At 37.3% G+C, this 60,948-nt stretch overlaps 5 protein-coding genes, 1 long non-coding RNA gene and 1 pseudogene across 10 annotated transcripts; 2 read left to right on the top strand and 5 right to left on the bottom strand.

The window, feature by feature from the left end:
* Window positions 1-5,543: 5,543 nt before the first annotated feature.
* Window positions 5,544-9,917, top strand: LOC125471406. Its single transcript, XM_048571727.1, has 4 exons — window positions 5,544-5,690; window positions 9,055-9,188; window positions 9,384-9,587; window positions 9,863-9,917. Exons 1-4 carry the CDS (start codon window positions 5,544-5,546, stop codon window positions 9,915-9,917), a joined length of 540 nt encoding a protein of 179 aa, XP_048427684.1.
* Window positions 9,918-11,593: 1,676 nt separating this feature from the next.
* On the bottom strand, window positions 11,594-17,677 carry LOC103944802 (annotated as a pseudogene).
* Window positions 17,678-22,288: 4,611 nt separating this feature from the next.
* Window positions 22,289-27,013, bottom strand: LOC103944746 (U-box domain-containing protein 43). Of its 2 annotated transcripts, none has more exons than XM_009355219.3 (4): window positions 26,744-27,013; window positions 24,855-26,183; window positions 24,468-24,765; window positions 22,289-24,377 (listed from the first exon to the last, which is right to left on the bottom strand). In XM_009355219.3, the coding sequence occupies exons 2-4, from the start codon at window positions 26,076-26,078 to the stop codon at window positions 22,807-22,809; spliced, it is 3,093 nt and encodes a 1,030-aa protein (XP_009353494.2). In that variant the 5' UTR covers window positions 26,079-26,183; window positions 26,744-27,013; the 3' UTR covers window positions 22,289-22,806. The 2 variants fall into 2 exon arrangements, with proteins under 2 accessions (XP_009353494.2, XP_048427811.1); XM_048571854.1 differs by having other exon boundaries at window positions 24,855-26,137.
* A 1,949-nt stretch (window positions 27,014-28,962) lies between these two features.
* Window positions 28,963-30,504, bottom strand: LOC103944747 (ethylene-responsive transcription factor LEP-like). The gene has a single exon (XM_009355220.2). The coding sequence runs from the start codon at window positions 30,384-30,386 to the stop codon at window positions 29,547-29,549; it is 840 nt and encodes a 279-aa protein (XP_009353495.2). The 5' UTR covers window positions 30,387-30,504; the 3' UTR covers window positions 28,963-29,546.
* Window positions 30,505-36,463: 5,959 nt separating this feature from the next.
* Window positions 36,464-40,018, bottom strand: LOC103944749 (nudix hydrolase 12, mitochondrial). 4 transcript variants are annotated; one of them, XM_009355222.3, is made up of 5 exons: window positions 39,608-40,018; window positions 37,657-37,744; window positions 37,484-37,567; window positions 36,997-37,146; window positions 36,464-36,829 (listed from the first exon to the last, which is right to left on the bottom strand). In XM_009355222.3, exons 1-5 carry the CDS (start codon window positions 39,676-39,678, stop codon window positions 36,608-36,610), a joined length of 615 nt encoding a protein of 204 aa, XP_009353497.2. In that variant the 5' UTR covers window positions 39,679-40,018; the 3' UTR covers window positions 36,464-36,607. The 4 variants fall into 4 exon arrangements, with proteins under 4 accessions (XP_009353497.2, XP_009353496.2, XP_048428282.1 ...); XM_009355221.3 differs by having other exon boundaries at window positions 37,657-37,759; window positions 39,608-40,015; XM_048572325.1 differs by lacking the exon at window positions 39,608-40,018 and adding an exon at window positions 39,158-39,601 and having other exon boundaries at window positions 37,657-37,759.
* A 3,082-nt stretch (window positions 40,019-43,100) lies between these two features.
* On the bottom strand, window positions 43,101-44,364 carry LOC103944750 (40S ribosomal protein S27-2). Its single transcript, XM_009355223.2, has 4 exons — window positions 44,204-44,364; window positions 43,740-43,841; window positions 43,599-43,627; window positions 43,101-43,476 (listed from the first exon to the last, which is right to left on the bottom strand). Exons 1-4 carry the CDS (start codon window positions 44,204-44,206, stop codon window positions 43,350-43,352), a joined length of 261 nt encoding a protein of 86 aa, XP_009353498.1. The 5' UTR covers window positions 44,207-44,364; the 3' UTR covers window positions 43,101-43,349.
* Window positions 44,365-51,684: 7,320 nt separating this feature from the next.
* LOC125471237 lies at window positions 51,685-53,527 on the top strand. Its single transcript, XR_007253538.1, has 2 exons — window positions 51,685-53,125; window positions 53,209-53,527. It is a non-coding gene; the product is annotated as an uncharacterized LOC125471237 (long non-coding RNA).
* Window positions 53,528-60,948: the final 7,421 nt, after the last annotated feature.

Here is a 60,948-nt window from a genome sequence, read left to right as displayed (position 1 = left end):
TTTGGAACATAAAGAACAGAATTCAATTTTATAGACTGTGGAGAAGTCCTTAAAAGGGAATCGCCAATATGAGAAACTTGCAAACCTTCACCAGCAGCTGTTTGAACTGTGTCAGTTTGAGAATATGGTGAAGCAACGGACAAATTACTCAATTCATTCGTCATGTGATTGGTTGCCCCGGAATCAGTGAGCCAGACTTGAGAAGAAACTGGATTAGGTATGGCAGAAGATGCATTCATGGCATAGGAAGAAGATGCATTCATGGAAGGAACCACATTCACAGAGGACATATTAGACACAGGAGGCATAGCACTCATATACTGAGATTGCATTGAACCAGGAAACACAGTATGCATAGCAGTCATTTGTGATGGATAATTCCTTTCTTTGTTTCTGTAAAAACATGTCTTAGCCGTGTGATTACTTCTATCACAGATTTGACAATTCTCAGAAGACTTAGCACATCTATACACACATGTAGCAGCAGAATGTCCATGTTGAGAACATATTTGACATATGACATTGGAAAGAGAATTACCATTGTGAGCCTGAGAAGGACTACCAAGTATACTAGGAGCAAAATCCCGAACGGTAGGTTTAGAATGATAAAACTTTTGTCCCTGATTCGAACCAAATCTCTGACCTTGATTATACGTAGCTTTGCCTTTACCCTTAAATTTGGACTTGTGACCCCCATTATAGAATGAAGATTGACCAGAGTTCCCATGAAAACCATTAGAATTGTGAAATCCATTTGAGAAAGAACCTTGATCTGAAGATGACGAAGCCCCAGAAGTAACACCTTGCTCCTTTACCAGCATTGCAGTAGGAAAGGAAACACATGAATTGTTTTCAATAGTGGCTTCTTCAGCAAGTAACTGAGCACGAAATTCCTTCAACGATATCACATTCTCTCGGCCACGAATAACACATCTGAACGTATTGTATTCTGCAGGTAGACCATTTAAGGCCAAGATCACAATATCCTCATCAACAAATGTAACACCAGCAGCTGCTAGATAGTCTCTTGTTTCTTTGATGCGTTGAAGATATTGGGAGACAGAATCAGCCCCTTTCTTGATTGTTTGAAGATCAGACTTTAGCTGGAAAATAGAAGTCTTGCTTACCGTAGAAAACTGTTCTTGAAGACGAACCCATAAATCTCTAGCACTACTACTCCCAATTGCACAAGAAATAGCCATGGGAGACAAGGTAGCAGTGATAAGTTGCATGAGAGCCCGATCATGCATCTTCCAAACCTTATATGAATCCGATTCAACTCTCATACCAGACCCAGACGCAGTAACTTCCAGATCAGTAGAAAACTGAGACGGACACGGATTTGTTCCATCAACAAAATCCATAATTCCATAGCCTTCAAGCATCAACTTCATTTGAAAATGCCATTGAAGGTAGTTAGAATCATCCAATTTAACCGAAACCGAAGTTGACACAGACGAAATCAACCCAGTAATAGGGGACTGCAAGATTTGCAGTTGATTTGCAGTAACCATAGTAAGAACTCTCTCAGAGGAATAAAACCAAACAGGTGGTGAGCAAAGATTTTCAGAGGAAAAATCAAAGAAATGGGCAAACACCAGAACCCAGAAATCAGAAAAAGAATGATTCAGAAAGAAGAAAAGAATGGAGCGGAAGCTTAAGAAACCAGAATCGAAGAAGCTTACGATCGAAGCTTACGATCGAAACTTACGAGAGCGATTGATACCATGTTAACCATACCATACATAGAATCCAGAAAGACAGAAGAGTTAAGGGAGAAGAGAAAGAATCAGAAAGCTTAGAGAGAGAGAGAAAGAAATCTTCTTTTCTTTATTATTTTTGCATTGTTCTAATCTTCTTACACAAGCTATATTATATACTACCTTGACCTTATCATATCTGAACTGTCCTAACCATAGTCTTCAATCTAGCCACTGTATTACTGACAGATGGCACAATCTAACTAATTCAGTTATATACTCTTACAGGAATTCCCCATCGAGCGGGTTCATGCTCTTTTCTAGAAGTTTTATCGAATTGGGCTACTGAGCTCATCCAGCACAACTTTGAGATTTGCCTTATGATTATGTGGGCTATATGGAGTGCTAGGAATGATCGTCTGTGGAATGACAAAATAGAGTCTCTGAACTTAGTGATGGCTCGATGTCTATGCTGGTGGCATGAGTTTAAGAAGACTATTCTCCCCACTTATGGCACTACTCCTACCCTCATGCAGACTCAATGGGCTCGGCCAAGGGCCTCTTTCTGAAGATTAATGTCGATGGGGCGTGGAATGAACATCTTAAACAGGGGGAATTGGGATCATAATAAGAAACGATCAGGGCTCTCTTCTGGTGGCTTCTGCTACGAAGCTTGATCACATCTTCTCTCCCCCTCAGGAGGAAGCGATGGCAGCCAAAGATGGCGTAATGTTGGCGACGCAAAAGGGACTTCAAAACTTTATTTTAGAAAGTGATTCGTTCTAGATTGTTGCTGCAATTCGTGATCCTTTTCCTAATATGTCAGTCATTGGGCATATTATCGAAGACACGAAACCTTTGTTAGCATCAGTCACTGAGGCTTCTTCTACCCATGTTCGTCACCAAGCCAATAGTGTTGCTCATCGCCTAGCGCGTGCTGCCCTTCTTTGTGGAATTAATTGTACCTGGGATGGGGCTCCACTGGACCTCATTTCAGACCTTCTATTTGAGGAAGCTAATATGAAACTGTGTTGTTGTCCATTTGGACTTTTAATGAAATCTATCAATCTTTTCTCAAAAAAGTAATAATCTAATCGTCAACGACCACATCATTTGGTTTGAAAATTTGGTTTCCCTAGCATTACACATAAAATTAAAGTTTCTCCTTACTCTTTAAAGTAAACAAGTAAACTTTAATTCGAAAACCTCACTAATAGAAAGAGGAAATATGCGCTTAGCCTAATCCCTTTTTTGTAAGGCCTGCATAAAAATATGCTATTGAAGTAAGTAAAGCTAAAGCACAATTAAATAGGAAGATTACACTCTGAGACATTCCAATAGAAAACCATATTCTAGTCATTTATGCAACTATCAATGGATTATGTAAACACCAACAAGCTCGAATGTAAGAAACATCGTAAAAGAAGTCGTCCTAACAAACGGTTATTTCATACCTATGTGGAAAGCTTTCAACTGAATTAGAACGGGTTTCTTTTTCGTTTTATCCTTTGTCTTTCGAAACTCATTTTCTATATGGGGTAACACTGAAATTTCAAAATAAAAAGTTATAGGTCGTGTGTATAGGGAGAAAATTTGGGTACCAATAAAATTTTTCTAAACAAAAATGCAAGGACGACAATGGATCATGATCTCTAGGCTTAAGTTGTGTGTATTTACTTGCATTTCGCTACATCTTAATTGACACACCCGACCCTGATATTTCCCAAATACCAGGGTAGGCATGTGCTGGCCAACACTCGAAGGTGACAAAGCCGTATTAGAATGCATGAGAACAAGAAATAAGTAAGAATTATAAATTTAAATATAATTAATATGCAAATGAGGAACGTGTTCAGAGTATACAACTAATCTAAAACATTAAAAGAAATAACATAAGATTTAATGAATAAAGGAATGGGTCCTACACCAAGAGAACTCGAAGATGCCGATGCGAAAATGCCTTGATGCCGGGATTGTACGCCTCGAATCTAAGTCCTGAGGGGGCACAAATATATCCAAATTCCACCTACATAGACACAAATACCCTCAAATTTAACAATCAAACAAATTAAAGGTTTTTTAGCCAAAATGATTTGTGACATTGACATAACTCCTTAATCTAGTCCTTAACAATTAATGATAATCAATAGTAGTGTTCTTGAATTTGTCTATACTGAATCATTTTAGTCTTTCTTTAAATTTGTTCGTCATGATCATTTAGTTTTTTCGTGAAAAATCTATTAATTGCTCTGTTAGTGTGATTGTGTGGCACCATGTGGGTCTCACAAATATAATTATATAACGACATGTGGATTAACTTTAAAAACTATTTTGTATTTAAAACTAAAAAGATATTAGTAAGAAAAAAGGCGTTGAAGGCATGATTGAAATTCTGCTGCTCCCACTTACGGTAACCATGGCAGTGCTTAATGTCGGTGATGAGGAGGTCAAAGGGAATAGGGTTGTGGTGTTGGAGTGTAGAAGCGAATGTGAAGTTGAACCGGAGCTTGAGATGATAGTAGCTAAAAAACTTTTAATTTATTTAATTGTTAAATTTGAGGGTATTTGTATCTATTTAAGTGAAATTTTGGATATATTTGAAAGTTTTTATAAAAAGTGACATTTTTGAAATTAAGAGTTAATTTTTTGCTATACTTGATAAATACTCACAAGGATTATTAGTTCTTGTGATTTTGGTTCACTAAATGTGTCTGTTTATAATCCAAAACTATTTTCAAGTTTTTTCTGCTTATTGTCGTCAAAAATATTTTTAATTATTGGAAGGGTTTTTTAAGTTTAAATATCAATTCTAACAAAAATTTTAGCTAAAATACCACATAGTTTAGAAAATTACAAGATTGCCACTCCATTCTACAATGTTTCCAACCAGTCAACTTTTTCCAACGGTTAGATCAATTTTTTCGACGACCGGCCACTAATTTTGCATGTAGGGCTGGAAAAAATTCCCGAAAATCCCAAACCAAACCGAAAAAATCCCAAACCCAAACCGAAAAATCCCAAACCGAAACTATCCCAAACTTTGGTAATCCCATACCGAAATATTCGGTATGGAATTGGTTTCCAGATTTCTTTTCTTCGGTATTCCCGAAGTCCCGAAATCTTCTGTATTCCCGAAGTCCCGAAATCTTCTCTTGTTTTTGGTTCCTACTTTCCAGCGCTACATCTGCAAAGAACAATGAAAAAATAAAATAAAAAGCAGAGCCTTTCGGTTCCACTAGCAAAGGAACAAAAATAAAATAATATGGAAGAGGCATGTGATGGTGATGCCTTGTCGGTTTGGGATAAAAGCACAAAGCTTTTTTGGAAACTAAAAGCACAAAGCTTTTGTTTTGGTTTTGAATCTTGATTCTTGAGGCAGATGAGAGAAGCAGTCTTCGTGTTGGGAAGCAGAGATAGGAAGAAGCTCTCTCGTCTCTGGCCTCGACCCATTTCTCTCTCTATCCTCTCTGAAGCTTTCTCGTCTCTGGGTTATGAATCCTCAGCGCTGCGCATGCACGATTCATAACCCACAACAAATAATTCCATTTGATGATCACTGAAGCTCGAGAGAAAAAGATTGGATTTTTGCATGTGAAGGATTTGTGCAGAAATGGCATAAGAACATGTGATTGTGAAAATGAGCGGGTGTGGCCGTGTGGGGTTAGGAGTGAGGTGGACTCAGAGTCGCCGCCGTGCTCGAAGAAAAAGATTGGATTTTTGCTTGTGGGTTCTAAAGGATTTGTGCAGAAATGGCATGAGAAGATGTGATTGTGGAGAGGAGTGGGTGTGGGGTTGGGAGCTAGGTGGATTCGGAGCCGTCGCCGTGGTCGTTGCTTTCTGAGAATGGTGAAGGTGGCGGAGGAGAATGGTATTAAGATCTCTCTCAGGAGGAGGCTTGTGAAGAAGCCACTGGAGATTGTTGGTGTTGGCTGCGTCCCGAACCGTACCGAAAAACCGAAAAACATTCGGGAATACCGAAATTCGGGAAAGGCAAAATTTTGGATCGGTTTCGGTTGCTAAAATCTCATCCCGAACTTTTTCAGTTCGGTATTTGGTATATAGTTTTCGGTTCGGTATCCCATACCGAACCACCCTAGTCTAAAGGTCACTGTGACTTTCAAAATATACTTGTAAAGTAATGAATTTTCCCGTTAGTTCTTTAATTTTGTTGGGTGTACTGTACACGTGAAGAAACAGTAAACTCATACAAAAAATATAATTGAAGATGAAAAAGTTGAACCTTGCTATTTTTTTTGTGACTGTTAAACAATTACTTGAAATTTTTTTCGGCATCAATGATTGTGGCAGACGGTAATTTCCAGCACTGGCGCATGTAACCTATGATTCATGTGCAAAGGCGGAAATGTAAATCAGTAAATGGTCATATTCTTATAAATATCTTGGCCCCCATATTATGACAATTTAAATAGAATGGGCTGAACTTGGTAGTTTTCGAAACTATACGTAGGGTTTGTTTAGAAGTATTTTTAAAATAATTGAAAATATTTTTAATGAAAGTATTTTTTGAATCAATCCTTAGTAAAAATGTAAGGGAATCTTGAAACACTTCAAGTCACTTAAAAGTGCTTTTAGAACTTAAAAACGCTTTCAGTTATTTAAAGGTACTTCCAAATAAGTCCACAAATTTTCCTATGGAGAAATTAGGTTCCCATCCTTATTTTTTCTACTCCATTGATTAAAACTTTATTCCTTTTCAAATTTTGATCAAGGTCCTTCGGTTTTCATAAACGTCATTAAATATTCAAAAACAAAATATTTACATGTCAAGATAATTAAGTTTTATTTTTAAATATACTCATTTAGTGTTAGAAACGTTACATTTGATATATTATATTTATGGCTAAACTTTTTATCATGTATTTGTATTTCTAGTTTGTACTCTTTTTTAATTTGCAATCATCTTTTAAATGTACCTATTTTCTTTTAAATTTTAATTTGTACCCATATATTAATTTCTTTTTGTCCCTTATTTTTTAAACTTTTATTTGTACTCATAATTTTTTTAACCTGTTATTTGTACCTATAATTTATTTATAATGTACCCATTTTTCTTTTTACAAATGTACCACTTTGTGATACGTAAAATGTATCCCTATTTTTTTGTAAGTACCATTTTTTTTATGTAAAAATGTAACCATTTTTTTAATGTAAAATTTATTTATTTTTTAATCTAAAATGTTCCTTTCTTTAATATAAAATGTAACCTTTGTTTTCTATAAAATGTACCCACGTCTTTATGTAAATGTACCAATTTTTTATATATAAAATGTAGCCAAATTTTATTATATAAAGGTACTCATTTTATAAAATTAAAAAAAATCCCTTTTTTTTTTTTTTATAATCTAGAATGCAACATAAGCAATTTTTATTTATTTTTTATTTTTTATCATAACCCATAAGCAATTTTGAATAATTAAATTGGTAGTGTAAATGAAACCAACAAAAAAAAAAAACGGTTGAGTCTTTATTGGTATTATTGCATCTCTATTATTATTATTATTATTATTTTGTCATTTATGTAGCAGGAGAGAGACTTCAATTAAAAATCTAAAATGTATAAGGTTTGAGTCTATAACAATTAGGAACCAGGGACCACAACTAAACTATCCCTTTTCCTATATATGTGTTGACTCTAAAAATTACAGAACCTATGTGGCGCGCAAGCCGAGTGACTAATAAGCTAACTACGTCCTTCGATTGAATGCGGGGCATGCTAACTTGTTGGCCGAGCTCGGCCGAGGAGTAAAATTTGTTGATGTTGCGTTGAGCGCGTTGTTGACTTCTTTATCTTGCGATTGCGACCGAGGAATGAACAAATCTCGGCCTTCGGATTATCGAGCCTGAAGACAAGGCTGCTAGTTCTGCGAAGTTCACAAATCGTCGACGCCGGATTCGGTCACAGTGATTATATTCGTGAAAGTATAAGCACGTCGAATCAACACCAGACTATACAGACACATATATTCAACGATGATGTATGTCTTAATGATGAATGTGGTTCGGCTGTCAGAATGCCGAACTCTGAAACTCACTTGTGAGTATCCAATCATAAAATCACTCAGCATTCAATACGCCGAATTTCGTAACTCGTAACACCCTACTTCACCAAAAAGGCTAATAAGATGACCTCTACCAATAAGGATTCGGAAACCCTTCTCGACTGAGACTTGGATAGGTAACCAGTCAGCCTCGATGCAGTATTGTTTATCCAAACTGAAGGTGCTCCTCGATCGGCTGATTCTACGGCAACAGTGCTGTTTATCCAAACTGAAGGTGCTCACCGGTTGCCTTCACAGTGTTGTTTATCCAAACTGAAGATGTGTCAGTGGGAAAAAGAAAATAAAAAATCTCAAAATGTTTGATAGGTTTTGCGCAGGGTAGTTGTGTGTTGAATTGGATGTCCCTGAATTGCACCCTCATTTCTCTATTCATAGCAGCAAAAACCCAATCCTAACCATACTCGAACTAGGACTCCTTACCCCAATCCATCTTATCTCGGCCAATCCCACTTCTATTAGGACTTTGAACTCACCCCCTTTTGAGGCCATATTCATTGTTGGTCGAGAATCCAAATTGTACTAGGACTTAACCACTTCATTCATCTGCTTTGCAATAGGGCCCATCAACTTCCTTCATCTGGAATATTCTTTTCCAAACAGGGCTTGGCCAACTTTTAGCTAGGCGGCCCATGAACCGGCTGGTTTGTAGCAATGCTCGAACAGAGCTTCTGGGCCGAGAACAATTCCATACTCGGCCCAACCCAATAATTTTAGATCCAAACAATACGACAATGGACATGCATGTCACATGCAGAACTTGAAACTTTTAAAAGACACCAACGATGGACATACATATCACATGCATGCCTTCCATTCAGAGCTTGTGATTCATATGGTAAAACCAACTATAGCAAGTAGGGGTTTGCTATCTTAGCATAGCACCATCTGCAGCCGTCTGGATAGGAGTAGAACCGTCTAGATAGGAGTCGCAGTGGGCCATTCTCATTGGCCATTGCCAATGAATAAGCAAAAGCCACGACCTCCCTAGTTATATAAGTGCACGTGTTTGTCACCCAAAAGAATAGAATGCACGTAAACATCACCATTTCGTCCAAATTATTTATCCAGAATTTTGTTTACTGTTGAGTTACTACTTTAGAAACAAAAGAAAATGCCTTTCTGGGCAACCGTAAGTCTACTAAAATTCTTCTTTTCGATCATTTGCTTTGTATCATGATAATCTCTTTGTTTTGATTCGATTGCCTTAGTTACGTTATATATAAATTATGATAATGTTAATTGGTAAAATGATGAATTAATGTGGGTTTGTATAGAACAAATTAAGATTAATGCTGGCTCCGGTGGGAGGGAACCGACCTTTTGCAACCTCCGCCGCGCCGAAGATGAAACAATTTGCAGAAAACGTTCGTGATAGTGAGGCTGCTCAGTCTACCATCTCAAGCATCTGGTATGTATACTCTAGCGCTTAAGCATCATGATTGATGATGATACTTAACAAGTGATCATGAAATTTTGTATGTTATGCATTTTAATTAATTTATGCATGCAATCGATCCAGGAAATTTCTTAGATAGCCACAGAACACACCCGTTGCTGTGCTGCTAGGGTTTATAATGGTGCCTGTGGCGATTGGGACGCACAGTGCTCTGCAGCAGCTCATGCATGCCCCGATGGTTGTGGTCGACAAGAGCAAGAGGGAATCCATGCAAGAGGTTGACAACCCAGATGTTGCCGTTAGCTCATCCGACAAGTTTATCAACAAATCTTTCCTCAGGAAGGTTGGCCAAATTCAGGAGCCCAGCAGCCGATCCATGCCTGATTCAGTCCAGCATGACCCTTTTACTAGGTATACATACATTCATACATGCTCGTAATTTTTTACGCACGAATTACTCTAATTGTAAAATGCTTATACTGGCAGACAAAATTCTAGCAACATAAATGTTATATGTTGTTTTGTTACTTCTTGTAAATTTGGGTTAAGAATTATTAAACAGATCAATGATTTAGATTCATCATTTTCCATAAATATATTATGTTGTCAAATTGTAACGTTTGTCATGGATTGTAATATTTAGGACATTATGCCAATGAAGGCTAGCTGTTGGTTGATACTTACAGGCCTCGCACAGCAGAGACGCTCAAGACTGCCGGAGTGGATCCAAGCCGTCACTAAATAGGATTGTCCATCTCAACAAATTACAGATACTTCGTAGTGTCTCTAAGAATTTCTATCTATCCATGCTCCCGTTAGAATCCGACCATCATGATGGTTTGATATTGTAAATAGCTTAAATTTGGGAACATGGTTTTCCTTTTCCTCTGTTCATAGCTTAATTTTGTTGCAGTGCACAAAAATATGTCATATGGGTTATGAAGCCCTCCCTCCCTTGCTAGGAAATTAATTAGAGGCGAGAGTATCCCATTTTCGCTTGTTTAATTGTATCGGTTTGTTCTAATAAACAGAGACACCATATAATCTTAAACATAATATTTGAATTGCTTTTGTATCTGACATATATGTAATTTGCTAAATTAAAATTATTTTCTATCAAATTAACCAAAATATGACTTTGATTTGGGTGCTACATTTTATGCACCAAACTAACATAAATCATGGAGCTGACTGCACACTACTGATCAATGAGTAGAACAACGATTTATAACAAAACTTAATTGTAAGGGTACCATAGACATCACACATGATAAGGTCATAAAGGGTTAAAAGTAAATGTTCCTTCCCAGTGAAACTGCAGTATTGATAACAATTACGGATGGTTTCTGTTGAAAGCATTGTTTTAATATTTGAAAACGCGTTAAGCACTTTTGTTCAACCAAAATTCAAGCTGGATTCCGAGTCTATGGATTTAGATTACGTGCATTTACCCGCAATATTAACTAGTCTCTGACATACACACCAAATTTAGTAGTTAACTCCTATCTAAGTAAAAAAACTAACAAAAAAATGAACGAAAAATAAAAAACCTGTTAGCCGCAAAAACCAACTAAAAGTCTTATTCGTCGTCTGCATAAAAATCTGGTATCTATGTTTGAATCTATATGCAATTCAAGCGAAAACTCTACTGCGAATTAACAGTAGAGAAGGAGTTGCAAGAATACATGAGTGTGCCAAATAGAAAACATAAAACTATTTTTTAAACAAATTAATTGCAAGAGTAGTTCCTGCTATGAATCATATAATCATTGAGTCCTTAAAATCAATTTCAACCAAAAATTAACAGCAGTACTTCATTGGTTTGAATAGTGGTATTAGTAGTCCAGTAGAGAGAGAGAGAGAGAGAGAGAGAGAAGAGGAAGAATAGAGAAATAGAAGGGGGAGGGGGAGAGGAGGGGGGGTTGGTGGCGATCAGGAGGAAAGGGTTGGCGGTGTGGATTGGGTATTGTGTGATGTAGAGGTTGGGGGTGGATGAAGGTTTCGGAACTTTTCGTATTGTTTTGTTTTCTATTTCTAATTTTATATAGAGGTAATGCTAAATAAACTAAATTTGTAGATAAAATTTACAAACTAAATGATGTGTTTTTAATAGCAAATGAGCATGTTTATCAACGCTTAAGTAATAATCTAATTATCAACTTTTATATAATTTAGTTTACAAATTTTATCTATAAATTTAGTTTTCCTTGTATTACACTTTATTTTCACTTGAGGTTATTAAATTGGAGCTAACTATTAATTTTAATTTGCCATGTCTTAAGTCGTACGATTATAAGAATGGTTGATGTGACAACTTGTTCCACGATTTACGAAACTAAAATGGTATTTTTGTAATTTCACTAATTTTAGGATGTTTGTTTTAAGATCAATAATAATTCCCTTTTACAAACGTATTTTCAAAGGGCTCCTAAAAGAGTTACTAGGCCAAATTTTGCATAATGAACAAGGAACTGATATGCCAAGGAAAAAAATACATCCTTGACAACACCAAAAACTCCTTCCTTCTTGAAACATAAGGGCTCCGCACGCACAACAGGAGAGTTAATGAGGTATAGTCGTAGTGCATCAGTCCCATGGTCATCGATAACTTCCCTTGGTGAAGCATAGTTTTTCAAACTTTTACTCATTTTTTTCCCATCCTCAGCAAGGACAAGTCCATTGCAAATGAGGTTCCTAAAAGTAGGTTTCCCAAATAATGCTGTAGATAACACCGTAAGTGTAGAACTATCTACGAGTCTGATCTAGCCCCTCAGCCACAAAATGGCCACAGAATTTTTTCTCAAAAAGTTCAACATTCTCAAAAAAAGGATAGTGGATATAAGCATAAGGCATGAACCCACTCTCAAACCAACAATCAAACACAGTGTATATGTTGAAGAGCACCATTTTCGGGACCTCGGCTTGAGGAAATAGTAATGTGATCAATATTGCGGCAGTGCAGATCAAAAATCTTAACACCAGAAAGCTCTTCAAGCCTCCGAATACAATCCATAACAACAATTCCTTCACCGTCCTTCACTAATCCACAGTGGAAGTGGAGTGCCCCAAAATCTGTAAAATCTAATCAAATGACTGAGGAATAGAATTGGCCAGAATAATGGTATTGATATTAGTCTACTAACTTTATACAGAGAGTTCCTTATAAACAAGCAGCTGATCCTGCAATTCTACTATACAAGAACGGAAGGAAATATATACATATTAATTACTGATTACACGCCTATTCTAGGCCCTTTATGATAGGGATCCTGATTGCTTTCTAACACTCCCCCTCAAGTTGGAGAATGGATGTCAAGAACTCCCAACTTGCGAATCATGACTGAAAAGGAATCCTTACCCAAAGGCTTTGTGAAAACATCTGCTAGTTGCTGCAAGGAGGTGACATACTTGGTAATGATCGATCCATCTTTTATTTTATGAAATGACAATCTATTTCAATATGTAGTGTTCGCTCATGAAAGACCAGATTCGCAGCTATATGTAGTGCAGCGTTATTGTCACAATGAAGTAATGAGGCTTCTGGATGTGGTAACTGCAGGTCACGCAACAAACCCCGCAGCCAGGTGAGTTCACAGCATGCTCCTGTCATCGCACTATATTCAGCTTCTGCCGAAGAGAGTGAGACAGTTTTTTGTCTCTTCGTTCTCCATGAAATCAAGGAATTTCCAAGAAATACACAATATCCAGTGGTAGACCTTCGAGTGATGGGACAACCCGCCCTAGTCAGAGTCACAAAAAACACTCAACTTTAATGTATTCTCAGCTGGAAATAAAAGGCCTTAGCCAGGAGCACTTTTGAGGTATCTGAGTATGTGAAGGCCAGCCTTCATATGTGGTCGACGAGGCTCATGCATAAATCGACTGAGGACATGTACATCATATATAATATCAGGCCATGTGATGGTAAGGTAGATCAAACGACCTACCAACCGTCTAAACTGAGATGGGTCATTTAGCAATTCACCTGTATCAGACAACTAAGTTCTTTGCTCCATTAGGAATGAAATAAGTCGGGCACCTAATATACCTTCATCTTTAATAATATCAAGAGCATATTTTCATTGAGAAATATAAATGCCTTTCTTTGAACAAGAAACTTCAATGCCCAAGAAATATTTGAGATCACCAAGATCCTTAATACGAAATTAGGAATGAAGAAATTTTTAATTTTTTTAGGGAACTGATTGCATTTTCATCATTGCCAGTAATCAATATATCATCGACATAAATCAATAGAGCAGTAAATGATTTACCTCTCCTACAAGTGAAAAGAGAATAATCAGCTTTCAACTGAACGAAACTAGCCACTTGAACAACTTCAGTGAACTTAGCAAACCATTGATGTAAGGCTTGTTTGAGGCCATACAAGGACTTGTTGAGGCAACACACTAGGTTTTCCCCCTATCACCGAAGTCCCAGAAAAGGTGTCATGTAAATTTCTTCAAGAAGGTCGCCATGAAGGAATGCATTGTTGACGTCGAGTTGATTAAGGGGTCAGTTACGAGCAGAGGAAATGGAAAGAATGCAGCGCACAGTAATCATTTTCGTTGTGGGTGAGAATGTGTCATGGTAATCAATGATTTCGGTTTAAGTGAAACCTTTGGTGACAAGTCGAGCTTTGTAACGCTCAATGGAACCATCTGAATGACGCTTAATTTTATAGACCCACTTACAATCAATTGGATGTTTGCACAGTGGAAAGGAAGTGAAGGTCCATGTATGATTAGATTAGAGAGCCTTAAGTTCGGCGTTCATCACCTATTACCAGTGAACATGTGATTTTGCTTCTGCAAAAGAGGTTGGTTCGATATCCCTACTAATATTGACAATAAATGATAAATGCTTGGGTGTGCATTGATGGTAAGAAACAAAATTACAAAGAGGATAACGAGTACCTGGTGAATGGCTAAGCGACTGTGAAGACGAAGGGTCTGGGGGCAAAGTCACCTGCGAGCAGACAAAGTCTTGAGAAGAACGAAAGGTTGTTTTGGCGTTGTGATTGGCGAAAAGGTCATGCATATGGTGGTTCTGGGGACTCAAATGAAGTAGGAGAAGGGACAAAAATGGGTGGCATAGGAAAGAAGGAAAATTGTCTAAAGGTAGAGGGATAAGATTGGTTGGTGAAGGAGAAGATTATGAAGTATGAGAGGATTCTGAAGTAAGAGAGGGTGATGCTGAAGGAGACGATGTAATTGAAGGAGCGGATGAGGCTAAAAGAGCATGTGTTGGAATAGTTGAGGAAGAAGGAGGCGTGTCAGACATGGATAGATGAGAAGAAACAATACAGGTCTGATATTGGGAGGAAAAGAGGAACTTTTGTAGTTAGATTTGGAGCATAGGTATTGGTGGCCACGGGTTGGTCATGAGTGGTGGTCTGAAAGGGAAAAATTTCTTCAAAGAAAACAACATCACGATTAGTAAAAAAAAAACTTGGTGTCCAAATCGTATCAACGATAAGCTTTCCGTCCAGCGAGATAACCAAGAAAGATACTTTTGATGGCGCAGGGCGAAAATTTAAAAGTGGGGTGAACAGAAGTGGCATATGCAAGACACCCAAAAACATTCATATGGGTGTAAGATGGAGGTTTGTGATATAGTTTCTCAAAGTGTGTTTTCTTGGCAAGGATTGGAGTGGGAAGTCAATTAATAATGTAGGCACAATAAGGACACCCTCTCCCAAAATCGTAGGGGAAGATTAGCTTGAAAAAGTAATGCCTTGGCAGTTTCAAGAAGATGCCTCCCGTTCGACAACCCCGTTTTGTTGGGGTGCGTAAAAGCATGAATTTTGGTAAATGACCCCATTATCTTGGAAAAATAACGCAAAGAATAAAATTCACCCCCATTATCCACTCGGATTTGTTGTATTTTGGAATTGAATTGTGTTTGAACGAAGGCAAAAAAAGAATTAAGAATGCCTTGTGTTTCGGATTTATGGTGCATGAGGAACATCCATGTATACCGAGAAAAATCGTCAACAATAGTTAAAAAAATAATGTGCTCCAGACAGGGAAATGGTTTTATGAGGTCTCCAAAAGTCGCAGTGTATAAAAGAGAAAAGACTAGAAGTAGAGATGGAACTTGCACCAAATGGAAGTCGTGTTTGTTTGGCTAAAGGGCAAATATCGCATACTATAGTATGAGAATAAGGGAATTTTAATGAAGTTTTGGATAGAAATTCCAAGCGATTGGAAGAAATTTGACCCAAACGCATGTGCCACAAAATAGACGAAATAGTGACAAGTTTACAAGAGGGTTTATTGTTGGGGAATGATTGTTGAGTAGTCAACGCCACAAGGTAGTAAAGTTGCCCGCACTGTTTTCCCAGACCAATCGTTTTCTTCGTAGCAAAGTCCTGTAAAATACACCAATATGGAAAAAAAATGTCACCGGACAACTCAAACCCATTGTAATTTTGCTAACCAACATAAGATCAACTTTGAAACTAGGTACACCCAAAACAACTCTCAATTCTATGTATGAATTTAAAGACAAATTGTCAATAGAAGTGATATGAGCCTTTTCTCCACTAGATAATACAACCGGTGGCAGTGAGGTTTTGGTGGTGGAGTCGAGCAAGTATGGGGAAGACGTGATGTGGTCTATTACTCCACTATCGATTAACCATTAATGAGAATGCACTCGAAATTTGGACATAATTGGTTCACTACCTGTGGTTTAAGCTTTTGGAACGATCGATGACGGCTTAGTCGCTTTATTATTCATGATGGAAAACATTTGTTGAAACTGGGTCTCTGAGAATGATCAGCACCAGGTTGCATAATCTTCTCCATTGGAAACAAGGATGTAAATAAAAAATGGATTAAAGGTTTTTGGTTTGCCTTCATCCAAGCTTTGGTCATTACCCATGGCTAGGATTGACGACACAAAACAAGAAAAATGGAAAATAGAAAAAACTCACTGTATAGGCATGAGAAAATCTAACGAAAGCATGGCAGAGCAAAGCTAAGGGAAGCCCTACTCTGATACCATGTAAAATCTAATCAAATGACTGAGGAATAGAATTGGCCAGAATAATGGTATTGATATTAGTCTACTAACTTTATACAGAGAGTTCCCTATAAACAAGGTTGGTCCTGCAATTCTACTATACAAGAGAGGAAGGAAATATATACATATTAATTACTGATTACATGCGTATTCTAGGCCCTTTATGATAGGGATCTTGATTGCTTTCTAACAAAATCTACTTCGACTAACAACCCAATCTCATGCATTTTCCAGCCAATTGTGAAAGCGTTTTTTCTTCACAAAATCAAGAACCCAGCAAGTCTGCTTCTTGTTTTCTAACAATTTTTCTTTCAACAGCTCCACTCGGATAAACCAGCTTGGAATAGTTCTGTAAATAAACGGAGTTTTAGATCTCCAACAAAAGGGATAAGAATGAGTAAACATTTCAGACTTCACTAGCCTTCCTTTTGCCTTCACTACTTCAATAATTTCTTCATTTGCATCCTTGACATAGGCACTTGCTGAAATCGGTAATTCTTTCGGTAAAGCGTCCATCATCATCGACAACTACAATCAAGTTATCTCCCTTGTTGATTACTTGATTTTCAAGGCAAACACGATAATCTTCTTCACCAAATACATGAGCACGATGAACAATACCAGTATCACTGTCATCAGTAACATAGTTGTTTGCAACAACTCTAAATGCCACATCAGAGAACTCCATAAAGTAGTCAAAGAGTGGTTCATACTTCTTTCCCAATAAGGAAGCACAAGAAAATTTCTCCACTACTTCATGTGTAGTGTCCATGGTTTCCTTTTTCCCACCTGAGGATCCCTTGGCCTTTGAATTTAGCTTTTTGAATCACAAACATATCCATTTGCTACATTTTCTTTTGGTTTCTCATTAGAAAAAGTTGACACTTGAGATTCAGCGACAACATACACTTTCCCAGCGTACTAATTGCGAACCTTCACATAAGTAAAATTTGCATTGACACGCAGGGTCAACTGCACAAATTCTTGGTATTAACAAGCCCTCGCACTATTCTCTTAAAATTTTTGCTTCTCTTTTATCTTTAAATTGTGGCTTTTATATCTTTCCCTAAAATTACAGAAGAAAAAGAAAGGAAAAGAGATTAGAGTTTAAGTTTTCAAGCACAAAAATTAGGTAATTCTGTTTGCATATTCGTGGTCCATTGTGATGAACCAGTCTCTTCTCTGGTTCATGCAACATGTTCCATCTCCAACAAGGACAAGGAGATTCAATCCAACTCTGACCAAGGCATTTATTCATATTCCCACACGGACACACGAGCAGCAACCTAGTCCAAGATTGATTAGTTCTTTTCCTATACTGATTGTAATTATGTTTTTGTATCTTACTACATGATTACTTTGTAACCCTGTATATATACCAATGATAATTGGCTCACTCATTCATTGAGTTGAGATTCATACATAACATTTTTCATGGTATCAAGAACCAGTATCTCAGGACAAAGGTTCATAGTCTAAATTTTTTTTTTCGGTCCTATCCCAATCATGGCGTCTTCTTCTTCCATTGTTGCTGCTCCTTCTGTCATGAACTTCCTCACCATCAAACTCGACCACAACAACTATCCTCTTTGGTGTGCTCAGTTTCTTCCCTTTCTGCGCAGCCGCAACCTCCTCTCTTTTGTTACCGATGAAAACAAATGCCCGTCTGCCTTCCTTCTTGATGACAATGGAAAATTCACTAACAAAGTTAACCCATTGTATAGTGAATAGATACAAACTAATCAGATGATTCTCTCCTGGATTACTAGTTCTCTTACTCCCAAGGTTCTTGTTACCATTGTCAACAAAATTGATTCGGCCTCTGCTTGGTCATCTCTTTAAGAATGATATGCCTCTACATCTCAGAACCGTATTATTCAAATGCGTACTGAATTAATGAATACTTTTCATGGTGATCTCTGTATTACTAACCATCTCGACAAAATGAATGTGTTTGCCGACAATCTTGCCCTCTCTGAAGCCCCTATTTCTAAGTCTGATCTAGTTGTCATCATTATGAGCAAGGTTGGTCCTTAATATGAGACCACTGTTGCTTCTGCATAAGCTCGTGATACTCCCAACACCTACAATGCCTTGGAAGCTTTACTTCTAAGTGCAGAACAACAACACAATGCTTTCTCTATTCCTTCTGATGTCGACACTTCTGCCTTTGATGTTATGCGTAGTGGCCATGGTGGTTCGTTCTGCGGTGGTCACAATGGAGGCTATGCTTGTGGCGGTGTCTCCTCCCACAACTACATCAATGATTCTTCTCCTGCACCAACTTCTTCTCGTGGACAGCCATTCTCTTCTAATGGCATCCTTGGCCCAGCTCCTATTTCTTGTGGTTTTGCTTCTGCCTCCTAGACCTTCTCATCTGGACGTATTCAATGTCGGATTTGTCAATGTTATGGTCATTCGGTTATTAATTACTTCAATCATCTCAATATGTCATATGAAGGAAGGGTTCATTTGTCTCGTCTTCAAGCTTATGCGGCTGCCCCCTTGCCCTATGCGCGTCCCACTGCTCCTGCTGCTTCGCCTGTACAACAATGGCTCTTTGACTCTGGTGCCAATTCCCACATAATCAATGATGTGGGACAACTTCATAACCCTCGTGAGTATCATGGAACTGATCAAATTCATGGTGTTCATGGTGGTCCAGGTTTGCAAATCTTCAAAATTGGTGACTCGTTTCTTCACACTAAAACTACTTCCTTTCGTTTACATAATACTCTATTTTGTCCTCAAGCCTCCACTAATGTCATTTCCTTAAATTGTTTTACGGATGATTCGTGTGCAAGATTCACGAACGGGGATGACCCTTTTACAAGGCCTGAGTATGGACTTTATCCTTGCCGTTCCTCTCATCAAACACCTGGTATTTTTGCTTCTTAGGTGAACATGTAACAGATGCCTTGTGGCATTCTAGGTTAGGACATCCTTCGTTTTCAATTTTACAACAGTTAGTTTCTGCAAATAAATTGACAATTAAAGGCTTGTTTTCTAGAAGATTTTGTCAATTTTGTACTTTAGGTAAAAGTCATAAATTGCCATTTTCTTTATCTTCATCCATGTCTTCTTCACCTTTAGAATTAATTCATTATGATGTTTTGTCCTCACCTTCTTTCTCAGTTGCTGGTTTTAAGTATTCCATGATTTTTGTGGACGATTTCTCTCGTTATACTTGGTTTTATCCCCTACACTTAAAGTCTAATGTTTTCTCCACTTTTGTTACTTTTAAAAACTTGGTTGAAAATATGTTTAGTGTTAATATTAAGGCTTTTCAAACGGATGGTGGCGGTGAATTTGTTAATCATGGTTTTCGAAATTTTTTGAATGACCATGGAATTTTACATCGCCTCACTTACCCTCATCATCCTGAACAAAATGGCTTGGCCGAACGTAAACATCGACATTTAGTTGAAATTGGTTTTACTCTCTTAGCTCAATCTGGTCTACCCATTCCCTATTGGACCAAATCCTTTCACACTGCTAATTACATAATTAATCGTTTGCCCACTCGCCTTTTACACAATATTTCTCCGTATGAAAAATTGTTTCAAAAACCTCCTCAATATAATTTTTTCAAAGTTTTTGGTTGTGCATGCTTTCCTTATTTGCATCCGTATAATACTACTAAATTACAATTTCATTCAAAACGTTGTGTTTTCCTGGGTTATTCTTTGAATCATCTTGGTTATCGCTACTTGGATCCCTCTACTGGGACGTGTTTTTCTTTCTCACCATGTGGTGTTTGATAAGAATAGTTTTCCATATAAAGACTCCATTAGTTACATCGCCTTCCTCGACTCCCTTGTCTATGGATCCCGTTATTGCCATTGGCACATCGCCTCATCCTCCTGCTACCACCACCCCCATCCAGCAGGCCCCTTCCCCTAACACTTTCAGCCATTTATCCTACACCACAACCACCTACCCAACGTCGTCTTCAAGTCTACACTCACAGATCTCCACACCCCAAATATTCCCACCAACTTCCGCAACCACATCCACCATCAACCTCCACATTACCACATGCATCTACCTTTACCATACCTCCTACTTCTTCCCTAGATCCAGTCCATATTGTTCCCTCTGCCTTACCCTCGACTGTACCCCCTACTTCTTCACCTGCACCGGTCCCTGTAGCAATGCCACCAGTTATACCCACACCGCCAGTTTAATCTACTCCTGAGGCAAAATGACTTGTCCCATTCCATGATCACTCAAAGAAAAATTGGTATTCGCAAACCTAACCCCAAATATGCTTGTGTTACTACTTTTGCTAACGACTTGGTTGAGCCCACATGTTTTAGTCAGGCTAAAAAACATTTCGAGGGACACAAGCAATGGCAGACGAGTTCAATGCATTACAACGAAACGGCACTTGGACTTTGGTCTCGTTTCACCACACTATGAACATTCTCCTGAACAAATGGGTCTATAAAATCAAGTGGCGCTCTGATGGTTCAATTGAACGTTACAAAGCACGATTAGTGGCTAATGGGTTTCATCAACAAGAAGGTTTAGACTATGTGAGACATTTAGTCCCATTGTCAATCATGCGACTATTCGGTTAATTCTCTCTATTGTTATTCACTACAATTGGCCTTTTTGTCAACTCAATGTTCAAAATGCCTTTCTTCATGGCTCTTTGACTGAGGAAGTCTATATGCGGCAACCATCAGGTTTGTTGATCTTCAACGTCCTACTCATGTGTGCAAATTGCAGCGGTCCTTATACGGTCTTAAACAAGCTCATTGTGCTTGGTTCCAATATTTTTCTCAACACTTGGAAAATTTGGGTTTTGTCTCCTCTCATGCCTACTCTTTCTTATTTACTTTTTTTTCTATGGTTCGTGGTTATTTACTTGTTAATATATATGGATAACATTCTTATTACTGGCAATAGCACGGCTCATATCGCCCATTTAATTCATCAGTTGGGCACCCTATTTTCCATGAAGGATTTTGTACCTCTCAATTATTTCTTAGGGATGTAAGTTCATCGCACTACCACAGGTCTTCATCTTACACAAACCAAGTATATCACTAATCTCCTCAAACGTACCATCATGCTGGAATGCAAGCCTATTTCAACCCTAAGCAATTAGTGGTCGCCACCTCAGTCTATCGGATGCCAAACCATTGTCTAATATCACTGAGTTTCGTAGTGTTGTGGGGGCCTTGCAGTACCTCTACTTCACTCGTCCTGATATTACCTTTGCTGTTAACTAGGTTTGCCACTTTATGCATAAGCCCACTACGGTCCATTGGGTTGCAGTCAAGCGTATCCTCAGTTATCTTAAAGCTACTCCAAATCATGGCATTGTCTACCACCTAAGTTCTCTCCAACTCACTACCTATGCTGATGCGGACTATGCTGGTGATCTTGATGATCGTCATTCCACTGGTGGTTATTGTATTTTCCTTTACGACAACTTCATCTCCTAGAGCTCCATGAAGCAACGTGGTGTTTTGCGCTCCAGTACTGAAGCGAAACATCGTCAACTTGCCTACACAGTCATTGTTCTCTCTTGGTATTACACGTTGTTCCGTGAGCTTCATCTTCCTCTTGCTCATCCACGCATTTGGTGCGACAACATTAGTGCCATTTATGTCGCATCTAATCCAGTCTATCAACAATTCATGGGGCATGTCGAAGTCAACTACCATTATGTTCGTGAGAAAGTAACTCGCAACGAGATCATTGTTGGCTATGTCTCTTCTGTGGATCAGTTGGTAGATCTTCTTACCAAAGGTGTCTTTGCCACTCGATTTACTTTCTTGCTATCCAAACTACCAGTTCGTGACCTCCCTGTCAATTTGCGAGGGAATGATAAACCAGTCTCTTCTATGGTTCATGCAACAGGTTCCATCTCCACTAAGAACAATGAGATTCAATCCAACTCTGACCAGGACATTCATTCCTATTCCCATATGGACACACGAGCAGCAGCTTACTCCAAGGTTGATCAGTAGTTCTTTTCCTATACTGATTGTAATTATGTTTTCTGTATCCTACTAAACGAGATAAGTTGAGATTCATACATCTTTCACATTAGAGGTGAGATGGAGCCATGACAGGGGAAAAAGTGACAAAGTGTATATCTATCATCTAGTAACCTGAACAGAGCATGTCACATATATTTCTTTCACAACGCATGTGTTGTGGTGCAATTACAAAAATGGTAAATGGAACACATCTACAAATATTATGCATCAGGTATCTGCTCCTAATTAAGGTCCCATTTGGTGACTCGGATTGAATTTGATTGGATATCTCACTAAATTCAAGGGATGTTGAAGGAAGAAGTAAAGGTCAACTTCCAAGCTTTTTCGAAGATAATGGTGGAAGATGAACTAGTCTGGAAAATAACTAATCCTCTTAACTTCCAAACTTTGTCGAAGTTAATGGTGGAAGATGGACTAGTCTGGAATATAACTTATCCTGAGTTTCCTTGATGACTAATCCATCTTCCACTTTTAGTCTCGACAAAATCTGGAAGTTGGCATCTGATCTTTCTTCAACGTACCTTGAATGTAGCGAGTTAACAAATCCAATCCATTCCTAAGCACCAAATGTGCCTCAAACACTTTTAGAAGTATGAGGATTGATCGGGGATGATTCCCATCTGCCTAAGTACCAAAGCTGCTTTTTTCTTTAGTTCATCGTCCTGGAGAAGTTGGACAAGGATATTCTCAAACCTCTTCTTTAACGTCTCAGCGATAGTTGTATGCTCCAGGATCTTCTGAAACAGGTCTAAGGCTTTGGTTTTTGCAGATGAAGATCCTTTGTCCAAGAGTTGCAGAATGGCAACCACACCCTGGTTGTCCACAATGGCAGCAGTTGCATCTGTTAGTGTGCTGTGGTCAATTAGCAATGTTTCAAGTGCCGTCAGAGCTGCCTCTGCCACACCAGACTCCGTCTCACTCAAAGTGCGCACAAGCGGGCTCACAGCATTTGCCTTAACCAGGCAGAAGGTATCTCTTGGTGAACAAGCAGCACCATGAACAGGACAGGAGTTTTCATTCTCTGATGATGCCGAAAAGCACAACATAATGGAAACATTCTTCATCAAATCAAAGAGGGGCACAGGGTGCTTGGTTTGCTTGATGGTTTCATTGGAGACTGACAGGCTGGCAGACTGGGAAAGTTGGGCAAGTGCAATGGCTGTTCTCTGCTTAGCTAGTGAGCTGCCACGGGTTAGAACACGAACTAGTGATGGGTACACTTCAAGCCTGCCCAATTGTTTCTGAAGTTCGGGCTTGTTGGGTTCTGTGTAGCGCAAAAGGGCTGCTAGAGCATTCTCCAGTAGAGATGTGCCTTGGTTGGATTGTGCTCTGTTCCCCCAATTTTCCTCATCCATGCTGCAAATTACCTCATGAATGGCTTTTAGCACTTCTGATTTTCGGAGTATCTCATCAATACTACTATCGTCCCTGGGAAGCTGGCTGATAATTCCTGCCGCAGTTGACCTTTCTTCAATATCCGGTGAATTAATGAAGATCATTGACAGGGTGTTAATGGCAGTTTCTTTTGCAGGAGATGGTGGAAGGGGAACCCCATCTGGATGACCCTTGGATATGCAATATATAAGTTTCATTGCCCATCTTCTCACTGCAGGCGCAGGATGATCGCTATAAAGGGAAGAGAAAAGGTGAGCAGTTGCCTCCTGTTCAGATCGTATTATATCTCGAGCTATCTCTGATTTATAGCTTAGTTCAACCAGTAGGTGCAAGAATTGAATCCTGGTTTGATCTTCAGAGCTGGTTACAAGCTGCAATAGTACACAGACATTGTACTTCGATTGCAGCTCCTCCAAGCCCTGATATTTTAGTTGTTCAAATTGTTGACTCGCTCCAATCATGTTAGCAAGAATCTCAGCTGCTTCTTGTTTCAAGTGTGGATCAGACTTGTTAAATGAGATGAGACCAAGCAAATGTGGTATAGTGGCAGGGTCTTTAAGAAGTCGTTTTACGATCCTGGGATATGCTACGAGTTTCTTGATGGATTTAAGGCAAGCTGATTTGCATGCCGGAGAGCTTGAAGACAGCATCTGAACCAAATTCTGTATAAATTGCGGCTCCTTTAAGTCTTCAACACTATTCTCCTTGAGTTGCATATTCGTCAAGGCTGCAGCCATCAATGTTCTGGTCTCCTGTGGTGCTGCGAAAAGAGGCCAAGGGAATATGATTACATTGTGTAACAGTCGAAAGGTATGGCATTTACCTTCGTTATCAGGCATATCATTTTTACCTTCATTGAAGCGAGCAACGAAAGGTTGAAGGTGTCCTGCTTCAGCCATCTTGACAACAAAATGTGTGTTCAAGGAGAGGTTCTGCAATACCTTATGAGATTTCTGTGACACTTCAGTGTTATCTTTATGGAGTAAAGAAACGAGAAGAGGAATGCAATCTTTTGCATTTCCTATTTTCTCCCCAAGGGTTTCCTTTGCTGACAACTCCAACAAGACTGCAACGGCATCATGTTTGCTTCCACCTTTGTAGATATGCTTCACAATTCTCCGAATGCCCCCTGCTTTGACAATGGTTTCCTGAAGGCAAGCAACAACACTTACATCCAGAATAAGACTACAAAAGTTGAAATGTAATTGGGCTAAGCAAGCCATTTGTTTTCTTTTACCTTTTGTTCATCGTTGTGTTTAGCTAAATAGTAGAGACATTTTAATGCTGCCACAGCATTTACCCCTTCATCTTTTAAGATTACCACCAGCTTTGTTGCAAGTCCTTCCTCTGCAGCTTTGGTTACATATCTTGGCATTTTTAAAAGAAATTGCATGTCCTCTAAAGCCGTGTCCTGTCTCGAGTGGTCAATGGATTTTAGTCCATGAACTGCAGCTTGGAATTTCAGGTCCTGGTCTCTTTGATTCCATTCTTCTATAGAGTTTCGAAGCAAAAGGTTAGGCGTGAGCTCTAGAGATGAAAGTTCCTGTCTGCAGGTGGGGCAGTTCTTCTCTCCACGTCGAAAGTGTTCCTGAATTGCCTTCCTCTCAAAGCTGTGACCGCAAATAATTGCTACGGGGTCTGTCATCATCTTGTTGCAAAGTTCGCATATGAACGAACCAATTGGGTACTGCTGGTGGTAAGTAGAGGTTCCCTCGTCATCTGGTCTAGTAACAACTTCTGTAGTGTAGAGGAAGTCAATCAGTTGCGATAGCTGAAGTGCCTCTGCCTGCTTCTTTTGCGCTTCCATCTCTTCTTTCTCTTGCTTCAAAAGTTGCAGCTCATTTTGTACCAAGGATGCATTCGCCCTAGCACCAAGGGCATCTGCAATCTTCTCCAAAAGCTTTTGAGCATTCTCCCTATTTGTAGCATTTTGTGACATCGAATTCTCCATCTCTGAAGCAATTGATTCTGTTGCAGCTGCTGACCTGAACTCCATTGATTCCAGATTGTTGATGATCTGGTTAGTCATCGAATTCAAGTGCAGCGCGATATCAAGATTGACCAGCTGAAATGAGGAGATGGTATTAGCAATATCTTTGGCTACATCCTGCATCTGCAAGAGCATTGAGTGGGATTTAAGCAAGAGACGTAGGCGGCTTCCACATTTGTAATCCTTGATTATCTTGCTTGCTTTTTTCAACTGACGGTTCAATGTGGTCAGTTTAGCCTTTGTGGACTCCAAACCCAGCGCATTTTCAACCTTCCGGGCATTCAACTTGTCGAGGAGAATATTTAGCTCAGATATACTCCTGGAGAACTCCAGAAAGCTGTCCTTTTCAAACAACAGATCCTTCGTTTCGTTGACAAGCCCTGTGGCTTGAATTGCAACCTTATTCCATAATTCCTGCAGCACTGCCACTCCTACATCCTCGATTCCGATATTGAAATCCATTGTATTCATTTTTAGTTGCTGGTAACATTAAGATGGATGTTCCAAGTTTCACTAGTTTCCTATGATGTCTGTCAATTTCATCAAAAATCCACTCAACTCCATTAGCATCCGGACCTGAAATCCTCCAAACAGCAAACAATTTGAAATTAAGAATTCTGAGACTAAATCTCAGTACCATTATTTGTTCTTTCATAGTCTGTCTTTGCTCAAGCATGATGTTTCTTTCATATCTCAATTGCTAATATGATCACTTTTTTTCAGTATGTTGTCGATATCTGATTTTCCATGTCATGAATTGAGATAGATTTGTGATCATTTTGGCCAATTTTTCGTTATAACAAAACAAACGATATTCTAACCAATATGGCTACGCCTACATCTGCACTCAACTACGATGCTAAAGCAGAAATGCAGTGCATTGTAATTTGCAAAGCAACTCTAAGATCAATCATGGCTGTTGGGCAAGACCCAAAATCTACCTAAACTCGGTTAAAAACCAGACTCACAAGAATCAAACTCTTCTGACAAACTATGTACATGTTACTACAAGCAAAAGATAAAATTAACAAATTATGTCTTGAAAGTAATTATCATCTAGCATTTATTTGAAATTAAACTTGATAAACCAAAGGAAACGAAATTAAAAGAAAAGAAGTTGCAAGTGAGTTCCTGACCTGTAGGGAAAGGAAGATGGAAGGTACAAGCTTCGAACTCTTAAGTTGCAGCATCCATGGAGGAGTTGAGTCAAGGAGCTGAGGCTTTTGCAGGAAGTTAGGAAGAAGAAGATTGAAAGTGCATAGGTGGGAAGGTCAAGCTGAAAGATATCTACAAAGTCCTCGTACCGTTCTTTTAGTACGTGGTCGGTATGTGTGGTAAAGGTTCCCGGTTGAACTTTTCTCACGCTGCTCACTGACTGAGAAAGCTCACACAGGACAGGAGAGCTAACTTTATTTTATTTTATAATTTGGTTTTAGTGTTGAGGTCTGAGGTCAAATCTTGCTGTAAGACATAATATTAACGAGAATGATTTTTATGGTACGAATACAATCGTATTCTCTTACGTCACAAGAGTTCTTTTACGCAAGGCACAACGCACCAATTAAAATCTGAAAAGCTTATCGTGACAAAAAAATTATTATTTTTAAATAAGCATTTACATTACATCAACATTGTCAAGAAAACAATAAAATCCACACAAAGCGAGGAGGAAAAGATACAAACTAAACTATCACCAAAATCAAACATTATCTCGAGCTGTTTGACCAAAAAAGTCTTGTCAAGAAAGCAATACAATTCACACAAGCAAGGAGGAAAAGATACAAACCATCACCAAAACCAAATTTCATCTCGGGAGTGTGATAAAAAAAATCAATCTCAAGACAAGATCTCATACAAAAGTACTGTTTTAAAATTCTCTGCATTAGATGGTTAACTACTGTCTCGATTAATTCTTAAGAGTTTGAAATTAAGAAATGACACTTATACTTGCTTAGGCGCCCACCTGACCTGCCTAGGCAGCCTACTCCTAGGTCGCAAGTCTCACTTAGACATAAAGTAGATAATTTTCATTTTGTTTTTTGTTCTAATATTCTATAATCTATATGTCATTCTACTTTGTAACTCATGTATTTAAGTGGAATTATGTATTTTTTTAAGTATAAGCATACATTTATTGAAACGATATCTAATAAATTTACTTAAATCCACTTAGACGTTAGGGCCTAAACCAACTGCTCAACTGATCCCTAACGTCTTTTAAAATCTTGCACAAAAGATAATTTAAACTCCAAACAAACCATAAGCCTAAATCACGATAACTACAATCACCACCTGAAACAAATTCGCTGTTTAAACTCACTTCATCCAAACATATAAAAGAATCATTCTATTATCTACGTTATTTATTTGTAAGAGATAAATTACTAATTTAATGTAAGGAACCGAGTATTTTAGCGATGAAAACGCAGCATAGGGTAAAAAGCATATGGGTTCAATGCAAAACCGAAAGCCAATAAGAAGTTAATTAAACAGTGATCAAAATATATAAGAATACGTGAAAGCGTGTGTATTATAAAACTAAATAATGAAAAGTGAAAACCGAAGACCGAAGACCGAAGACTTTAGACGGAGTCACATTAAATGGTGGCCGCTGACTAGACATTCCAACCGTGTTTGCGTCTCTTCCGTGGCAAAAAAATAAAGACCGACATGTTTCACAATCCGAATTCGTCATCGATTTCCTTTTGCGTGATAAACTGGCCGGCTTGGCCATATCATAGGAGATCAATGACATTAGTTTAGATATAGAAATAATTTTAAAGCTGGATTATGTTATGAACTTGTCAAATTACTAGTTATAGCTTCTTCTTGGTTTTTTTTTTTTTTTTTTTTTCCTTCGGGAAATTGGCACAAAGCAATCAATTTCCAAATCTCAGTTATTGAAAATTATTTGATTTCAGTATGCCCTTCATATTTGATTGTTATATCATCAATCTTTAATTACTATGTTGTCGGTATAATTTTGATTTCTTCAACAATTGAGATTTAATTTATGATTAGTTTATTCAATTTCTCATAATTTTTCCTTCAAAAATTACATTTATTGGTTTTTTCATACAGGTGAAGGCAGGTGATTCAAATAAAGGGCTTCGAGTATGGTGCATAGACAAATGTTCTTAACTGTCAAGTTAGAAGCTTCTTGTTTCTATTACCTGCCAAACTAGCCCGTTCCTCGGTGGTTTCCCATATTTTGGACTGCTTGTATTTACCTTTGGGAAAATATTGGCTAAGCCACATGACTTTTTTTGGGAGTTCAAATCTTCAGACATCTGCACCAAAAAGACTCTGGCCTCTCTGTGCCCAATTTATTTGAATGACACGTGTTTTTTTTTCATATATTTTATCTTTTTATTTTTATTTTTTTAATTGAGGAAATAAGTTGATGAGTTAACATTATTAAGTGGGGTTCAAATGAATAGTCAAATGTCAACAAATAAGATAGATCACAGAGAAGCCATAGAAGATTTGAACTCGTTTTTCTAGTGTTAAACGTCTTATGCACGCTTAACTGTGCCATACAAGGGAGGTGGTCTTGTGTGTGTGATCGGCCACTTATATACTGCCTTCTTCCTACATAGTGGGATCAGGGCAAGCTACAGTTTGAGAAGAGAAAAAACAAATTATTCCGTTTTGTTTGTGTGGCTGCACGGTCACATGCTCCGTCCGTCTGTCGTGCACCAAAATTTCTCCATACAAAAAAATAACTCACCAGGCTAACTAAACCAAGCCAAACCATTAGAACATTTACACTCTCGAAGAAGCTCAAATTCTTGCAATATAAAGAGCATAGCCATTACAATTTCATCAAGGCACCCTTACTTTTGGCCCATCACAAAACAAAACAAGTTGATAAAAAAAAGAAAAAATAAAATAAAAGGAAAACCACACTTGAAGATCAGATGGATTGACTAAACCAAGTCAGTAGAAATAGGCAGAGGATGAACCCAAATCAAACCCATCAATACCCGCATCCGAGACAGGTGGCATGCTCCCAAACAATGGGCTGTGCTGCACATACTCGTTCGAGTCAAAGCCCACATAGGACCCACTCACCATTGAGTCCAGCCCATTTTTCGTCGTGGGCTCAGAAAACCCGTAAAAGCCCGACTCATTCCAAACTCCGTCCGAGCTCATAATGCCTTCAGGCCCATAACAAGTGGAGGAGGAGACACAAGGAGGCAAAGGTGGTAGCTCATGAGTGTGAGATTGAGACTGATACCCGGATTCATCAGCAACAACGCCGGGAGTGGGCCCATAAGACCCGCTTCCGAACTCTGTTGATGAACCCCCAGAGACTGTGTAGGCATCAAATGGGTCCTGATGAGTGAAGAAGGGCTGCTGGGTGTGTGTTTGAGACTGGGAGTGGGTTTCGGGAAGTGGGGTAGTGAAGAACGCTGACATGTCGCGTTGCGATTCGTCGGGTGAGATAATAGAGGTGACAGACGAGCCATGTGGCATGTCTGAATAGACAAAGTTGGTTCGAGCCTTGGAACCGCGCATGGAGCGAGCGGCTCGGTCGTAGGCCAAGGCGGCCTCCTCCGCCGTATCGAAGGTTCCGAGCCAATGCCTCTCTTTGGTCGAAGGGTCTCGTATCTCAGCCGCATATCTGCCCCACGGCCTTCTCCTCACTCCAAGAAACCTAGTCTCCTGCTGGGTTTGTGGTTGTTGGGTTTGTTGCTGTTGTTGCTTTCTTTTGGTTTTTGATGAAGATGATGGTGAGTTGTTTGATTTAGAAGGTGAGGCTGTGAAGAAGTCCATGGATTTTGATTGAAAAACAAAACAAAAATGAAAAAAGCGTTTCTATAAATTTCTCTGTGAGATAATGCTTTGGATAGAGATTGTCAGTGATGACTACTAGAATTTTTAGAGAAGGGAATGATTGTAGGCTTCTTGGGTTTTCGTCCGTTGCATGTTGGGGTGTTTAAATAAGGGAGATTATTATGTAATTAATTAATTAATATTAATAATATAGTAATGTTGTATTATAGTGATTTGACGTAACTGGAACACCGCCGCGTGATTTGGTAGTTTCGCTTAAATTATAACAGATAATACTAGGAAGACTAAATTTTTTAAACCAAATGATATGTCCTTAATAAAAAAACAAGCACGTTAATCGACATTTAATTAATAATTCACTCATCTATAACCACATTACTCAATTCTAACATATGTTTATTTTATCAAATACGCTAAAAGTGAAACGTATTAAACAAGTCGTCCTCCTATGTTATAATACGCAAAATAATAACTCTACGTAACAATGTTTTCTTTAAACACAAAAATTTCTCCTTATATTAACAGAGTTGCCCATAAACCAAATAAGTTGTCAAATGATGAGCAATTCTCACACTCACGCATGCTAATCATCATCAGAAATTTTGGGTCCATCTTTTTCATGACTGACATCATGTAATTTCTGCCACAAAACACATCATCCATGGCTGAGGCCCGAGGGCACCCTGGAGAGTGTTGTTCTCTGTGCTGCTGACAGCAACTTCATGAATCCGTTGCTAATTTATTTGTTGAAATCTAGTTTATTTAAACAAAACCCTAATTAAATCACCGTGGAACCTTTGCAATATATGCCTTAGATTTCCGATTGATTGAATAAGTACTTAATAATACATTTTCTATCTTGTTTATTTGGCATGCATGATTAGCAACTTATGGCCATTATTATCCTTGTGTGCTGATTCATGTAACTTGTTGCAAGTTTATGTTCTTAATAATTAGGAATATTTTTTCAATTGGATTAAATATTATAATACAGAACTCCCAAGTTCTTAATATCATATCTAACCTAAAGTTTGCTCGCATGTGCCTTAGGAAGGAGGGAGGGAGGGGGAGAGAGAGAGAGAGAGAGAGAGAGAGAGAGAATCTGAATTGAATGTATGATCAGCTACTGATCATGGACACTATTGCAGTAATCAAATCACTTTGAATTATGAGCATGCACGCCTGAGAAGAAGTTTTATATATCCAAACCCAAAAGCTTTGTAAAAGGAGTAACCTGCAACATATGATTGCTCAATACATCTCAAATCTCTAATTATCATTCCCATGATCATTCAATTGTCAGTACCCCCATCATTGATCATCCCAATGCAATTAGCAAATCACCATTTTAATACCACCTTTATCTTTTCGAGCATTAGAAATGCTAAGGAGATTTTCTTACTCTCAAAGTAATTGAGACTCTCTATAGACTCTCTGTCACATTACAGTTTAATATCAATTATCGTGTCCACATTATAAAACAATATGCCAAAAATTTAAGGTGGCAGAGAGTCTATAAAGAATCTCACTTTTCAGAGTATCTCCTTAGCATTTCTCTTTCGAGCATGTATACTAGATCATCCCCAAGATTTTCTTTCTTTTCATTTCACTTTCAACTAAAATGGACATAAATTGTAAAACCATATGAAAAAATTATATTTTGAAATTTCTTTTTGACCCGCTAGATTTTTTGGAATCAATCACATCCATAATGCAATTTTTTATTTGAACGTGTAGTTTAAATTTACAATCTAATGAAATGTTATTAAGTGACAAATGATATTATTGTCCTATACCTATGTAGATAGTGTAAATAATATTCACATAACAATTGCAAGAGGGGTCATGTTACTCTACACATTGCATATGGAGACTTTTACGTACATGCACAACACAGGGAATATAATTATCTCAGCCACGTGCATCCAATTTGAGCTTATAATATAATGATATGTTCCACACCTTCTTTCCCAACTTTTCAAACCAAATTTTTTGTTTTATAATTCGTTTAACTACATGGAAATGGCTTTTTCCTCTTATATTTTGGTGAGTTTTGGAGCATCCTTCGTTGCTCATGAATATGCACACGCAGATAGACCTCCATTGAAGGAAAGCCATGTTGGGTTGCATGTGAGAGGGACACAAAGGGCATAGCTTTTTGAAGAAAAACAATCACTAGGAAAGACCTACGTAATAGAAAAAGATCGAGAGAAAACTTGACCTATTGGGACCCATTTTCTTGGCCTTTCGGTACACAGTACATGCATATCTAATTACTTTAGATATTTAGGTTAACTAGTGCTTTGTTATTGTAACTGGAATCCGATTTAAGACCAATTTATTGGATTATGGATAACGAAAACAAGAAAGAAAAAGTACTAAGAGGGCAATACCTTAATGAAGACATTAGTCAGCTTAATCTAAATTAATGATGGTGGCAGTTCAGATCCACATATCTTAGTCTTCTGTCTTATCCTTCCAAATATTTTTCTCCTACAAGTTCTTGTAACTTGTGCTAATTGTGAATTGGTAATTATCAACTTAATCCCAAATTGGTGCATGCCTCATGGTTGGGCATTGTGTGAAACCATATGCTAAGAAAAATTTGTTGGAGATTTTGACTCGATGGAAGGAAAAAAGAGCATTTCACATCAAAATTACAAAGTGTGACTTTCCTCTACAAAGAGATCAACAATCAAATCCAGATTCTTCAAACCGAACAATCATCTTTCTAACAATGAACCAAGTCACCCTGATCATATAGAAATTGTCTTTCATGGGAAATGCATAATATATTTGATACCCCTGGATCTCTTCATTCATCGTTGATTGATTTTTTATGTGATGTTTTAAAAATATTTTATCACAATATAGATTCACACTTTAAATTTTAATGTCAAACTCAACAGTCACATACGTGTTTGGACGTCACTCAATAGGATTTGGTAAACAATCTTTTTACGTTCACGTGTGCATGTTCACTCTCATGGGAATCACATTGCTACCCTATTGCAAAAGTGGAGCCTATATACTGTGTAAAAATTGGAGGGAGCCAAGGTCACAAATAGGTCAAACATTTGCATCCATTTTAAAAGAGGGACAACTAATTATAAACTTAGGGCAACAAGCACGCAAGTTGAAATAAAGATTGAGGTGTTTTTAACACGTTTGATTTTATCTTTGTGTCAAAAAAAAAAAAAACTAATGTAAATTTGTCTTTCCAATTTATCATCGGTTACACCTAAATATCGTTATCAATGCCCAAGACAACCAAAATGGCCTTCGAGTGACCATATAATCTAACATGGGGAACCCTTTCAAAATTAAAATATGGCTAGTACATGATATGATATCTAGCATATAGTCCAATCTACCTTCCAAATATTGCAAAATAAAGGTTATACCTAATTAACTACCATCAAGAAAGTGGAAAGATAGCATCTGTATAGAGATAAATCGGCCGTTCGTGATTCCTGGACACAGATTTCTGAATTTAGGCCAAACAAGGCTTTATGCCGATTGATCACCATTATTCTATAAGATGGTATTCTTTTTAGACATTTGGCAATATTATTATGGTGCATTTTTTGACTGAGATATCGGTCTCTCTCTTTGACTCATGACTGACACAACACAACTATATACCGTTCCTACTTCCTAGCTTCCATTTTAATTAAACAATTCTGAAAAAAATATAGAAAGAGAGATTCTCAAGAAGCACCTTCTCAATTCGAATCGATGGTTTTGTGATGACAAATTTTATAGGTTAGTCAGTATCTGCAATCATATGCTAAATGGTCTTAAATCAATAAAATATAGCGCATCGTTTTCTTAAGCATTTGAGTGGCATGGCCAACCCATGTGCTTCCTCTATACAGAGTATACTGTTGACAAGCAATTCTTGATTGTATATAATTTAAATTGTGTGGAACTTATATCTTATATGGTTAAGAGTATTTATTTTGTTTAAAACGTCATGTTTGAATAAATATAAATTTGATAAAATAAAAAAATTATAAAAAAATTGTTTTATTCTAAACAATTCATAAAATCTGATGAAAAAAAAATCATTTTGTTCTAAAAACAACGAATAAAATCTGACATTTTTTACATTATGCATGGGTAGATTGTGAATCTGTTGAGTATATACTTTCAACTTCAAGTGAGAATAAATTAGCCAACTAGGGTTAGAGTGTCCAAAGTATGTGAGTGCAATTTTAATAAATCTCTAATCTTAATTAACTTCTTGGTTTAAGAAAACAGAAAAAAGAAAACAAGAAGGTTTATATAATGGTGGGTGGCGTTAAGAACTAATTAGTAGGTGAATAGTGGTTTCCTGGGGGAAGAAAATTAAGTGTCAAAAGTCAAAAAAACTCGAATAAAGGCCAAGGTGGATTTGTGAATCCCATGAATCTCCAATTTCAAGGCACAAATAAAACAGATATACGTGAGTGAAAAGATGTGTTGGAAAGAAAGGTGTAGAGAGTCAAAGGAACCCTCCCCGTGTTACATGGAACAAAAGTGTAAATCAAATTGAGGGTTTGATAAAGGTCGCAGTTCAACAATCCAGACAACTAGGACAAAGTTGAGTTAGGCACGCAAACAAGGTCCCTTGATCCTTTCCCTTTGGTCATATTCATATATATTCTTCAACTCATTTTGTGAGATTTTTATGTATTATGGCTACATCGTTATCTAATGTTACTAATATGATTGTCTTAACATACGTATTAGGTCGCTGATATGTGTAAATTATCAACTTTCGTATCTATTCATATTTAATAAGATTAATAACTACGTTAAGATACAATCACAAAATGTCATTTGATCACTTGTTACTTTCTCACGTTCGTATATATTTTTTATATTTGTTTCAATAGATTTTTCAATGTTAACGCCACATGTTATTACTAATCCATTCATGTTAAAACATTTACATACAAAATCCTTAAATAAGACTATTATAAAAATGTGACAGTCAAACTAAAAACTTCTAATTGCAACTTGCTCTCTAGCTAAGTTAAAGTCATCTACAGTGAAGCAGAAGGTCTCTGTCAATGCACGAGTTCACATAGTCGTCTCAGAAAATTGAGATACCGAAAGGGAAAAGTACAAAGTTGATCGAACCCCACGGCCTTTGGAATTAAACTTAAACGAACCAGGAAGATTAATTAAGGTATTTTTCTTTGGAGGGTGAATGTTTTTGTATTGTGCTCTAGCATTTTTGCAAGGATTCAGGGTTTCGAGGGAGCGTTTGGATGTTTGAATTTTTCTTGTCGTGTTTGAAGATCATTCCGGACTTTGAGATATTTTTGGCTCTTTTCTGTTTTGCTCGTTTTATTCATTGTGAATTTGTGATGAGATAAAACTATGTATGTTCAAGTATTTAGTGTCAAGATTTCAGAGAGACAGCTACCGAAAGCACTACTAATTACACTAGAATTGTTTTTTAACTTGTAGTTTATCACTTCCACAGCAGGACAGTTATGGAAGTTTTTATTCCAAAAAGCTTCTGTGTTACGAGAATTAGAACTACACAAAATATACGTCGCATAAAATATTTGCCGATTCTCTAATATAGAAGTTTTGCATTCTCCAAACATTAAACAGTAGTTCTTGTAAACAAAATTTTAAATGATGAACAAGTACATAATTTAAGGGTTCTCAATTGTGCATTCCACCAAATCTTGATTTGATTACAGGCTTGTACAAATTGAGGAAAGAGTAATGTTATTCTTACCAGAATTTTATACCACATTTCTTTATCATATTAGGTAACAGATGAGTTGGACAAGCCACATCATTTAATTTCAATCTCTTTATTAATTAAAATACTTAGATAATCTTAAGTGGAAGAATGAGACTTCTCGTATACCACAATCATCATTTAATTAACAATCTTTTTATTAATTATTGATTAACATTTTAATTAAATGCTAATTAATTTAGATGATGTGGTTGTCCAACTCATCTACCGCCTCAGATAGTAAAGAAATGTGGTATAAAATTGTGGTAAGAATAGCATTATTGATAAGGAAATCTAAACAGACTTAGTAAAAAAATAAACATAATTACTAGGAAAAATACAACAGTTTAAGACTAGAGAAAATTGCTACAGATGGGAAATTTCAGTACAAGGGATTTTTACATGACTTGTGATCATTGATCAACCCTGTACAGTTCATTTACTGCATGAATTTTTAAGCTGCAAGCTGCTGGATGCTGGTATGATTAGCAAAGGACGTTGACGATGATGACATTGGATGTTCTGATCCAATTTCTGAGATTGGCCTCAAAGGAAGTTCATCCAGCTCTTTCCTTGTGTCATTTTCCCTGGTCTCCGAGAGAGCTGTTGCAAATTTTCGTAGCGCTTCTCGCATCCAGTCATAACGACAGGATCTGAATGCTTCTTCTATTGTGAGCTGAAAAATGGTTACAACCAACAAATTATATCAAGTCCTCACTTAAGGTCGCGCCAAAGGGCGGAGTTTGAAAGCTAATATGGTTACAAATTTATAGTGCTTGTTTCAACTAGTTCACAGCATTTTATCTGCTTGCCCAAAAGTTTGCAACAGTGTACAGAACTCACCCATTTCCTTCCATAGTTAGCCTGCTCGGGCCAGGAATCGAGTTCCTCAGTCACCTCCATTGCAAACATGAAACCTTTACAACCTCCTTGCAGACTGCAGCTCTTCTGTTTGCTCTTGCTTCTATACTCCCAAGCTCCCAGTGGATTGTCCTGAAGCAAATATGAAATTTATTTATTTACTTGAGTTTCATAGTCTGAATTGAGTTAGTCATCTTTTATGCAGTGAAGCATGACCAGTCTCAGTGTTATGCATGAGGCACTGTAATCACATTAAACAAGTACCAACGAAAATCGGGTAAAACCACGAAACAGATTTCCAAAACTATTGACACATGAAGTGAGAATCCATTACAACAATAGGTTACATGAGAGAATATGTGAGGCAGAAAACTCCTAAATTAGATGTCCAGGTACAAATTCTGTTGCATTTAAAAATTAAAGTGCCAAGGTGGCCGTGCCTGTTACCAAGCAGGGAAGGGAAACCTACACCAAGAACTCCTTTCACTCCGGCTTCCTCTAAGGCCTCGCGACAGGCAGCTTCGCTCATGGTTTCGTCATCCTCCCATCCACCCTGATCATGAAAGAAGGTGTTGCTATGCTTAATGTTTGACCAAAGTAGAGCCCTTATGTATTGAGCAAATAAAGCAAGAAGATATATACCTTTGGAAACACAAGATCGTCCCGACTTGGAGAAGAAATCATGAGAACAAGCAATTTTTGCTCTATACTGCCATCACTCTTTTCAAACCTATAAGGAATACACCTATTTTTTACACCACATAGAAAGTTAAAACCAGAACTCCCTCAAAACCAAAAACTTCCAGATTAATGTGAGATGCTGTAGCTGGTTGAAAAGAAAATACAGAAGGGAAATGTTATAGAAGTTCTCGATAAATCCTCAGAGAGAGAGAGACAGAGAGGGCAGGGGGGGATGTGCTCAGGGAAGAACATCATCGATAGATAATAACAGATAGGATACTCTACACAGAAAGGATTAGGGCCAATCCAAAGAGCCAACGCGTTATTATGACATGTTATACATACTGAACCATAATTGCCCTATGAACCTTCCATGATTTTCCTACATTTACAAACAATAAGGTTTGATCTTAAGAGTCCAATCACTCCCGCACACTCTTCTAGCTAAGTGGCTTAAGTTCAGGCTAATCAGTAAGAGGGTGGTATCCATTTAAGCAGATTCAAATAATATGAGAGAATAGACTTGGTTGAAAGAGAAATGCAGAATGAGGAAAAAAGCCCCCATAAAACCCAGAGAGTGAGAAGGAGTAGTTCTGAATGAAGAACAATACCAACCACGTACAGAAAGGATATCCAGCACAAAATAAGCGATAGGACCAACACAAAGAATAAACTAGTTATGATGACATGATGTACCTACTGAACCGTATTATATGAAGCTTCCATGATTTAACTACATTTTCACAAACAAAATGTTTTGATCATGAATTACTGAGTCCATTCACTCGCAGACTCTACCTACCTAAGTACTTATTTCCCGGTAATCGACAAGAGGAGGGTATCACTGTAAAGATTTACATCATTTTCCTGCATTATTCATGACGACTCTTAAGTTTACTCGTGTTATGTTTTCTACCAGATCAGTTATGCTGCAAGCGAAACATTGTAAATTTTTGTAGCATTTTCCTGCATTATTACTCATGAAGACTAATTAATAGTTGACGATCATATTTATAAGCATAAGTTTTGTTCTTAATACTTAATTATGATAGTCTCGAGGAGAGACTAAATCCTCCTCTTAAGAGGAGATAAACAGTTACCAGTCTGAGTTATGCAATATTGCAAGCATAATATTGTCAATCACGGATATCAAAACAAGAGAACCGTACAAAACATTAGTTAGAAAGCTTTTCAGTTTTACACTTGCTATAATGTCAACTCAAGATGAAGTGAAAGCCTGCTAAAGTTCGATTCATTACTCAACTGATACAAACTAACAATTGGGATGCAAAGATAGCTATGAGACACAGGCATACATACAAAGACGATTACCTTAGCCGTTAGGTAAGATATCGACAATTGATTCGTGTCTAAGCCTTATAGGTCTTATCCAATGATTACGATAGATAATGTTATTTAAAGACTTGATAAGAAAATAACTTTACTATGAATACAAACTCACATTAGAGAACACTTCAACTGTGCAATGACTAAAAGCGAAATTTCCAATGGTTGGTGCGAAGTGTGAATGGAATACAGACCCATGAGATGTCAAAAGGCAATTTTTAGGCCCAGCTTTGGCAACTCAACCCTTGGCCATTAGCAATTTTGGACCCTTTGGCAACTTGTTAAAACAAAACATTGGGACCCAGAGATAAGCTTTTGTCACCTCAATTCTACCTACTGTGCAAATTTTTTTTCCACACTCAAAGATAAAAATCATTTGAGACATAAGTAACACATGCTGCTAAAACATCAAGAAATTATCATAAAACGAGTGTTGGCAAGGCTTCAATTCTCCAACGTGGGATTCATACTCTCAGTAAACAGTAAAACACTTGCTTCCTTCGATCAAAAGAGAACTAAGGAAACAATCTATGACCAAAAACAGAGAGGTGATAGAAGTGCTCACCCCGAAACAAGCCTCAAATGACCGTCGTAGCGCTGCCTCTGCCGCCCCGTTCTTGCCGTTAGATAGGACATGATAGTAACCTGCAGACCGAGAAAACAACCCTAACAATATCTACAATTGGGGGACTTGTTCATAAGGGTTTGCTGGAGTTTCTGAGTGTGTATGATTTATATATGTAGAGCATACGGAGAACAACGAAAAACTAAGGCCCTGGAGAAAAAATGAGAGAATCTTTAAATTTAAATGGATTAGAGGAGAGAGAGAGAGAGAGGAAGAAAAAATGGAGAGTCAATAAGGGCGACCGTGACGCTGAATCTAGTAACAAATTGTATGTTGTTTGAACAGATGAAATTTGGCTTCCTCTATTTGCTGCTCCTTCACAGAAATTGCTGCTTACACAATATTTTCTGGAGGAGAGAGAGAGAGAGCCATATATAAATGTTTACGCGGGAAGACCAAATCAACGCTAATCACTTGAATATGTAAACGTCAAACTCATAGCGTGATATGGGGTCTAGAACTTTTGTGAAAAGACGATATTCTAGACTACTTGAGTTTAGCAAAAGAGGAATCGTACTCGAGTGCTAGAGGGTTGGAATCTTACGCTAACCAACTAGCCCAAGTATAATTCAATCAATAAACAGAGATGGAAGTCTAGTGTTTCACATTTGCAGGCCTAGAATTCTAGTTGAACGGATTATTTGTTTCATACTTTGTGTTTGTTTTCCTACAACGTCGGCAGTATCGATGACAGGCCTTGCTGTTTTCAACCAAAAAAAAAAATCAAGACAAAAAAAGAAGCATTGGGGAAACTCAGTCCCTCTCAAAGATATATGAAGATTCCAATTAAAATTTAATATTAGGGTTGGGATAGAGCCCCACCAATAATTGCCCGACCAAATTGCACGTCAGTGTCATGCACCGGTATCATCTCCAAATTCGGATTTACACGAGAAATGTTGAAAATTATTTGCACCCAAATACTCCCAAAAGAACCAAACCAAAACTCACGTTGCGTAAAATTAAGATTTGAAATCATTGCTTATATACATGTATTATCCATCAAATATTTGTCAACATCAATAAACCACAAATCTGCTATCAAATCGGAGATGCAAGTGCAATTGTAGAAGTCTATGATCAAAACACCTTTTAAAATGATTAAAAATGATTTTGATGAAAATACTTTTGAAGTTAATTCTTAGTAAAAATACAAGTAAATTCTTAAAAAAAATGCTTCCAATTCTTTAGAAACACAATTTTCTATTCTTTTTTTTTTTAAAACGATTTCAGCCATTTTGAAAACACCGTAATACTCTATATTTCGAGGGACTAGAAATTTTACTTTGTGACTTGTTTATTGGGTAAGATTGCAAGATAGAAATTAGTGGGGCCTCTAGAAGTAATTAGCCGCATGAATTGTTGCGAAAAAAAGTGTCACGACATTACAAAGGAAAAGCCAAAACCGTTTACTTGCGGTCAACGCTCTCACCATCGAACACCGTCTTTTATATTCTAAACCTGCTAAAAACTAATGAGAGAGATAAGATCGTTGATGATAGACAAACGTGGAGTCAATCGCCCATCCACACATTCGAAAAACTTTTCACTGTAATCTTGTATTACTAAATATGTTACGAGACAAACAGTATTACAAAATACAACCGTTCATGAAACACAACCATTCATGACACACAACCGTTAACTGATGTGAATCCCACAACGAATCGAGACGATACAGAACAACAATGAATAGCTCAGCAGCGGTCACTGATGAAATGGTGCTTTACATCAAAGCACCTCAACCACGATCCAGAACAACAATGAATAATTCAGCAGCGGTCATTGATGACATCAAAGCACCTCAACCACTTTAACCCCATTGTCCCCACCGCAACAACCGTTGACGACAGCACAGAACATTTATCTTCTTTTGTGGAAAAGACCAAGGACGGTCACATCACAAAGCACCAGGCAACGGCATGCACAAAAGAGAGGGGCCTAAGTTTAGGTAAAGCACATCTGGGCTTTTTTGCCTTGGATCGAAAGACTTTCATATGCAACGACCCAAAAAACATACTTCTGCGGACCTAATTGTTAACAAGCCTTACGGGAACCCAGCTCAATAAACACACAAGAATTGGCGAGGGAGCGAAAAGGGTAGGAAATGCTTGCAGAAGGATGCCAACGGCTTCCCCTTCCACAACCAGACTTCCCCAGCTGGGCTGAAATCCCAGGGCCTTCCAAAAAGGGGATGGTGGAAGGAAATAATGCTTCCCCAAGAATACACAAACTGCGGTTCCACAGCTAGGGTTGAAACCCAATCAACCACTCTAGAACTAGTAGAGGATGCATTTTTAACAGGTCAGATCATACACCTGCAGTTGAGCATAGACGACTCAATAACCAACCCGAACCACAATCACAAACACAATGGTACATTTTCCCGGCCACATATCTCCCTCACCCTCCCCCTCTGACTAGGTCTCCTCTACCTCCCACCATGTGGTGGCCGAGGCCAATATTGAAACGCTCAAGAAATATTAGACAGTACTTATATACTGCATGCAACCGAGCTGTAGAGACTTCAAACTCCACTCTGAGAATACCTTATCTAGTTGCATGATAAAAGTTGGAACTCTTTTTGAACCCATGTGACCTACCTCTAACTCATAGGCCTTATTTGAACCCAACGATCCTATCAAATGATCCTGCAAGGCAATGGCGATATGAGCCTTGACGGATACATAAATACTGCCCTAAAACAGAATAATTAAACAATCATGACACCCCCTATACATCCCTAAAACTCTGCCCACATAGAGAGATGCACACAGAGCACCACCAATGCTCAATAAACTTAAAACACAGGCCTCAAAAGCATGAAAATGACTACTTTTATGATATGAGATGATCGTTAAAACCTTTAAGGTAAAAGAGATAAAAGAATACATTATAACAGACAAAACACAAAATTCACAAGGCTGAGAAATTAAAACAGCGATAGCAAACAAGCAAATAATAAATATCAAATAAAAAGAACAGGAAAACACTTCCTCAATAATATATAATCTCAACATGTAATTGATACGTCATAATGTCAAACAGCAAACTCATAGGCCTTATTTGAACCCAACGATCCTATCAAATGATCCCGCATAGCAATGGCGATATGAGCCTTAACGGATACATAAATACTGCCCTAAAACAGAATAATTACACAATCATGACACCCCGTATACATCCCTAAAACTCTGCCCACAGAGAGAGATGCACACAGAGCACCACCAATGCTCAATAAAAGTAAAACACAGGCCTAGAAAGCATGAAAATAACTACTTTTATGATATGAGATGATCGTTAAAAAAGAGATAAAAGAATACATTATAACAGACAAAACACAAAATTCACAAGGCTGAGATATAAAAACAGCGATAGCAAACAAGCAAATAATAAATATCAAATAAAAAAAAACAGGAAAACACTTCCTCAATAATATATAATCTCAAGATGTAATTGATACCTCATAATGTCAAACAGCAAACTCAATTAAAACAGAATCAAAATGCAGCACTGTCATACTAAGTCCAGAACGATCCTAACAAAATTAAATATCGGAACCCAAACCTAGAAAACTTGACAATAACAACAGCACCCATTTCTTTTCTTCCACGTGATGAACCTTCAAAAGGCCTTCTTTCAAATAAACTAAGATGAGTCAAAAGTGGTCTTGGCAGGATCATCAGTCCCCCTTCCTCCTGAAAGAGCAACCTTCAGTGAGCCTGGCACGACCACCAGTAGGCTGGCACAGCACAGTCTGGCAGTTCCCGCACACCACAACTGTTTGAGAGTGACTGAACACAGTGGTTCTGCAAAAACATTTTCCATTACATTCACTTCTAAGCAACAAATAAATACTCTTATCTCCTAATTTTGCACATAATTTAATAAATACTTTAAAAGAAAACTACAAAAACGGATAAAAACTTACATGTTGAAGCACCCCTGGCACTTGACATCCTATTCAAGTTTAAAACAATCAGAATTAGTACTATCCCACTTAAGTATTCAAAACTAAACAACCTAAATACGAAACCCAAAAGCGTAAGCATCCATCGATTAACATCCATACCATAAAGAAAGAGTTGGGGGTCTGCACGAGCCTCTTGAGCTTGTGCTTCCTCTTCTCGAGCTCAGCTGGTGGATGGAGCAAATCGATATCGTTCTGAAGCACCTGTTAACAAGAAGCAACCAAACATCCATTACAACACAACCCATTTCTCAAATCATTAACTTATTTCTATTTTCTCTAATTTCACTAATCATTTTATCAAAAAAGAATCATGTCGAACCATTTTCCCGGGAAAACAAACAGTGGTTATGTATTGTGCTCAAACCCTAACCCTAACCCTAATTTTTAGAACGACGCAAAATAAAATAAGCGGAGTTCGATCCTCTATCCTAACAGATATCCATTGGGTTCATGTTTCAAGTATATATAAACAGATATAGACATAGCTGCGTTCTAAGGTACCGGAAAACAAGAAACCGATGGAGAATTACAGATCCGAAAAGAGGAAGGTCGGTTGGGCTTACCATCTTGATTGAAAACGAAGATCGTAGAAAACGGCGGCGACCGCGAATGGAAGACTCTAGGGAGCGAGGGAGCTTGCAACGATGGCTGGTGAGAGAGGAGATTTAGGGTTTATAATCAAGGGCCAATATAAATGAATGGCTGAATGATTCTGGCCCTTGGATCTGCAGCAAGTTCGATCTTAGCCTTTTACTAGTATTGTCGTCGTTTGCGTCTAAGTTTCTATTTCATTTTGGGCCTCTAAAATTTTTGTTACCTTTGTGAATAATGGGCTTATTTTTGTCCAATTTTTGTGCCCTTGGTCCAATCCAAAGCACTCAAAGCTTATTTTTTAAAGAAATCACTAAGCACTTTGTGGCAATTTTATACATGGGTATGAAAGTCTTTTTATTTTAAATAAAAGTGATTATGATTTTTAGATACAATTGACTTGTGACAAGACGATATTCTATTCTAATTGGTTGCAAGCGGCTAACACACAACTCTGGTAAAATAGTCCAACTCACATATGCAATTGATTTATATCCCACTATTAGAAGAGTTTACTTGACCAAATTTTGTTTCTGTCAGATAAAGAAAATTTTAGGTGCTTATAATCGACATCGTGGCAAGTGTATGCTAAAACATAGTTCGGGTTGTATTTCGGCCCTCTAGAGATGCCCTAAGTAATCTTGATTACTAAAGGGTTATATAACTTTTATATTTCAAACCAAAATATCACTTTAAGCTACAGTAAAAATAGGGAGGAGGTTTAAACTCGGAACGTAGTGAAATGAGGAGGAATTCACTAGAGCAATCCACCATTTGCTAAGGTTATAGAGACTTCTTTTTTCCTCATGTGAGTAAGGTAACTGATCGCATTCATGCGTCCAGAATGTGATGCAACCATCCCACAAAAAAATGCTTAATTTTTGTCTAACGGAAACATACATCTGCCCGGCTTTTTTCTTATATAAACACCCCCAAATGCATCACATATATTACACAAAATTGACTACTTATAGATATCAGTTCACATAATTAGGTCCCCGCCAATGAGGTCGAGTAGCAGTGCATTAATTCCCGTACTGGGTCTTGTGGCAATGCTTCTGGTAGCATGGCCTGCAGCAACAGTGGTCCATGGCGATCAAGATGCTGCAGCCCTGGCATGTGCCTTGCTCTGTTTTGAAGGCTGGTACTCATGCGTCACTGCTTGTTTGGGACACGGCGGCAGCGGGGTGGATGCATGCATTAGTGACTGCAACGGTAAAAACACAAAGTGCGACGAGCATTGCCCTCGATCACCTCTTCTACCACCACCACCACGACGATCAATGCAGCCACAGCCACCTAAATTACCATAAGCCTGGAGTTGATCAACTTCACACACACACACACACACACATATATGTATATATGCGAGTGTGCAGCCTACTGCTCTAAGTTATGTCTACGTCCAATAAAATAAAAGGCTTCGTACTTTATACTTAAGCTTTGATCAATTATACAACTTAATTGCAATATCTCTTCCTACATTTTACTTAATTTATGAATAATGCTATTTGGAACACATTTGCTTAATTACCACCCATGTAATAGAGTTAAGCCCCATTGTTTTTAGGTGGAATTCACTTGTATTACATATGTGGTCAACAAGTTATGAACTCAGAAAAGTACCACTACTACAAAATTGGCTTCTTGTGTTGGTTAGTGGTGGCGGTTTTATACTGTTACTGTCGGATAAAATATTTTCCAATGTTTAAAAAGTGTCGGAAAATAAAGTATTACTATCGGTTATATTCGACAAGAATAATAAAGTACATTTTTTAAATAATTTTAAACAGTTCTGGTGGATATATCCGACATAAGTAAGTAATGTGTCAAATCTGTCAATTATTTTCAAATTTTTTATACTAACTCTAGTGGTTATAACCGACACAAATTTTTTCAAATTTTTTTAAATATTTACTGTCGGTTTTATCCGACAAAGAATGTTCTTATTTATTCATTATTAATATATTCCCTATTAGTTTTAAAGCCTTAACCGACAGAAAATTCATTTCCTGATGATGGCAATTATGTCGCTTATTATATCTGCCACTGTATCCATTTTCTGTCGGATTTTACTTAATATCCGACAGTAATATACGTTTCTTGCCGGTTATCATAGCGACACTAATAAATGGTTTCGTCGTAGTGACCTCCACAGTTCCACCGTCTCATCATCACCTCAACTGACATCACCATCATCATCTCACCATGGCCACCACCACCTCTACCATCTCTGCCGCTATCATCCCAACCTCTCAACCACCATTTTCACAACCATCCCTCATAACCATTGTTAACACAACCATCTTCTACCACCATTGCAGCAGTTGCCGCCACCACCAGCACCATCACCACTCCCTCCACCATTGCCCTCTACCTTGCTATTGCCACCACTTGAATGCCGCCAATATTAACATCTTCATTCTCACCACCTACTACCACTACTCCAACCACCATTGCTACAACACAACTCTTGTCTCAACCACACCATCGATCCTATCACCTCCACAATTACTACCAACCATAAAATTATTTTGACATTTGGTACCACATGCCTTTTTAATATTTTCATTCTCTAAAATTATTCTTGGACTAAAATACCAGACGCAGTCTCAAATTTAAAAAAAAATGCAAAATCCAATTCGTCGTTTTCGTTTTACAAAACAGGTTTTCAAAAATCATTTTGTAAAATTTGACCTAAAAGACCCTAGTAATAGCCTTTCGTTTCCAAATCAATATTACAAAGATAAGTTCTACCATGAGTTTAATAATCCCCTTTAGAGGCATGCAAAAGTAATTACTGTAAGCATTATTCCTTTCTATTTCAAACATCGACTCAAACAAACTAAACAAACGTATTGTTGTTCTTGTTTCTATTAATCCCAAACACAATTTTAGACACGTCTTCAACGTCGACCAAAAAAAATGAAAAAGAAAAGAGACTTGCCTATTCAACAAATCGCCATATTAGCATATAGTTTAAGCTAAATTTGACGTGCTAGGGTGGGCAGGATATTGGCTTACACATATATAGGTTGTCTTTCAGGTCAGCTTGTTCTCCATTGTTCTCCATGCATGCATGAAGACCGACGCCTAAAATGCCAGTTTAGAAAATAGCACTCGTCCAGACCAATAAGAAAAAAAAAAAAAAAAAAAAATTAGTACTGGCCAAGTAAGTTAAATTTCCATTTATGCCTAAAAAATAGTACAGACAGATTGCATCATAATTCATTTATGTGTCTTCTCCGTTGTCCTCAAGAATAAGAGGAACAATATTTAACAAAAAAAGAAATGAAAAAAGAATAAGAGGAACAAGAAAGGCTACGTAGCATTAGTGGTTTAGTGGTTTGACTCTCTAATCTTTTAAAACATTCACTTCCGCCGTCAAATATGTCACAGTATTTGGTTAGTTTTCTACTACCATATCTCTAAATGGATGAAAATAACCCTCGATAGCCTGAAAGTTTATTTATACGAGTATTAATCCGCCACTTCAAAAAGGGGCTTTGAGATCTAGGTCCAAAAACATAGATGTTTTTAGGAGTGAGTCCATTATCTAATTACATGTTTTTATTCTTTTGAGTCTTCATTTATATTTTTTTAATATTAAAAATCAATTAAAATCTTCTAATATATTATGCAGTTTTCAACTCCAAACAAATCTAATTATATCTTACACAACAAAAAAAAAAAACTATATACTAACATAAAGTTATCTACAAACATTGTATCTTAACTCATTAACAAATATATGAATATAGTTATATCTATAAGCGAGATATGAAACCTAACTAAAAGGTATGAAAAAACATAATAACTACAAGCAAGACACATGAATTTGTGACACGTGATTATAAAAAAGAATCTATCATATGATACATAAAAATAATTAACCTGTGATATAGGTTGATTATAAAAATTAAAATAAAATCTATATAAATGGGGTTTAAGCAGGGAGGAAGACAAGAAATAACAAAAATAAAAATAAAAAGAAATAATCAAAGAGATAATTAGGAAGAAATTTGATTTTATATAAATCTTATCATTGAATAGATAATTATTGATAATAAAAGAATTAAATTTAAGGAATTGGACGTATTTTAATAATTGGACGATTCTACTATTGGCTCAAAAAATTGGGACTTATATCAGTTTTCCCCTTCAAAACATGTGACTGCAAATTCTAATTGAAAAAACTCTTTGTTTGTTTGTTTGTTTTTGTTTGATTTCCTTCTAATTTTAAGTGTTAGATTGATCGTCCAGCTTAAGTGTTTTTCTTCCAAAGATTTAGTGACGATATTGTTAATGAGTAGCAAACAGTCATGGAAAAAAAAGAATGCAAATAAATTAACTTCTCTACTTTATATTTTGTTAAGGTATTACTTATTGGGTGTTAATCAATCAACGACTTGTAAGTTGTAACTGGAGTCTGGATTTGGCCCACAGATGACTCTGTTTTGTGTTTTTTGTAAATGATCTTTTCAGAGTTGAGTTTATATAATGCATGGAGACATTGTCATCCCACTCTTATTTTTCCTAAGGATCTGGTAAGCAGCATGTTCGAGTGTACAAGTAAATACACTCGCTATCATTGCCAAAGGGTTTGGGTTTGGGTTTGTTGGATCGATTTCAAGAGAGGGTCATGTTCTTTAGGCTCGTCTCAAATTGCATTAATATCATCCTCAGCTTAATCAATCAGTTCTATCACGAGTTGTCCAACCAAATGGACCTATCCAAGTTAATTTAAGAATAGTGTTAGAATTTCATAAGAAAAATAATAATCAAGGTAATCAGCAAATAGAGTCCAAAAAGCTTGGATAAGTCCCGACAACAAGGTGATCGGCATAGAGTCCGAATAGCATTATTCTTAAATTGTCTTGCGTCCGGAATGTGATGTAACCATTATTCACACAAAAAATGCTGTAAGTTGGCTGACAATATATATACGTACCCGCATGCATTTTTTTGTTGTATAAACTCCTCCATGATCAAACTGTATCACATTATATATGGAACAGGCTTCCCCAATAACAAGAAGGAGCGTACTACTCTTTACATAATTAGTTCATGGGTCTGGCAATGAGGTCGAGTGTGCTTTTTATACTTGGTCTTGTGATGCTAGCATGGCATGCAGCACAAGTAGCCCATGGCCAAGATGCAGGAGGAGACCTGGGACAATGTTACGCAGTTTGCTTCCAAGAAATGACTTCATGCCTGGATTGGTGTGAAAAGAACTACATCAGGAGCCAAGCACCGCCAGCTGCTGGGGAGGCTTGCGTTGAAGGCTGCATCCAAAATATAGGCCGGTGTATCAATGGCTGTGCTTGATCGATCTCCTAGCTATACCACATCCACGCATGATACATGCTTTTGTAGCCAGAGCTAATTCATATTCCTGGATATATAAACTTCATGCAAGAGCATATATACCATGCCCTAAATTAAAATAAAGCTTTGTGTGTTAGAAACTTGGAAACTTTGATCATTATGGGTCTTAATGGTGTTGACTCCAATATTTTAGTGATTTTTAATTGAAACCATCGACAAAGGATTTGATGCAATGCCTCATAAAATTTTCGATTATTCGATATTATCAGCAGCTTTTTTATCACCATTCACCACCCATTACAACAAATTCTTAGCTCTACACTGCGGGTACGTAGGTTCGAAACCCTAAACTTGAGTGTATAGCCAAACACGATCCCTAGCAATCTAGCATTGAAGTTAAAAGTGTGCACAAAGGTGTGAATCAGAATTTACTAGATTTAGTTAATAATCATCATACTTTGTTATATATATATATAAACAACTGACCATATGTCCCGAAGCTTTTGGCTAACGATCAATCGCATGGCCTTTTCTTTCTCCTTTTGGTGAAACCATTTTCTTTATATATATAAACATCCCCCAAGCACAAATGCATCACATTATATTGAAAAGGACCTGCTCACAACAAGGTGCACACATATACCGTTTTGATAATGGCTATGGCAATGAGGTTGAGTATGCTTGCTGTACTTGTGATATTGCTCCTGCTAACATGGCCTGCAACACAAGTCGTCCACGGCCAAGATTCATGTATCACTGCCTGCTACAACGGAGTGATGTCATGCATGGTTGGGTGTACCAACAATGGGAGCCAACTAACAGATCCTTCATGTCCGGATGGATGCACCGAAGTTTACGACAACTGCATCGAAATCTGCATGCCCGACCCTGATAAATTATCAGATCCTATACGGCCTTGATTACTGCAGCCAGCAGACAGAGCTTTGCTAAATGATGTCATATATATATATATATATATATATATATAGAGACACACACACAAACATATATATACGTTAAATAAAACGAAAGCTTGTCTGTTGAAAGCTTTGATGAATGAAGAAAATAAACTGTTGCAGTCAAATATATAGCTGTTCTTTTCTTTTTCAAACTTGGCGGGAAGATCTCTTCAAACATGAAGATAGTCAAGTATATATCATTTCTTGTGTTTTCGACGGGAAATAAAGCTGCATGGAAACTCTTTGGTCGCTCTTTGATTGCAGATTATGCATTTTATCCCATGCAGTGTGAATCACGCTTCATGGTGGCCAAAAGGGCTTTATAATTAAAGTGCCAAGCTCTCAAGTCCAACGTTATTTAACTTATTTTTGATAATATTTTAGCATAAAGTCTAATCTCATGGCCAATCTCAAAGAGCCAAGCTAGCATTATTTTAGGGAAATTTTAACGAAAAGATCATGTTACTGTTTATTTTAACGAAAAACCATATTTTTACACTAAAAAATCATTTTCATTAGTTTTCGTTTATTTTAGTTTAATTTACCAATCTCAAAGCAAATCGTCGATGTTTCAATCCCATAGCCATGCAAGTAGAAAGCCAAAAATTATTGGTGACCCTTTCAACCCCATAGCCACATCACCTCCACTTTCACTTACACCTTTAATTCAACTTCATGTTGACTAATAATAGCAATTACCCATGCATTCAAAATATGTGTTTGATTTCTCCCGATATGATTTTTCATAAAAAGAATGCCTCATATGACTCTTGAACAAGTGTGCATGTGCCCTGTGATAATCTCTTACAACCACTAAATCAAAATTAACATTGACCAAGCCCCCCAATTTGGACATGATCATAAGTAAATTATATAACCCTAAATCATAGGAATGCATGTATCACCTTTTTACAATTCTATTTCGAATTAATTATGATGGTGCAAAAATATTGATTTTATTTCCATTACCAAATTGACCATCACATATCATAGTTTGTTGGTCTAGTTGGATAAATAATTCTCGTGATAACAGGGTAGTTGGAAGGTTACATTCATGACAAAAAAAAAAAAAAAAATTTAATCCTTGGAGTCTATTAATTAGGACTTTAGCCCAAAAATAAAATTTTCATTATCACTTTGTTAACCCCATTAGCCATGGCTTCACACTCAACAACCAAGCTTACTCTGCCGCCACTGCCAGTTGCAAAGTGGCCAACCATAGCTTGGAATCAACTTGATTGTTGCCTCCATATCTTGCACTTGGGATGCTAACGGCTGAAGGGAAACATAAGGAACAAAATTCATTTCTTTGTACATCTCTACCATATCATTGCTCTGAAGTCTGAAATTATAAGTTTTATTCATTTCTTTATACCGACTGATGTGAAGGTGAAGCAGATGAAGAGGGTGGAGTCGGACTGTGTGACGATGCAGAAGAAGTTTAGCAAGGATAGGGATCCGATGGTGACTGCTTATGAGGTTAGGGGTAAACCCTCGGCATTGAAGGTGGAGGATTGGGACTGGGTTGTGGTGGTTTTCGTCTTGTTGAGATTTTCAATAAGAGTAAGTGGAACTCTCAGTTCTAAGGTTTTAATTGCACTGAGAAATTGTTATCTTGGTCATTGAGATTGTAGCTTTCTGAATTTGTTTTATGTTTTTGAAAGCGCATTCTAGCTGATATGGATTGTGTTGTTTATGTATGTTATCTTATGATGTAGTTATGGGGTTTTTCATGCGATTCGAAGATGATAGTGTGGAATCAGCAAAGATTGTGAAACCGTGGAATGTGAAGATCATCTCGGTTGGTTGGTAGAATTTATTTGATTTAATGTGTTACCAGTAAAAGTTCCACTGAATTATGCTCGTAGGAAAAACAAATTAATTGTCTTAATTTGCTGCTGCAATGGGAAAAAAAAATGTTTCCCTTCATTTATGCTTGTAGGAAAATCAAAATGATTCAACTTTCAAGGTCAATGGTTTGTTAGACCCCTGGAACCATTATGCACACAAGTAGTTAATTAGTTACCCCTTCCTTTGTGCTTTAATTATCTTGATTTGTATCCCTACAATGAAATATGATTGTCTGTTTTTACCTGTAAGAATTTCACTACATTGAATACGTATATTTACCAAAATAAAAAAGTACACGGGAGGGGGGGATTGCTCGTGAATTTCTAAGATTGGTCCTGATTGTATCATGGTTTGCACAAATTGGTTGCCTATGTGTGAAGCCTACGTACCAAATAATTTTCACATACCGTATCATTATTTAAGATTTGCATAGAAAAAAGAGGACACACTTGTTATTGAAAAGGGAAACTCTCAGAGTGCTTGCCAAGTTTATTGGGGTTCAACTTGTTAACTTCATATTCAATTGTATTTCAAGAACACTGTACCTCCCATTGGTAAGCAGAGCTGCAGTTTTTTCTTTTTCTTTCCCAAATTATTTGCCAACCTTGTTTTTGTAACAACTTTAATTCTTGCACTTGTTGCAGAGGCTTTGATGTCTGAATTTGATGCGGATAATAAGGGTGACAATGGAGATCTTCACACAACCTACACTAGCAAAGGGAAAGAAGATGACTCTGAATCATTAATGTGTTACCAGTAAGAGTTTCATTGAATTAGATACTTTTAATTCCCATTCAGTAGGTGGACATACCTCTGTTTTAATTTGAGCCTTTATGCAGAGGACTAAGAGTAGAGCTGCTGCAATGAGTGACATAATTACTCGCAGGGTCGATGCAGAGGACCAAGAGTAAAGCTGCTGCAATGAGTGACATAATTACTCGCAGGGTCGATGCAGAGGACTAAGAGTAGAGTTGCTGCAAGGAGTGACATAATTACTTGCAAGGTCGAGGGGAGGAAGTTAGTTGTCAAACTAACAAGCCAATCTGGAGTGACATAATTCCTGTAGGATTATAGATGGTATAAATGTTTAGGATAATGTATATATGTTTAAATACTAGAAGTGCAATACATTCTTCATTCTCAAAGAAACCAAATAAATGTTTTTGGGTAAAATACAAAAAATTACATCAATTATTGGTGTCACGACACTTTTATACCTCATCTTTTAAAATTGACAATGTCATAACTAATCTTACGAATTTGTGTCAATGTAATACCTTCCGTTAGCTTGCCGTTAAATTTGTCAGTTAAATGCTGACGTAGCTTGATCCAGACCCCAGTTTCTATTAAAAAATTAAAAAAATATTAAAAAAACAAAAAAATTCATTTAATATTTTTAAATATTAAACTAATAAAGAAAAGTTAAAAACAAAAACACAAAACCTTTCATCCCTTCCGCCCCTCCCCCCTTCTCTCTCTCCCAGCTTCATCTTCTTCCCTGCTTAATCTTCAACCAAAAAAAAAATTGAATCGTTACCCCCCCCCCCCAAAAAAAAAAACAAATCCAACCCCCTACAACCCAAAAGAAGAAAAAGGAGGAGGAAGAAGACGAAGAAGAAGAAAAAAAAAAAAAACCCAGATCCCGTTTGCGAGGCCAATTCCGCGGGGGGTTGGTGCAAGGTTGGGTGCGGAGGTGGATGCAAGGGAAGACGAACTGGGAATATTTTTTTTTTTTTTTTCTGGGTTGTAGGTAGGGGTTCGGATGGGGGAGAAAAGGGGGTGGGGGGGATGGGGAGAAGAAAGAAGGACGAGGGGGTAGGGGGAGGGGGGAAGGGATGAAGTTTTTTTTTTTTTTTTTCCTTCTTCTTCTTTTTTCTGGGTTGCAGCAGGTAGATAGTGTCACATCCCAGCCCGAGGCGGATCACTTCCCGGGCCCGCTCCACCACCGTAGCATGATATTGTCCGCTTTGGGCTTACCATTCCCTCACGGTTTTGTTTTTGGGAACTCACGAGCAACTTCCCAGTGGGTCACCCATCATGGGATTGCTCTAGCCCCCTTCTCGCTTAACTTTAGAGTTTCTACGGAACCCGAAGCCAGTGAGCTCCCAAAAGGTCTCGTGCTAGGTAGAGATGAGAATATACATATAAGGATCACTCCCCTGGATGATGTGGGATGTTACAGATAGGGGAGGGAGGGACGAAAGGGATGAAAGGTTTTGTTTGTTTTTTTTTTTTTTTTTACTTTTCTTTATTATTTTAATATTTAAAAAATATTAAATGATTTTTTTTTTTAGTTTTTAATAATATTTTATTATTATTTTTTAATAGAAAGTGGGGTCTAGATCAAGCCACGTCAGCATTTAACTGACAAATCAACGACAGGCTAACAGAAGGTATAACATTGGCAGAAATTCGTAAGATGAGGTATAACATTGTCAATTTTAAAAGATGAGGTATGAAAATGTCGTGACACCAATAGTTGAGGTAGTTTTTTGTACTTTACCCAATGTTTTTTATTTGTGAATTATGAATAGTGATAGTGAGGTTGGATTGTTATTTTAGTTTGGAACCTATTTATAGTAAATTTCACTTGAATAATTTTGGTGAAGCTATTAAAAATAATGTTGTTGTGGTATCCTATTTGTCACCCAATTTTTGTTTTGTTTTTTTGTTTTTTTTTTAATCTGAAGTTACTTATTTGCGACGTGTAACATATTGTCGCAAACCTGTAGTAAATAGTATTTGCGATGCACTCAAAGCGTCGCATATAATTGACTAAACATTACAACACCACTTTATTGCGACGCGTGTCTGACCATCACAAGATCATCCTTAAAGGGCTATTGTGGTGCATTTGGCTACTTTTGTGACGTGTTTAGAGCGTCCCCATTTTTTTGTAGAGCACGCGCGCACATACACATTATATAACGTCAAATTAAACGAAGCTTGTCCGCTAATTAAGTGTTTTCGACGAGGAAATAAAGCTGCATGCAAACGCTTTGGTCGCTCTTTGATTTGCAGATCGAGTGTGCATTTTTATCCCATGCAATGGAAATAACGATACATGGTGGGGAAAAGGCTTTATAATTAAAGTGCTGTTATAAATAGGTAAAAATTAGAGAAATAACTTTTGTTAAGGACATGAGCGAAGCGGATACAAAATATCACACTATAATTTTAGTAGCTATAACACAAATGATGGCAGATAAAGAGAGGGAGGGAGATGTACTGATATTATTTCTTTGATTCTTTTTTTCGCAGTGTGTTTTGATAGCACACAAAGTGTTCTATTTATAAAGCAACTCTCGTAATAACAACCATCCAAATACAATGATGACACTTTTAAAAGTATCAAATATTATTCCCAAGTCTTTATTCCTTTGCGTGGGCATTTCATCCACTAATTCTATAACAAGTGCAAATGTCTCAAGTTCATCGTTATTTTTAAAACTCTTTAGCATAAAGTGTACTCTCAAAGAACCAAGACAGCATTATTTTAGTTAAAATAACCAATCTCAAAGCAAATCTTCGATACCATATTTCAATCCCATAAACCATGCAAGTAGAAACGTTTTCGGTTCAACTTCACGCGCTGATAAATCATACAATAGTGGTCACGAAAAAGTTAAAATGCATCTATGAATTTTTAGGATTTTCGAAAATGTAGACTACCGTGGAAAAATCATGAGCTAATATCCTTTTAAAAAATAAAATAAAATAAAATAAAAACTAGCTAGTACTTAATTTTTTTGGTGACCCCTTCATCCTAATGAAAGGATTTCAACCCCATAGCCACATCACCTCCACTATCACTTATAAAAATTATTTAATCCGATTTCATGAAGACTAATATCATTTACTCAAGATTATATGTTTGATTTTTCCTTCTCTGCTATCATTTGTATATAAAAATTAAAAACAATTTAAGTCTCATGTATATACTTTGAACAAATCTGCATGTGCTCTAAGATAATGTCTCATATGAGAAGCCACTAAATTAAAATCAACATTGACCAAACCACCAATTTTGACATGATCATCCACAAATTATATAACCCTAAATCCTATGAATGATTGTATCACCATTTATAAATTGAATCTACCACCTTTTATAATTCTATCTTTAATTATGATGTTTCAAAAATTGAATCTATACTAAAACTCAAAACGAATTGATTAACTATTCATATGCACAGTGTGCTTCCTATTATGTCCCAACTAAGTTTGCTTTATTACGTTTCTACCTCTGTTTGAGAAAATATATAGGGTAAATTACACTTACCACCTCAAGCTTGAGATCGATGTCAATTTCTTACAACATTTTAAAAATATTTCAATTTCATACCTCAAGTACTATTCTATTTCAATATAATACATCAGTTACATTTTTCATCCATTGATCCGTTAAGAGCTAATGTGACTGCCACATTTGTGCCATGTGGCTACCAAATATGTGCCACATGGCAAAAAATATTTTTTAATTAAAAAAAAACCTAAATCTTCTCAGAAAAAATAAAAACGCAGAACCTACCCCCACCTCCCCCGCAACCGCTCCCTATCCCTCTTCTCCCTCCCAAGCCTCCCAACCACCTCCCCCGATTTCAACTCCCACTACTACAAAAATGGCTTATTGTGTCGGTTTTCTATAAAATACTGGCGGATAAGACATTTCCGACACCTCCTTACATGGTGTCGGAATTACTGTAAGGTATAAGTGATATAAATTGTCTATGTCTCTTATAACCGACATAGATTTTAATATTTTTAAATGGTGGTGTCGTATAAAAAGAAAACCGTGTCGTTTTCAACCGACATAAAGTTATTGTCGGTGAAAACGAAACTCATGTCACTTCTACCCGACACTAATAAATATTTTTTAAATATTTTAAAACTTCCTGTCGGTTGTAGTTGACAAATTGATATTTCTATTTTTTTAAATACTTATCTCGCATGAAAAAATTTGGGCGGGATATTTCCCCCATATTTTTAAACGAAAAAAAGGATGTCAATCTCCCTCTTTCAAGAGGCTTCACCTCGAGCCCAGAAGCTAACCTCCCTCATTTATCTCTCCCTTCTTCCAAGCACACCCTAAAATCGCAACTCCTTTCTCCACATTTTCTCAACCCATAAGACCTCGTAGACATGGATTTACTGCATCACCAGAAAGGTAGCAGCATCAATCTTGGTGCTGACGCAATTAGAGGTAAACTTCTCACCCTCCCTTGCCAATTCATGCACTCAGGTTCACATATTGAAATATACCATATAAGAAAAAAATCTTCAACTCCTCATGCTTGTGTTGTTTCTTTTGCAGGGACCTGAAATCTGTAAAAATTTAAAAAAAAAAAAAATCTATTCTAATTGGATGATTTGGTAGTGAAAAGGTAGGAAGAATAAGTGAAACTCTTGATGTATTTACAACCTTCCACGTAGCTATTATATATGTGAATGCTAAGTAGTCTAATGCATGATTCACTAAAGCTATAATCTCCACTGAGCTCCTTTTTTATGTTCTTGTTCAGTAAGATCAGCAGTGCGAAAATCCATATAAAAATTCATGCATGTTCATTTTGGATCTGAAGAGCAAGGACACTGGAAATCGCAGATCCATAATTTTTTAAAGGTATAAAACCTGAGTTTAATCTATAAAGATTAGAGCCCTAATGTTGAAGTAGTAAAGTATTGGAGCACTGATCTAATGGCAAGCATGGCAGCATGGAGCTGCTAGTATTATATATGGCAGCATGGAGCTACAGAACCTGTGGTCTTCGACAAAGGCAAGCACGGGAAAGCATCATGGCAGTTGCTAGTATTATATGCAAGCATGAAGCTCTAATTAGTATTATATGTAATTGTTAGTTTTTTTTATCTTCATCTTGTAACCGGTTCTCTAATAGCTCCTATATATGTGTTATTTTTACTTCCTTATTTATATGAAATAGAATACATTTAACAAGAAATTCTAGACCCAAAGACCCCAGTTGAATTCTTGATTAAATTGAATCTGTGAAGTTTGCATCTCATGTACCATCTGTGTAGGAATGCATAATAATTATTTTGTTTATCGACATGTTGGGTAATGTTGGTTAGGACCGACAATAGATTGAGTATTTTATTTGTTAGCTGCTAGTTGACATCGGTTATGACCGTCATAATGTCAGAACATCACGTCGCTTTTAGCAAACGTCATAATGGGTGTCACTTTCAACCGACGCTGAGTCGTGGCGGATTAAGCGCACAAACCGACATCGAAGCCCTTTTGTGATGCTAGCAATGGTGTCCCTATTCCAATCCGACATTGCATAGTTTCATGTTGGATTTTTATCAAATTTTCGACACAAATTGGAGTTCTTGTCGGTTTATGGTTCACTGGTGATAGCCTCTTTTGTAGTAGTGTCCTCCCCCAAACCCTCATTCAAATTTAAAAACGTCAGGCGGATTGCAGATCCCGATGGCAGGGCCCTGGCGGTCGTCGGCAACCTAGTCGACGGCCATGATGTAGTCGCAGACGGGGAAGATCAGTTCTTTCACCACGCTCATGTGCCCCGGGTGCACAATATAGGCGCTGAGGTCGTCTTTGGAGCTGTAGCGGCTGTGGAGGAGGTGGGTGAAGGCAAAGGGCGAGTATTGGGTGCGGAGGATCTGAGAGGTGGTGAGGTGGAGTGTGAGGTTGAGAGAGGTGAGGAGAGGGAGGTGGTTAGGAGGCTCGGGAGGGAGAAAAAGGGTGGGGAGGGGTTGCGGGGGAAGTAGGGGTGGGTTATGTGTTTTTTAGTTTTTTTTTTTTTTTTTTTTGCTGAGAAGATTCAGGTTTTTTTTTAAGTTTAAAAAAAAAAAAATTGCCACGTGGCACACATTTGGCAGCCACATGGCATAAATGTGGCAGTCACGTAAGCTCTTAACAGATCAATGAATAAAAAATGTAACAGATGTATTATATTAAAATAAAATAGTATTCGAGGTATGAAATTGAAATGTTTTAAAGATGTTGTAAGAAATTGAAATCGACCCCAAACTTGAGGTGGTAAAGTGTAATTTACCCAAATATATAATTGACTAATTTGTGATTGTGTTTGGTTAGGGAAATGCAGAGAGAAGGCGTTCCCAGTAAGTTTAGCAGAAATACCAAAGGAAATGAGGCAATCCGAATCAATGGCATACAGAGTGTTCGAAACTCAACGAAAAATGAGAAAGGAGCTGTAGTTGATCAGAAAGAGCAACAGGTTTGATAATGGTTGCACTGAATTCCTCTTGTGATGATTCAATTTCGGGTTTTAAGTAATGCTCCTATTTGAATTTGAAACTCTTGATTTTCCCTTCAGTTTTTCAACAAAAATTCTCCCCAATGCTGATTTGCTTACGGCGATGTTAAGGTAAATTTTGCTCCCTTCCAGAATAATTTTCAATGAATTATGTCTTCTGAGTAGTATTGAAGCCGGAGATTGTATCTTAAAGAAAGTTTATGTATAGTTTCCGCAAAAGTTTATTTTGGGAGTAGTATATATCTGTATACGGAGTTTTGCTTTTTTCCACTGTGAAATCAAACCCCACTATCCAGTCTCTTACATTCTTGATATACTCATCCCCCGAAATCTTCCTTTCTCATCTAAAGGCAGATCAGAGAGATCAACATTCTCAGTGGTCAAAAATGTTACCCGAGGTGTTTATGGGTCTAATGAGTCAATCAGTGGTATGCCTTCAGCTTTGAATGAGAGTTTTAGCATGTGCTCGGGATCTAGATGATAGTTGGTTCAACCTCTCCCGTGGTAGGTAAACTTAATTTGGAAGGAAAGCAACTCAATGCTTTTCATTTTTTTTTTTTTTTGCAAGAATGCTAATGGATGGCAGATTTATCATGTGAGTGTCATTGAAGTTTTATCTTGAATCTGAACAGGTTTTTGTCAATTGTTATTTTCAAGGGTTGTGACAATTTGTGCTGACCTAGCAGAAACTTTTGTGATCATAAAACTGTCGTGTGATATTACTATTGTGAATGTTATGCAAGGAATAAAGTTTGTAGAAGGTTGCTGATTGACCTTTGCTATCACCAAAATAATGTATGTAAAAAGTTGCTGATCAACGATAATAGGTAGCTTGCAAATTTTTTTTAATGTATGCTATTAAATGGATTTGAGAGCTGTGATATTACTTAATTATTTTAACAATTTAAATTAGCATCTTTTATTTTTTTCACATTGTAACCGAGAACTATGTATGTATGGAGCGACAATTGAAGAATTTAGAAGTGCTAATTAGTGCATGTGTGCAAATATAACTGTAAACAGGAATACGAATCCATGATTGAACCCCTAATTTAATTGTACATGTGTATAGAACTTTTTACATATTTTATATGTTTTAAAAACCCGCAGCAACGCATGGGTACTTAAACTAATATAACCCTAAATCCTATGAATGATTGTATCACCATTTATAAATTCCATCTACTACCTTTTATAATTCTATCTTTAATTATGATGTTTCAAAAATATTGATTTTATTTTCATTAATGATAAGAGTTGTAGATTCCACAATGTTCGCCTCACAAGGAAATCAAATTGACCATCACCGACCCGCCCATT

The sequence above is a fragment of a genome, unplaced genomic scaffold, assembly GCF_019419815.1.
Source record: "Pyrus x bretschneideri cultivar Hongxiangsu unplaced genomic scaffold, Pyrus_bretschneideri_v1 Contig6, whole genome shotgun sequence".
In the NCBI taxonomy this organism is placed as follows: Eukaryota; Viridiplantae; Streptophyta; class Magnoliopsida; order Rosales; family Rosaceae; genus Pyrus; species Pyrus x bretschneideri.
The sequence above is the reverse complement of the archived record's forward strand: the minus strand, read 5'-3'. Positions and strand labels throughout refer to the sequence as shown.

What these genes read in the sequence shown, in the direction of transcription:
- LOC103944749 (XM_048572325.1), bottom strand. Translation starts at nt 39,240, where the DNA reads ATGGGTCTGTATTCCATTCACACTTCGCACCAACCATTGGAAATTTCG. An exon ending in GAGTGAAAGGAGTTCTTGGT is followed by an intron (nt 37,147 to 37,483) that starts GTAGGTTTCCCT and finishes TATTTGCTTCAG; the next exon opens with GACAATCCACTGGGAGCTTG. An exon ending in CTAACTATGGAAGGAAATGG is followed by an intron (nt 36,830 to 36,996) that starts GTGAGTTCTGTA and finishes ACCATTTTTCAG; the next exon opens with CTCACAATAGAAGAAGCATT.
- LOC103944747 (XM_009355220.2), bottom strand. Translation starts at nt 30,386, where the DNA reads ATGGACTTCTTCACAGCCTCACCTTCTAAATCAAACAACTCACCATCA.
- LOC125471406 (XM_048571727.1), top strand. Translation starts at nt 5,544, where the DNA reads ATGGTGAAGGTGGCGGAGGAGAATGGTATTAAGATCTCTCTCAGGAGG. An exon ending in AATACCGAAATTCGGGAAAG is followed by an intron (nt 5,691 to 9,054) that starts GCAAAATTTTGG and finishes GGGTTTGTATAG; the next exon opens with AACAAATTAAGATTAATGCT. An exon ending in CAGCATGACCCTTTTACTAG is followed by an intron (nt 9,588 to 9,862) that starts GTATACATACAT and finishes TGATACTTACAG; the next exon opens with GCCTCGCACAGCAGAGACGC.
- LOC103944750 (XM_009355223.2), bottom strand. An exon ending in CCCCCAACTCTTTCTTTATG is followed by an intron (nt 43,628 to 43,739) that starts GTATGGATGTTA and finishes AAACTTGAATAG; the next exon opens with GATGTCAAGTGCCAGGGGTG. An exon ending in TGCCAGGGGTGCTTCAACAT is followed by an intron (nt 43,477 to 43,598) that starts GTAAGTTTTTAT and finishes ATGTTTTTGCAG; the next exon opens with AACCACTGTGTTCAGTCACT.
- LOC103944746 (XM_009355219.3), bottom strand. Translation starts at nt 26,078, where the DNA reads ATGAATACAATGGATTTCAATATCGGAATCGAGGATGTAGGAGTGGCA. An exon ending in AACACAACGATGAACAAAAG is followed by an intron (nt 24,766 to 24,854) that starts GTAAAAGAAAAC and finishes GCTTGCCTTCAG; the next exon opens with GAAACCATTGTCAAAGCAGG. An exon ending in CGTTGCTCGCTTCAATGAAG is followed by an intron (nt 24,378 to 24,467) that starts GTAAAAATGATA and finishes CTCTTTTCGCAG; the next exon opens with CACCACAGGAGACCAGAACA.